Source organism: Orcinus orca, chromosome 11 (genome assembly GCF_937001465.1).
Source record: "Orcinus orca chromosome 11, mOrcOrc1.1, whole genome shotgun sequence".
NCBI classification, from domain to species: Eukaryota; Metazoa; Chordata; class Mammalia; order Artiodactyla; family Delphinidae; genus Orcinus; species Orcinus orca.
In genome coordinates this window covers 72,307,093-72,379,181 of record NC_064569.1, presented here as the reverse complement: position 1 = coordinate 72,379,181, position 72,089 = coordinate 72,307,093, and the positions used below count along the sequence as shown (strand labels likewise).

General features: G+C 43.3%; 1 protein-coding gene and 2 long non-coding RNA genes across 4 annotated transcripts; 1 reads left to right on the top strand and 2 right to left on the bottom strand.

Annotated features, from left to right (window-relative positions):
* Positions 1-13,487: 13,487 nt before the first annotated feature.
* Positions 13,488-58,808, bottom strand: LOC117198511 (uncharacterized). The gene is made up of 6 exons (XR_007469995.1): positions 57,558-58,808; positions 53,400-53,485; positions 23,162-23,325; positions 20,992-21,066; positions 16,717-17,354; positions 13,488-16,211 (listed from the first exon to the last, which is right to left on the bottom strand). It is a non-coding gene; the product is annotated as an uncharacterized LOC117198511 (long non-coding RNA).
* LOC125960399 (uncharacterized) lies at positions 42,524-50,481 on the bottom strand. Its single transcript, XR_007469996.1, has 2 exons — positions 49,311-50,481; positions 42,524-48,425 (listed from the first exon to the last, which is right to left on the bottom strand). It is a non-coding gene; the product is annotated as an uncharacterized LOC125960399 (long non-coding RNA).
* Positions 58,809-59,000: 192 nt separating the features above from the next.
* Positions 59,001-63,456, top strand: DUSP6 (dual specificity phosphatase 6). 2 transcript variants are annotated; one of them, XM_004285108.3, is made up of 3 exons: positions 59,001-59,862; positions 60,479-60,916; positions 61,959-63,456. In XM_004285108.3, the coding sequence occupies exons 1-3, from the start codon at positions 59,463-59,465 to the stop codon at positions 62,264-62,266; spliced, it is 1,146 nt and encodes a 381-aa protein (XP_004285156.1). In that variant the 5' UTR covers positions 59,001-59,462; the 3' UTR covers positions 62,267-63,456. The 2 variants fall into 2 exon arrangements, with proteins under 2 accessions (XP_004285156.1, XP_004285157.1); XM_004285109.4 differs by lacking the exon at positions 60,479-60,916 and having other exon boundaries at positions 59,018-59,862.
* Positions 63,457-72,089: the final 8,633 nt, after the last annotated feature.

Genomic DNA, 72,089 nt, shown 5'->3' with positions numbered 1-72,089 from the left:
TTTCAAGATGCAGTTTCTCTTTGAGGAGGAGTAATTAAGGAAGCTCACAGTCAAGAGACCTGAGTGGAATTTGAAACCCACAAATATTAATTATAGCACAACTACCAGCCAGATTGTTATAAACCCTCACACAAAGGTCTTGTTGATTTTACTTCCTATTACCTGATACAAAATATGGGGCTTTCAACAACAACAACAAAATTACAAAGCACGCTGGAAGGCAAAACCAAGAGTCATGATAAGGACAATGTTAATAATAATACATTCTGTGTTAAGAAATACTACAAACACTTCTATGCTCACAGATTTGGTAACTTAGATGAACTGGACCGATTTCATGAAAGACACAAACTACCAAAACTTTTACAAGATGAAATATAAAATCTGAATGGGCCTATCACTAGTAAAGAAATCAAATTAATAATTAATAAAATTTCAGAATAAAAGAAAGTAGCATGCCTCCATAGGTTCACTGGCAAATTCTACTAACAATTTAATGAATAAAAATGCCAAAGATCTGTAAGCTTTTCCATAAAAGAGAAGCAGAGGAATCACTTCCTAACTCATTCTATATGTCTGGATTTACTCTAATACAAAAATTAGATAAAGAAATTATAAGAAAAAACCCTAGAGATCAATATTTCTTATAACTGTATATGCAAATACCCTCAGCCTAATACTTACAAAAATTATATATGGGTGTATGTATACATCTGTATAGATAGATAGATTCAGACATCATGAACAAAGGGGATGTATTACAGGTATGTAAGAGTGGTAAAATCCAAAATTCAAAGTAACCCATCACTCAGCAGGCTGCAGAAGAAAATTATATAATCCTAGCACTGATGCAGAAAATAGCATCTGGGGCTTCCCTGGTGGTGCAGTGGTTGAGAGTCCGCCTGCCGATGCAGGGGACACGGGTTCGTGCCCCGGTCCAGGAGGATCCCACATGCCGCGGAGCGGCTGGGCCCGTGAGCCATGGCCGCTGAGCCTGCGCGTCCGGAGCCTGTGCTCTGCAACGGGAGAGGCCACAACAGTGAGAGGCCCACGTACCGCAAAAAAAAAAAAAAGAGAAAAAAAAAAAGAAAATAGCACCTGGAAAAAAGTAAAAATTCATGAAAAATATCACAGTAAACTATTAATAGAGGGAGAAATTTTCAGCTTGATAGTAAATATCTATAAAAAGGCTAAATATAACATCATATTTAATCCTGAGAAAGTGCATGATTTTAGCCTAAGATCAGGAACAAGACAAGGATCAGGAACAAGACAACAACACGCTAGAAACCTACCTAGGACAATAAAACAAAGGAGGTGAAATGTTTAGAATTTGAAAAGAAAAATAAAACTGTCTTTATGTGCAGGTGACATAATTGTTTATGTAAAAAAATCCCAAAAAGTTGATAAAATAGTTCTATAATAAATGACAATAGTCAGGTTGCAGGATGTAAAATCAATATGCCAAAAATAAACAGCTTATCTAGATGCCAGCGATGAACAATGTGAATTTGAAATAGAAAAAAATTACATTATCACCAAATCAAGTTAAATATTTAGCCATAAATATTTATAAGATCTACATCTGGAAAACTAGAAATCTCTGATTTAAGAAGTTATACATAAACGCAGAGTAGTCTGTGTTCATGGACCCACAGACATTATCTGAATCATTATTAGTTGAGATGATAAATTTACTGTAGATGGAGATGCCTTGGGGCAAACTCCACTTGTGTGGAGTTAGGATCGTAAGACAAGATCTCTGGAAAATGCACTAAGCAGGACAGATTGAGTGCCTGGGTGAGGATGATGAAAAGTATCACCTGGTGATTATCAGTCAGCTCAGGACAGTGAGAGTGAGCAAGGAATGCTGGATCATCATCTGACAGACATTCATCTCCTCTTTCTTACAGTGGGCAACTGCACACATAAAAAGCTAAAAGCGTATGTTGAAGAAAACAGTCTAAGATTCCACCACCACCACCACCCCTGCCCCGCCAAAGCAAAGGAAACTAGAAGGAAGCAAGCGGAATGAACATCTTGAAGTTTGGGGTAGTAAGAAGGCAAGGGATGGGTTTCACAAGCAGGTGAAAAAGCAATTGTGATGTTCTGTTCTTTACCTGTGTCCTCCAAAAAGGTCAGAGAGGAGAGAATGACACAAAGACTACCATGACTCTCAAGAGAAGGATCTGTCAATATTGCGGAATCTTACGTACATTAAGTGTATTGTCTGGATTGTGATGAGAACAAAATGCAATATTTTCTAATAAAGTATAATGGAAAAGAATATGAAAAAGAATATATATGTGTAACTGAAGCACTTTGCTGTACGGCAGAAATTAACACAACACTGTAAATCAACTACACGTCAATTAAAAAATAAATTTTTAAAAATGTGATTTCTTGAGATGGAATTCAGTCCTGTTGAAGATGCTGTGAAGACTTGAAATTACAACAAAGGATTTAGAGTATTGCATATACTATACTTCAAAAAAGAAATAAAATAAAAATTTAAAAAAAGAACGAAAAGCAATGATAACCTACACTGTCCAGAAGAATGCTTTGTGAAGAGTTGCACACCGTGTACTCACATTTACTTAAGCAGTATCCTAAGAGGTCCCTACGTTGTTTGCAATTCTGTTACAATTTTTTTTAAATGCAGAAAATACTGAAAATACCATCATATACTATAATGGAAACATATACACATAAGGCTCTTGATGCTTAAAGAAGCGCCTGAACAGAAACCGTCTCTACTGTGTAGCTTTCATAACTGATTCTAAGACTTTTGGGAGTGAGATGAGGAGGGAGGAAAAAGGGGGAGAGAGAGATGAGACTGAAATGCACAGATACTGAGAACATGTTAAACAGGGGAAAGCCAAAGTGGAATAAACCCACTCAAGTGATACATGTTCTATCTTTTCACTCTCACAGAGGCAGGCAAACTTGACCTCATCATTATTCACTCAACACATGATTTCCTGGTAAAATACACAGTCAGCCAGAATGCGAAAAGCAAGACCACCCACGTGCTGGATGCCTTTGGTATGTTTACCAGGCCAACCCCTGGAGAGTAAAGGGTCGTGTTGTCAGGGACACCAAGACAAAACGAATGTGCATGTTCATGGTTTATGGTGAAGGGAACACACAGGGGGACCCGGCCTCTCTGCATTCTGGGTCAGGACCCTAGTAGGGGATCTATAGGGGAAGGCAACCATGGTCAGAGAGAAGACTTCTTAGTAATGATGTGCATTTGTTCTAAACGTGCCTGTAAGAATCCAGGATGTCTCCATCTCATACTCAGATAAATTATTCTTCCACTGCATGCGTCTCTGTGACACACGTGGGTGGTGTCACCTAACTGAATTCTGGAGTGGGAAATTTGAACCCAACAGAACACGTTACCATTCATGAATGCATCTAGCTCATTCCAAAACCTGTCATTTTACAACAAGAATTAAAACAGTGTCTCCAACCTGGATTCATAACTCAAAGTACCCAATTTTGGAGAATGCAGCCTAGAGGGAATTGCAAGTTGTTGAATTAACATCTCCCATTCTGAAGGGGCTCTGCTTCCAGATGGTCGCAGTAAAGGAATCTAAGGGTCCTTGCTGTGGTCACCAAGAAGCTCAGTCTCCAATATCCAATCCTTAACAAGCCAATCAGATATAGAGGGTCCTGGACACGTGAGACCAGTACAAACAAGACCAAAAAGCAGAGACCGGCCTCTCCTGCAGGCACGGAGGACCTCAGCAGCTGAGACCTTTCCTATTGTTTCCACAACCCCGCCAGCGGGGCCTCCAACCATAATCTGCTCAGAACTGCGGAACAATTTAGAGCCAGGTGCGTTTCCATAACCAGGTTACTCACCCAAAGGCGGCTTCATACCCAAACCGCTTCTCCGCGCAAAACCAAACCAAGCTCCGGTGGTCGGCGGCGCCTGGAGGAATCCGGGGCTGGTGCTGGAACCAAGGGACCCGACGCCACTGGTGCTCACACACAGGCTCTCAGTGCCCCCGGGGGCCACGACCCTCGGGCAAAGGTTCCTCTGGACTCCCTCCCGCTGGCTTCCGAATTGGTCACCAAACCAAGTTCGTTTTGCCGGACGCACGGCAAGCCCAGATGCAGACGGTGGAAGCGAGGAGAGGGTTTCTTCACTAGGCAGACTAGGCGAGGAGCCGGGAGGACAGGCCTCAAGTCTGCCTCCGAGAAAGCCTGGGCTGGAGACTGACGGATTAGGGTGATGCTGGGGGGCGGGCTAAAGCGTGGGCAGCGTAGGCAGGGCGGGGCAGGTGATTGGGAAAACGTGCGGGTATGGTCCTCCTGCGCAGGCGTAACTAGGCTCTAGGCCCGCCCACGTTCACAAGGTTCCGGCGGACACCTGCGCAGGCCCAGTGGAGGGGCCTGTGGTCTTATCCAGTCTCACGCTCAGCCCCAATTAGACACAGCTGAGACTCCTCTCCACCTCACTCAACTGGAAAGAGACTGAGGTTAACAGTGTATGTCAATATAATGGAAAAGAAAGACAGCTCTCACGGTAGTCAGCTGCCACAGGGCCTCACATGCTAGTGGACAGACAGCCCGAGGTTACCCCCTCAACTTTCAGGCCTCAGATACCAGTGGAGGTACCTTCACAACTTTCCATTCCCCGCCCTTATTTCCTGACATCGTGGTGCTCATGGGAGTTTCCCCGGCCTCCTGTGGCCAATTGTTGGGCTGAACCCCACAAGCCTGCAAGCCCTGTACTTGCCCAGCCCGGAGATTAAAGAAAGAGCCCAGAGACAGCCACAGAGACATCCATGGGTTATTGGACAGGGGATCTTACTCACGAAAGCAAAAGGTCCTGGAGCAACATTCCCACTCTGTGTGGCCGCAGGCAGGCAGGACATGGCGGCAATCTTCGTTACCGAGGGGAAGAGGCTACCATTTACAGGGGGAATTATCATCGGATTGGCTTATCAGTTACCAGGGGAACCGGCAGCTGAGCCACATCCCTCACAGACCCTCTGGTTAATGACCATCATGAGGGTAGATATTTCCCTTTAATAAACTAGCAAGTGGAGCTGTGCTGGCCTAAGGATTAGGGCAAGCACTGGCTGGGGCAGGGGAAAGGACATTCACGTGCGTGGGATGTAGGTGGGGCAGGACTGATGGAAGAGGGGATGTACAAAGAACAAGAAAACAGCCATCTTGACTGGCCTGAACATACAAGAGGATTGGAAGATAAACCGTCTGTTTGTGGGTAGAAATATTTGGCTGTTGAGAAAAAAAATCCAAATATTTGGAGGTTACTGACAAGTAATTATGCTCAACTCATGAGTAATTTTAATGATAAAAATAGATGGGTGGAATATAGTGGAATTATATCAATACACTATATGCTTCATTTTCCTTGATGGCTGATACAACATTCTGCCTTAGCAAGTCACAAGATCTTAGACCTCATGAACCAGAGGATTTATGAATGTACATTGAATCTAGGAACACGGTGTAATTTCCAGGTTGTCCTCCATAAGCTCTAACTGTGACTCAGCCTGATAACACAATGGTAGCCTGGGCTTACTAGGAAAATAGGTCAATGGCTTGCCAAGAGGCAGAGGTTAATGGGGGTGGAGAGGCTGTGTATAACAACTTTTTTGTTTGCAAAGTCCATCAGTTGCATTTTCTTTTGGGTCAAATCTCAAGCATGTTTCTATTAAAAATAAAGACTCTGATTTGAGATTCTTCTCATAATGAGGTAGATTTCACAACAAAAGCAGTAGGAGAAGTAACTCAGTCATCTTAAACTTCTAAATTTACAAAGTACATGAATAGAAATAATTGACAGAAATAAAATACAGAATGTAATTAGAAATATCAACAGTTCAGAAGTAGAATTTAGTTCATCCACATGACACAAAGTGATACAAAATTAATAAGGCAGGTTTAACATCTGTGCAAAAAACTACGTGGAAACATAAGCAAGTTTGCTTTTTCGCCCAAGTGTATTTTAGACAAAAATTGACCATGTTCTGCACTACATAATAAAGTCACAACTCTACATTCCATATATCGAGAGTAAATCTTAAAATTAGACATAACAAAATAAAATAATCACACAGAAAATATGAAAAGGGAAACTTAAACTCCACTAAATAATATTTGGACCAGAGAAGAAACCCCAAAATGTCATGAAGAGTATTTTTAAATACAAATAGAAATGCAATATGTCAAATTAGATGGTATACAGCCAAAACAATAAAAGTATGAACCAAGGATATCCCTAAGAATGTAAAGAGCAGTCATAATAAGTGAAAGGAAAATACAACAAAGTTATATAAGGAAATGTGAAAAATAGCTGGCTCTTCAAAAATTTTAATCATTAACCACAAGGATAAAAAAAAGCTTGTTTTACTTCTAAAGTAATTAATAAAAACACAGTTAACTTAAAATTTGGCCATTCAGGGCTTCCCTGGTGGCGCAGTGGTTGAGAGTCCTCCTGCCTATGCAGGGGACGCGGGTTCGTACCCCGGTCCGGGAAGATCCCACATGCCATGGAGCAGCTGGGCCCGTGAGCCATGGCCGCTGAGCCTGCGCGTCTGGAGCCTGTGCTCTGCAACGCGAGAGGCCACAACAATGAGAGGCCCATGTATGGAAAAAAAAAAAAAAAAATTTGGCCATTCAGGTTACCATCGAACATTTTTTAAGTAAATGTCAGCCATAAATCAGAATGTGAATATTTGAGAAATCTAATAGAAAAGTGATTTATGTTGTTTATTTCAAGAATTTTTAGTGACTCTCGAATAGCAGCTAAGTATGCACTTTTTATCCAGCTTTGTGTTGACAGAAGATGGATATGTCAGGCTGGCATTAGTGTAGCTGCTTTGACACAAATCCTTTTCTTTTACCGTCATATGCTAATCCTTCTGCAGACTCCCAGTTTGGAAGAAGTGTGACTAGGAACAGTTTGTAGAGTAGCACATTGGTCTTCTGTGAACAGGAAACTCTCCACTTGCATCTCATTCTTTGAACAGAAGCTTCTAAGATCTATCATTAAGAAAATTAATCATCTGTCTTGTTCTTCTACCTCTGTTGCTTTCAGTGACTCAAAACCAGGACGTGGCAGGATGAGAATGGCACCTAACCGTTTTTAAATATTTATTTCAGAATGATTTCATGTTAGCAAAACAATACATGTAAGAAGTTTTAAAAAGAAAAAGGAAAAAAAAATTGTCATGTATCACATTCAGATGAGACACCTCTCCACCTCACTCAAAACCCACCCTTTGTCCAAGATATTCGTGGCGCCAGGAGAACAGAGGATGAGAAGCCTCAGTGGGGCAAGGGCTTGTGATTCTCTCTGCTGGATATACAGGGGGACCCTTCCAAGACCGGGGCAAAGAACTTCTTGTTGAGTTGACTTCAGGATAATTTTGCATCTCATAATTCTAATGAAACACTGTCGCTACCTTAGGTTGTTTCTTCTGCTTAATCCCCAAAGGAAATCCCTTTGCTTTTCAGAGATAAAAAGTTAGTAGAACAAAGAGAAAGTCAGGGGAAGCACAAGGGCCTTTCGCTATAGAATTTCACTGAAGCATTTCCAAGCCCCGAGGATAGAACCCAAGGGCTATACTGTTTATTCCTGCACCTGGATTGAATATCAAGGTCTGTGAGAAGATGAATCATTTAAAAACCTGATGTTCTTGTAGCGAGCTGTTGCTTTTTTAGAACTCTAATTAACAACTGTGTCGAAGGTAAAAAATCACGTAAAAAGTTCAAAGTTGTTAGATCCTCTTTCTGCACTGCTCTTAAGAGAGTGATAGTCAGAATTGCTGGGTGCAAAGGCCTGCAGTGACTGGTGACGTTGATCATTCTCTCTCTGAAAAGGAGAGATTAAACGTGCAACATTCAGGGTGAGAAGAGAGCAAACTGCTTGAGGTGGCAGTTCTTAACTCAAGGGAACACCTAAGACTTACATCAATTCCTTTTTCATTTTGTCCTTAAACTGAATGATTGAGGCAAAAGACACAGGACTTGATTTTGAACCATAAAAATCATGATCATGAAAAACACATATGAAAGGAGTCATCCTAGCAGGGTCCTGACTTCGTTGTTTCCAATATAGCACACAAGAGAGCATATCAAAGCTCAGTTCATACCCAAGGGTGTTTCAGAATAAGCAATGGGAAGTAGTTATATTGTCAATGTAAAAAACTAGAGATGATAAAATCCTAGATTATATTTATTCACCATTAATATAAGCATTTGAAGTTTTAGACAGATTGTAATAATCCAGTTGCTGTGGAGCCAAAATGTCTTATAAGCAGCTCTTCTTACCCCCCATCTGTACATCTTTTTAACTAGTGTTAAACTAGTTAGTATTACTATCAACACTAACTAGTTAGTATCAACTAGTGTTGATCAAGTTGGCTGCTGGTTTAGCTAGAGTTGCCGACAGGCAATCAACAGACATGTTTTGTTTGGCCTCTAGAGTATTTTGTTTTTCAAACTAGGTGCCCATGTTTAAGAAGCGAACAATTTCACATGAAAATCCAGATTTCTGGCTTCCATTGAAAAATAGGAAGAACTGGTAATGTGATATAGTGCATATTACATATTATATTTTATATTATTACATGTCGTGCATCACTTTCACATGGTGGTAACCTCCAGTTCACTTGTCTGTTTGTCCTTGTGGTCCTGACCTGCTGGGTTGAATCAGTATCTGAACAGCATGGTTTATGTGTCTCAAAGATACAGTTCTCATGATCTTGAAGGCTCAGAAATGGTAGAACTAAGGAAACGCATTTCTCTATTTTGAGGAAATGGAAATACACTGATGGATTAGTGCCAGGACCCGGGCCACACTCATGGTCTCTTCACACCAGAGCCAGCCCTCTTTCCACTGTTCTACGCTGCCTCCTTTGGTTTCTATTTTATTTCAAAATCACTATATTTCAAAAACTATAGAGATTTAAAATAATGTTAAGTGAAAAAAAAACTCACACTGTACAATATGATTAGAACAGTGTTAAAATAGTACATTGAGAAAAGACTTTGGGTAGTGGCATTGGGGAATTTTTTTTCTCACTTTCTCAATAATTATGCATTAACTTTTATAATAAAATAAAACTCTATTTTTACACATTCTAAACGCACTGAAGCAGATGCTTTGCCTGGTCATGACCATCCCACCTCCCTTTGCCAGAAACGCACTTCCTTGCTTCCCTGTAGCTCAGATTGGCCTGGTGTCTCCACCCTGACTAATGAGACAGGAGGGGAAGTCTGCCGGTGGCTCCACATTTTCAGAACTTTCAGTCTTGAACACAGTTATGTGAAAATGCCAAGCAGAATTCTGGAGGCAGAATTACAGATTGTAACCTTGAGTGGAAAACAAAAGCAAAAGCATAGACCTTTTCAGGCACCCAGTTTCAGGCACCTGCATTCAATGGTATCCTAAGGTTTATGAAATTATTAGGTTTTCTATTACTTGCAGCCAAAAAATGAATATACATAAGAACATTTACATTTTCTTTCAGATACTTATTTTCCAAATACTAGCTAAGTAAGTTGAACTAAGAGCCAATACTTTTGATTATCTTACCCAATGGAGAGGAGTGGTCAGGAGATCAACAGAAGATTCCTCATCATGTTCCCCTCAAGAGCATTTTAGTTCATTTTTCACAAGTTTGGTTCTAACAATCCTTGGGAGCCATGGGACTGATTAGGTAGGGAAATCTTTACTACGATCATTCAAAAAAATGTATATTGATTCGATTTCATAAAAGCCTTCTGCTTATGCCGGAGATACAGAGCACACGCTTAGGACGGGCTGCCATTTGATGTGCTTCGTTTGTGATGCTGGTTATTGGGGCTGAGGAGGTGTGACCAAGAACTTTAGAGAGAGGATGGGGGAGGGCAGGGAAGCTGCAGCAACTGGAAGCCATTTCAGAAGGAGGGTTTAAACGTTTGCAGATGGTTAGCCTGGAGAAGACTTGGAAAACGTGAGAACGCCTAGGTAAATTCTTATGGGTTTAAGGATTAGCCATCCATTTGATTTGTTTCAGGTAATGCAAGAATTTTTAGAAGGATATACGTGAAAATAAAGAAGGCAAGAATCTCGATGACCCTGCCAGGCAGAGGCTAGCTTATGGGAGGTTAGCTTACCGCTTGGCAAGGAAATTGTAGCTTAGAATAGATGATGGAACATTCAAGACCAGCTCCAACCCTGAGACTCTATGATCCTGGGGTTACATCTGCTAAACTGGTCAATGTAGAAGTCATTCTGGGACTGGAGGAGATTCACACATCTAAGATGGCCTTGAGGAGTTCTGAGCCTCAAGAAACTCTTACAATAGTTAGGCTCTGAATCTCCTCTGAGGCAGATATTTGACAAGCAGTAGGCTTTAAGGGGTTATTTGTATCCCAAAGGGACCCTAAAAAAATTTAAACCCAATTCATCACTAGGGTTGGTTTAAAAGAGTAGCAAGTGCTTGATGGTGAGGAGAAGGCTTAAGTTTCTCAGCTCTTGTCACTGTTTTGAATTGAGGCATTGAAGTTCTCACATTAAAAATGTGTCTGAATGGAATATTACTCAGCCATAAAAAAGAAAGAAATAATGCCATTTGCAGCAACATGGATGGACCCAGAGATTATCATACTAAGCGAAGTAAGTCAGACAAAGACAAATATCATATGATGTCACTTATATGTGGAATCTAAAATAAGAATCAAATCAACTTATTTAAAAAACAGAAACAGACTCACAGACATAGAGAACAGACTTATGGTTACCAAAGGGGAAAGCGGGGAAGAGGGATAAATTAGGAGTTTGGGATTATCAGATACAAACTACTATATATAAAATAAACTACCAGGGAACTATATTCAATATCTTGTAATAAACCATAATGGAAAAGAACGTGAAAATCTATATGCATATAGATGCATAACTGAATCACTTTGCGCTAAACCAGGAACTAACACAGCACTGTAAATTAACTATACTTCAATAAAAAAGTGTGTATGGGGCTTCCCTGGTGGCGCAATGGTTGAGAGTCCGCCTGCCGATGCAGGGGACACGGGTACGTGTCCCAGTCTGGGAAGGTCCCACATGCCGCGGAGCGGCTGGGCCCGTGAGCCATGGCCGCTGAGCCTGTGCGTCCGGAGCCTGTGCTCCGCAACGGGAGAGGCCACAACAGTGAGAGGCCCACGTACCGCAAAAAAAAAAAAAAAAAGTGTGTGTGTGTGTGATAACACACCTCATCACATAGTAATTTATCAAATGAATTAGGCAGTAACCTAAAAAGGGACAGATAATTTCAGGAATGGCAACTGGAGAGTAGCTGTAGGAGTAACTTGTTACATTAACGTTCAGTAATTTTTTGGGTCTTTTCCTCTGGGGCAGTTGTTTGGGGGAAGGAAAAGAAGCAGGGAAGGAATGGAAGCAAGGAGAGCGAACATCTAATTGGACACCTGCTCTGGGACAGGCCTGGGCACTTTCTGAGGCTTCCTACAGTAAGCAGCTGAGGCCATCTCTCATCTACCTGGGCGATGAATGAGTGATGGCCCATCTTCAAAGCCAGCTGTAGTCCTCTGAAATCACTGTACTTGTGGCATTAACATGAACTATTTCACAGGAAAGGAGGGGAAATGCGACCTGTGTTGATTTCTGTTCTTTCTTTGCATTAGATCAAACTAAAGCTTCAGCGTTAACCTAGCATGGGAGTCTCCTTGGCTACAGCCTGGCTGACCCACGCAAAGGTACAAATATTTGAATTCACTGATGCTGTTTGGGAGTTACTGCAAGTGTAATAATGACACGTTGTTCAGTTCTTAGCACTTTGTGAGGACCTGTCTCGAGATGGATTTTACTTCAAAATTATGAGGCAAAAGGTTGAGACTAAGGTTTAAAGAAAATAACCTTTGGAATTCAGCCTCCAGTGGGGGCACTGGCAAGCAAACTGTGTTCAGTATTCTTTTCAGAAGTGTCCTGAAGGTAGCCGGGCTCCTAGAGACCAGGGCTTGCCAGGTGGGGCTAAAGAAAAAGAAAAATCCATTCACGGGAAAGCGTGCAAATAAAAGAAGAGAAGAAAAACCTGGAAAAGGCAACTCAATTCACTGGCATGCTTATCCTTTCCTCAGTGAGCAGCCACTGGGTCAGCCTCGCCCCTGCCCTCTACTCTCAGGGGGCCCCTTCCTCACCCCAGGACAGGCTAACCGGGTACAGAACTGCCCGAGGAGCTGGTGTTTGTCTGGGGACACTTGGGTGGGAAGAGTTTTACCTGAGCCAACTGCAAGACCCCAGTTCTCTGCTCACTTAAATTCCACATTGTGGAGGATGTTCTGGTACCCCGGGCCCCAACATCCATCCCACCCCCTCACCATCGCGTAGCCAGCATGGACGGATGGATGAGCCTTGGCTGGTCCATGCGAACAGGCCAATCCCATTTCCCTGGATCTGGTGATTGGTTCAAGGGTCGTCTGAGAAGGATGGGCACAATACGTTCTTTGCCTGTCTGCGAAGGCAGAAGTATTAGACCCAGTTGCTGCTTCCAGCATCTTGAAATCTCTTGAGGGAAGTCACTCTGCACATAAGCTGACACAGGCAAGAAGGCAGATGCGTGAGGATAACAACAAATGGCCTGAGCCAGGCCCTGAGTGAGCCGTGCCTGAGGCTGACTACCTTCACGCCTTTCCCATCAGCATCCTAAATCAGCATCACGCCTTTCCCATCAGCATCCTTTCCCATCAGCGCCTTTCCCATCAGCATCCTAAACCAGCATCACACCTTTCCCATCAGCATCCACACAGCCTTAGAGACTAAGCACCTGGAGAAACACAAGTGTTACTGGCTGCTATGTGATAGGTGTTAAGTGGCGGGGGGGGGGGCGGGGTGAGTGTTCCGTGGCCAAAAACGTTTGCAAAATATTGAATTACACAAAATGCAGCCACTTGTAAGCCATTTATAAACAAATGCATTTTATAAATGTCCAGGAAGGAACTATTATATTAAGCAGATTCAACTCAGAACCAAATGGATCATTTGTTTCTGTTTTCATTTGTTTTCTGAGAACACATTAGCATTTCGAGAAACACAGTTTGGGAAGCTTTGCTGAGTCATTGTCAGGTATTTACACTCTAGGAAGTAGCAAAAGAGAGAAGACAGTAGGTACTGGACTTGGAATGTAAGAGAGAGAAGCCAGGACAAGAAGCAGAACTGCTGCTTCCTTCCCAGACCCACCCAAGAGCTCCCAGAACTGAGAGGACTTGCTTAGAGGGTGACGTGCCATGCTGGCTGTGTACCATCGTCACCTCTGGGCTTTCTAGGACCAACCCCCCACCTCCTACCCATATTCTAATTCAGCAGGCCTGCAGGGTCCCAGAAAAATTATATACATGGACATATGTAAGATAGATATAAATAGATAGATGTCTATCTATATCTTATATAAGAACAGATATGGGTGCAGATATTTGTTTTATGGCAATATTGAACCTTTGGGCCTCTCACTGTTGTGGCCTCTCCCGTTGCAGAGCACAGGCTCCAGACGCGCAGGCTCAGCGGCCATGGCTCATGGGCCCAGCTGCTCCGCGGCATGTGGGATCTTCCTGGACCAGGGCACGAACCCGTGTCCCCTGCATCAGCAGGCAGACTCTCAACCACTGAGCCACCAGGGAAGCCCGAACCTTCTCACTTTAAGAGAAATGGTAAGTAACCTAATGTCTCTTGCTTTAAGATACTCTTTAATGTTTCTCTCTCTTTCTCTTTTTTTTTTTACTTTTTATTTTGAAATAATTTTAGACACAGAAAAGTTGAAAGAATAATAAAAAGAACTGCCATATACCTTTTACCCAAAGTCCTTAATTCCTAACATTTTGATACTTTCGCTTTATTATTATCTATCTATGTATCTATCTTTATCTATCTGTCTAGCTAGCTAGCTAGCTATTTTCCTGAAATAATTGAAAGTTGCAGACGTGATGCCCCAGTTTCACTGGAAGTGTCAATGTGAACTTCCTAAAAGACAAGGACATTCTCCCACATAATAACCACAATTCAGCCATCAAGGGCAGGAAGTTGACAGTTATACAGTACTACCATGTAATCCATTCACACCATTCACATTTCACTTATTATTCTAATACATACTGCATGCCACTTTTTTTTCTAATACATACTGCATCCCAATTTTTTTTCTTCTATTTCTGGTTGCAGTCCAGGATAATGTGTCACCTTCACTTTGGATGTCTCTTTCATCTTCTTCAATCTGAAATAATTCTTCAATCTGTCCTTGTCTTTTATGACCTCTATATTTTTGAAGATTTCACACCAGTTGTTTTGTAGAATCTCCCTCAATTTGGGTTTCTATTATGTTTCCTTATGATCAGTACTATTTGCATTTTGCCAGGAATAGCATGGAAGTGAGGCTGTGTTTCTCTTAGTGTCTCACACCAAGGGACATATAGTGTCAATCCATCCCATTATTGGCGATGCTTATTTTGATTTCTGGTCATTTTCAGGCAGGTGTATTTAAAATAATAAACCTGAGGTCAAATGCTACCATTGCAACTATGAGTGTTGCCTTTGTTCCAGTCCTGCACAAGAAGATAAGAAAAGAATACAGAATGAAAGGAAAAGCACAAGAAAGTATATTTACTAAGGACAACCAGATTTTCTTAGTTTAATAATTTCCTTGATTATGAATGAGAAGAAAAACCTGGTTTTTCTTTTTCTCTTGTCTAACAGAAAAGTGTGTGTTATGGTTGGCACGTTCAGGAAGTATCAAGTTTGCTCTTAAACAGATTATAAAACATGTTTATGCAATAGCAAACCATGAGATTATTCTAGGTCATGTTTCTATTGCTTACTCAGTCATCTATTTGCATGAATCAATTTTAACCTCCAAAGTTATCCAGTGTAATCCAAACATTAATAGTGCATAAGTTGCAAATGGTTCAGAGAAATGCCAATTTGGGGCTGGAAATTCCAATTGTGGAGCAGCTGTTTCAAATATAAGTGGCACATTGCGGAAACAAGGCAGATGGACTTCTAAAGGACATCCAGAGTCCCCTGGGGGTCGGGGCTGCACCAGAATCCCTAGATAGCAGGGGCTTGGAGCAGCAATCTGGTTAAAAGAGGGATGGCTAAGGGTTGTCTTCAAGGTACAGGCAGCACACTTTTTAAAACTTAGATTACGTACAACAGATTAATGGAAGTATTATTCTCTAAATATGCTTCTATACCCACCTCATATACTACTGAGACAATGTCCCTTATACATATCAAGTAATATGATTATTTTTATTTGTAACAAATGGCTTAAACCAATCTGGCCAATGGATGATCATGAGGCTCTTCCTGAGAAATTTCAGCAGTTTCTTGTAACAGGCTAGTGGGCATTACTTGATCCAAACCAGTTAGTGTGTCACAATTCAAGCAAGTCTCGGGCAAAATGGCTGGACATATGTACACATATTAGCAAGCAGGCAGGCGTGACTCATAGCTTTGGACACCTCCCTCTCTGTTGCTGTGGATATCAACCAGCATCTTACAGACGTGGTCTGAAGGAGACTTGCTGACATACAGCAGGATTATACAGGCGACATTTGAGTTAGATCAAGCAAGAGGGTCCTGAATGATGTGGAGGGACCCAAGGCAAAGAGGCCCAGGACCTCCTGAGAGTCACCAAAAAATCGAAAGGTGCCACACAGCACAGATACATTGAGCAAGTTCTTGTGTTGTTGCTTTCTCATGACAAGTTTCTCATTCTGCTTATTATGGAAAAATAAGAAAATATAGTCGACAAAAAGTGTCAGCAATCCGTGATCCAATTTGGCATGGATTACCAATTTCACACATGTAGATACATATAGATAGATATCTACAAATAAACATATAATTTTTACAAACATGGGAACTTTGTTTTTCTTCTCAATGTATAGTCAATAGCTTTCAATATCAATGCCTATGTTTGAAAGTCAGCACTGCTTAATAAGCTGGTTAACTGTAACAGATCTGCCACTGCGAGGCTCTTAGATTGTTTCTAACTTCTTGCTCTTACAAATAATCCTGCCAGAGAACATCCTGGCAAAGTTTTTTAATTATTTCCTTAAGAAAAGTTCTTGGAAGTGATGTTGCCAAGTGGAAGTTCATGCATATTTAAGTCTTCTTTCTTGCCTTATTTCCTTGTCCTTAAGTAATACGTGTTCATCTTCTTAACACTTGCTTCCTATTTCAGTGAGAAAATAGATGTCACCAGAAGATCATTTCCACTATCCCCAGCACCACTTCTACCATCTTCCAGCCTCTGTTACCATGAGCTCTGCCTTCCCTCCTCTTCCCTTTGGGCACTGGATGCCAGCCCCCCTGCCTAACCGTGGACACTGTTCCAGCAAGTCTCTTTTCTCTTTCCATCACCATCAATGTTTCCTCTCTTTCCTGGGGATCATTCTCATCAGCATAAAACAACTCTTATTTTTCCCATCTCTGAAATAAACAGAACCCTTCTCTTGGCCCCATTTCCACTTCTAACTGTAGCTCTATTTCTCTTCTCCCCTTTGCAGCAAACTCCTCAAAGAGTTGTCTTCATTCACTGGCTCCAATTCCTCCCATTCTTTCTTTAACCCACTTCAATAAGGCCTTCATGTGCACACTCCACCAAAACTATTCTTGTCCAGGTCACCCATGACCTCCAAGTTGCTGTAGCCAATGGAGAACTTTTCGTCTCATCTTACCTAACCAATCCACAGCAGTTGACACTGATCATGAATCCCTCTTCCTTGAATGAGTTTTTTTTCATGAGCCTGCAGAGCACCATGAGCTCCTGGTTGTCCTTCTCCTTCACTGGATCCTTCTCAGCATCCCTTTCTGGCTCCTCCTATCTCCATGCACTTAACTCTAGAGGGTTCCAGAGCGTGGACACTTCTTTGCTGTTTACAGGCAGTCTTTTGGTGATCTCATTCAGTCTCTGGGAGTTAACAAACTCCCAGATGTAACTCTCCAGCCTAGGCTCCTTCTCTCACCTGCGCTCCACCCCCAACTCCAGATCCAACCGCTCCTTGACGTTGCAAATACAATACATCCAAGACTGAAACCCTGGCCTTCCCCCTTCTCAACTGCTCCTTCTACAGATGTCCCTATCTCAGTCAACAGCAGCTCTAACTAGGGCCATAAACCTTGGAATCTTCCTTGATCTCTCTTGGTCCCTCACGCTATCCATCCAAACCTTCAGCAAATCTTGTTGGTCACACTTTCAGAATATATCTAGTACCACACCATTTGTCACCACCATTCTAGTCTGAACCACCGGAACATCTTGCCTGGACTGTTGAAATAGCCTCATGACTGATCTTCTTGCTTCCACCTTGCTCCCCTAGAAACACACAGAGGGGTACCATTGAAGAACGTGCCAGGTCATATAACATTTCTGCTCAAAATCAGACAATGGCTTTCCATCTCACTCAGGGTATAAGCAAAGCTCTTGTAAAGACCTTAGAGTCTCATATAATCCGTCTCATTGCCTTTCTAAACTCAGATCCTGTTACCTTCCCTCCTCTTGCTTGCTCCGTCCTCCGCTTCAGGGCCTTTGCAAATGTTGTTCTGCATGGAAAGCTTTTCTGTGTAGACACCTGAAAGGCTTACTGCCTCACCTCCTCTCCGTTTTTGCCTAAATATCACCTTTCTCTGAGCCTTTCTTGACGCTTATTTAAAAATCACAGTCCTCCCACCCCATTACTCCTGATATGCTTCTCCGCTTCATTTTTCTCCACATCACTACATATTTTATTTATTTCCTTTGTGCCTAGATCCCCCCATTAGAATCGAAGCACCATGAGATTTGCTGTTGTATCTCCTGCACCTGGAAACCCCCCCAACAAGTGACAGGTGCTCAACACATGTCTGTTGAGTGAATAAATCTTTCAAAAAAATTAGAAAAGTAAAAGGAGAGAGTTAGAAAAAAATCACCCATATATAAAAAGGACATTTTATTCAGCCGTGAGAAAGGAAGCAATCCTGCCATTTACGATAACGTGGATGAAACTTGAGGACATTAATCTAAGCGAAATAAGCCAAAGAAAAACAAATACTGTATGATCTCACTTAAAAGTAGAAACTAAAAAAGATGATGAAAAAAAGAGTAGAATGGTAGTTACCAGGGGCTGGGGGTGGTAGATATGGAGAGAGGTTGGTTAAAGTGCAAATTTCCAGTTATCAGTTCTTAGGATCTCATGTACAGCATGGTGATTATAGCTGATAACGCTGTACTATATACTTGAAAGTTGCGAAGACAGTAGATCTTAAATGTTCTCACCCCAAAAAAGAAATGGTAATTATATAATGAGATGGAGGTGTTAGCTAAAGTTATGATGGTAATCATTCTGTAATATATAATTATCGAATCAACACACTGTACACCTTAAACTTACACAATGTTATGTCAGTCAATTATATCTTAGTAAAGCTGAAAAAAAAATCACCCATAATCACGCTCTCCAGAGAACCATTGTCTACACGCAATTAAACTCACAGTCTTTTTCATGGATTCATATGTATTTTTGGTGGGGTCACTCTGTACATAGTTTTAACACCTGCTTTAAAATTTTTGACATGCGCATAATTTAGACTTTGAACACATACCCCTACATAGCCTTTCAGAAATACCAAGTTATACACTGCTGGGAGTTTATGATGGTCCATTTCTGCATCTTCTCCCCTGAAACTTGCTCTTATCGGATTTGTCTTGTATATAAGCCAACCAACATAATAAGTGTGCCTCTGATCTTGAAATCTTTCTTAGCCGACTTTACTTTCAGCGGCTTCCCAGATTCCTGTCACCTTCATCACTTCTCACTGTGCACACACACCTCCTTCTTCCCTAATAATTTCAGGGATTCAAGAGAATGAAAAGTGCACACTCTCGATGGAAAATTTCCAGAATTTCAGAATCTAGCTTATTAAAACTCAGAAAGCCTGATAGTTTGAATTAGGATGGCCAAATGTGGACTCGTGATATTTTGACGACTCTCGGAAACTACTGCTGCCCTGTACGGTCAACTGGGTGCACTGTGTGACTCCAGTGTGTGCCATTGACACCGACTACAATGAAAAGTCACCCCCTGGGAGTTCTGCAATGTGGCAGCCCCCCAAAAGGTCTGACTAGATTACACTCAATTCAGTTTTAAGGAAACACTTCTGAGATGCTTTCTTTCTCTGGCTCTGCCCTTCCCCCTCACGATCTATTGAGCATTTGTCTAAGAAAAGCACACTTTCTATTGTGATAGTCAAAATTTTTTAATTATCTTTTTGACCCTTTCTCTGGTGGACAAGGAAAGGGATGCAAGCCAGTAAAATAACCAGACATGTCTGCCAAATGAGTTTGCTAACAGGTCTCTCCAGCGGGGAGCTAGGGAGGAAAGCAAACAGCTGAGCTTTGAAACCCATTACATCTCTGGTGGGTCAATCGGCCTCTGGCCTCTTTGGACCCTGATGCCTTGCCTGCTTCATCTATTTACTCTGTCCCTCAACCCCTAACTCAAGCCCCACGTTGCATGTGATGGGTCTTATGTGTGTGAATCTATTCTTTTCTCATTGCTGTAGGAACTTTTCAAACACTTTCTAGACCTAAGAATCCCTTTCTACCAAACCAGCAATCCAACAAACACTTATCCAAAATGTTAGCAAACAAAATAGATCAAGGCAGAGCTGCTCTGGCCGAAAAGGTTCTACTTCTCCCCTGATGGGGCTCTTTTGAACCTCTAGGCCTCTTGGAAGCAGAATCTGAAAACCTGGCACCTCTGCTGGAACTCACGCACAAAGGATCCTCTTTCGTCCCATCCCCATGCAGCCTCCATTAGATTCCCCCGGACATCAGAGTGAGGCCCTTGCTTAAGGTGCAAAATTTTAGAGGGGAGCACCGAAAAAACTCAGTAATCAAGATAAAGAGTATTTTTAAATGATATTTTAAACAATCAAAATTAATGCAAAGAATCCACAATGAACAAAATATTAACGTTAAAGTTAAAGACATGATTAGCAATGGTGCCATGCTGAGCCACACTGAAGCCCGAAACAAAAGGAAAAATGAGTCATACTGAACTCCATCCTGATAGTACTCTTTATCTTGATTACTAAGTCTCTGGTGTCCCTTTAAATCCTGAGCCCAAAGTGAGTGCCTCACTCGCCTCACCTGCCTCTCCTGGTACCCTTGACATCCATTACTCCACGTTGTCCTATAACTGGCTATTTCTCTTGTCTCTCATCCCTTCTTAGACTATACCCTCCCTGAGTATATAAGGACCATGTCATACTAGTCAGTATCTCCAATACATTAAGCTCATAGAAGGCATTTAACAAACATTTTTTGAATAAATGAATTGGACTGTAACTAGGGGCTATGGGTTTTTCCATCTGGCTCAACCTCTAACAAGCCCTGTGATTGTGGGCAAATGATAACTTCTCTGGTTTCAGCTTACTCATCTGTAAAATGAAAGACCTGGTCATCTCAACTGTCTTTCTGTATCTGTCTATAGAAATCATCCATCTGTAGAAGCCCAGGTCTCCCCAAACATTCCCTGCCTCTTAGTTGACGGTATCAATAAGGCAGCTGCAAGCGTGCTGGTGTTTTGCGATAGAGTACAGCACTGTATTCAGTAAAGCTATGGAGTTATCTGTAAAATGTCCTCTTGGCCAGACAATTGCTTTAAACTTACATGCTGCTGGGACTGTATTTTTAAACCATGTAGAGGGTAATTTCTCCAGTAATGTCATCCTTGTTGGGAAATATAGGCATTGTCCTTTAATTAGACCAACATACTTGAAGAAATACCTTCCTCCTTCAGTTCCATTCCTGTCAGTCTGTTGTCTTTAAATCTGGGGAAAGCCACAGAAGTATTTAAAAGCATTTTATGCTTTCCCATCATCCTTTGTATGTGATTGAGAGAGAAGAAAAGAAAGATAAGAATGAAGCAGTTCATTGCAGGTATAGAAATATGTATCCACGGAGCACTTACTGTCCATCTACTACGTACAGTCTTCTGTGGGAAGCACCTCAGACAAGGTTCTTGTCCTCAGCGAGTTTTCAGACCCTTCCAGGAGAGAAAACATGAACACAGAAGCACCCCGAGTTAGTTAGATGATCAACTACCATGAAGGTAAGAACACAGGAGTCAGAATAGTAGGAGAAAAGGAGGACGCAAATCACCTTTAGCTGTCTAGTGTGTGAGGACTTAGAAATTTTATCTTGTGCAATCTTTATAACTGTCTTTTTTTTCCTTTTTCTAAAATTAACTTTTCTTGGTGTATAATTGATTTACAATGTTATGTTAGTTTCTGCTGTGCAGCAAAGTGAATCCATTATACATATACATACATCCACTCTTTTCTAGATCCTTTTCCCATATAGGTCATTACAGAGTATTGAGTAGAGTTCCCTGTGCTATACAGTAGGTTCTTATTAGCATAACTCTCTTTTTGAGTTAAGTCTTACTATCTCTAATACACTAATAAGGACACTAGGCTTAGAGCAAAAGCCAATCAGGAAGCATAATTTGCTTTCCGAAAGTGTTCACGTACAAGTTCTTCTAATTGTTTGAAATGCATCACTTGACCTGGGTCTGTGAGGTTTAACCAGATGAGGAATATTGCTTACCTCTTCCCCTCAGTGATGCAGGCCTTGGGTTTAGAAGTGGCTTTTATTTAACCATCTCATCCATGGAGTGTTTGCTTATTAGGATATCACCAAGGTTTGGAAACTCTGGTTGGGGAATTTAAAACAGGCCCTTAGTTTCATTTTCACACTAAATATGATTTAGGCCTTGTTACTGGGCCATCAGACACAGAGGTTCCCATATGTTATTTGGTAGCTCCAAAAGCTCTGGGTTCAGTGGCCAGAATTCCCCACCTGGCTCCATACTCCAGGATTTTTCTTTCTTCTTTCCAGGGGCAAGCTAGATGCTGGCCGTTTCCATGAAGGAGGGCTGGTGGGGGGCGGGGAGAGTTGCCTCCCATCTGTCATTCTAAAGCCCAGACCTTGAAACAACAGCTTTGAGACAGCAAAGCCTGTAAAACTTGTGTGTTGCTTTTTTCTTTTCTTTCTTTCTTTCCCTTGCTTCCTTCCTTCCCTTTTTCCTCCCTCCCTCTCTCCCTCCCTCTCTCCCTTCCTCTCTCTCTTTCTCTCTTTCTTTCCTTCTTTCTTCCTTCCTCCCTTCCTTCCTTCCTTCCTTCCTTTCTTTCTTTCTTTCTTTCTTTCTTTCTTTCTTTCTTTCTTTCTTTCTTTCTTTCTTTCTTTCTTCCTTTCTTTCTTTCTTCCTTTCTTTCTCTCCAGTTTACCCTGTTGTTGTTCTACCTCTCCTTCCTTCTCTACCTCTGGCCCCAGGCAATGAGAAGGGGTTGAGATTTAACCATCCATGACAGATGGCAATTTGCCAGCCTTGGAAGGTGGTGGTCTGTTTACCTGGGAGCCAAATGTGAGGCCAGAAATGCACACATCCCAGGCCTCAACCTCAGTCTGAAAGATTCAGCCTTCTTGTTGGGAAGCAGAGGGACTCAACTAAGCTCTCAAAGATTCATAACATACTGGCCTGTGTGCCCACAAAGTATTTCTACCTTTAAATAAAATCAGATGTATCAAGGGATGAAAGTGACTCACCCAGCATTTGCAATCTTTGAGGTAGCAATCCTACCAATAAAAAGGGGCCTTTTGGGCTTCCCTGGCGGTGCAGTGGTTGAGAGTCTGCCTGCCAATGCAGCGGACACGGGTTCGTGCCCCGGTCCGGGAAGATCCCACATGCCGTTGGAGCGGGTGGGCCCTTGAGCCATGGCCGCTAAGCCTGCACGTCCGGAGCCTGTGCTCCGCAACGGGAGAGGCCACAGCAGTGAGAGGCCCGCGTACCACAAAAAAAAAAAAAAAAAAGAGGGGGCCTTTTAATAATTTAATTTAAAAAATGACTACTTTCTGTTTTCGTAGGACCATTAGAACTTCTATTCCACACTTGCTCAGTGATACTTTTTAATTATCCAATGAAATCTTAATAGAAATATTGGTGCAGAGCTTTTTGAATATAAAATGTAACGCATCATCACAAAGGCTAAGAATATGAAATAGCTAAACGATGGTATTAGATGGGGACTGGGGAGTTTGGTAAGTGGTTTGGATGTTTCCTCCATATAGGCAGCACATACTTGCTTTGAGTCAAAGACATGCATGTCTTCCTGGGTCTCGGCTTGCAGGTGAGAGCATCATGGTCTTTCCATAGCCACACAGTCTTGCTAGCGCTGGTGGAGAGTGCCCAGGAGGTGGCCAGGGAGTCAGCAGTGTTTCCCAGGATGGTGGAACGTACTCTTTACTATAACAGACCCAAGGGGGAAAAAGGCAAAATAATTTGAAAATATGGTCCCTAGAAGACCTTATAATTTAATTGTAGGAAAAGAACCTAAATTCAGAGAACTTCTCAACAGCAAATGGAAGATTACCAATATATCCGAGCATGGCATGGCACTCAAGGCCTGTCCTATCTGTTCCTGGCTTCCACCAACTACCGCACATCCCGTCTGTGCCTTCCCCACCTTCCTTTACCTGCTCGACTTGTACTCATCCCAGAAGATTCAACTCTGGCATCAGCTTTTCCAGGAAACCTCTGACACCCCAGAAGATGAGTGCGTGTGTGCTTCCACATGCCTATCTCAACTATCACTCTGATCACATTTTATTAGACAATTTTTCCTAATGGACTGTGACCTCCATGAGGGCAGTGACTAGGATTCACTCATCAGTATAGCTCCAGGACCAAACCCAGTGCAAGTACATACACAGCAATAGAGAGCAAATCAATCCATAAATAACTGCTTAGGGTTTGCAATGATGCGGAAGGACTACATGCAACCAGGGAGAGCTTCTCAGAGGAGCGCTGAGTAACGTTTGAAGGAAGCGGAACTAATTGGATTGGTAGGAAGAAGACCGGGCATATCATTTATGGGAAATGTCAGTAGCTGCACTGTGTGGCTCTCAGAAAGCATTGTACGGGGGATTCATGAGAACGGGATTAATAAAAGAGGAAAGAGCATAGTTGGAGGACTGTGGAAAGCACTTTGTATTCTGGATTTGATGGGCAGACCATATCATTCTTTCCACTACTGTAGTCGAGGGGGTGAGCCAATGCCAGCAGTGCCCTGATCAAATGCTCACCAGAGAATCTCTCTTTGGCTTATTTAAATCCCGCTGGGCTTTCAGTTTAATGCAGCACTTCCTTCATTTCCTATCTGAAATCCTTGTGCATATTTCAGTGGTAGTTGTGGATTATTTCTACGTACTACTGTAAACCTATCCCCAGAAATATCCAAGCTAATTCAAGTTTCTTCTTTTTTTTTTTTTAAGGCTGCAAGTTCTTTATCTTCAAGCAACTTTAATCTCACATTTAGCATGATTTGAGCATCATTTCTCATGTGTTTTCAATTGAATGAAAAGCCTTACTTGAGTCCTGCAATCACAGCAGCACCATCAGGAAGAGATGAGCAGGGCTGTTAACCAGAACATGTTGTACCTTTTTAAACATTAACCATTGTTCAGGTCTGTAGCCCTGGATGCTGAAGGCAATGACAGGAATCTGGAATCACACGCAAACAAATCCTACCTATGGAAGACTTTAGAGCTCCCTTATCTGCCTTAATCCATAGAAGTATTATACTATATATATATATATATATATATATATATATATATATATAACACATTTTTTAGAGAAGTATAAGTACAACTAAATTAACCTCTTATCTGAAGATAGCTCTATCTGATCCATGTTACGTTGAGAGAGACCAAAGTCATTCCATCTGACAGCATTTGAACTAGGATGACATCATGCCATTAGAACATCTCTATGAAAGAAGTTTCTGTTCTGTGAGGAACTTTGTTTTAGCAAATAGAAAGAACTTGATAATCTTTGCTATTTTCTGGCATAGCTTAGGTGTATGTGGGTTATCATTGATTTTATGTATTTTTCTATAAATGTGAATCATGGGAAGCAGCATTTCTATCAGAGATGGTAGGGCTGCAATCATCATCATCGTTGTCGTTTGGTACTGAGCGCTTACTAGGCCAGGTACAGTGCAAATGACTTTCATACATTAGATCTTAGAACTTCGCACTTACTTTTATTATGGTACTTCTCAAGGTGAACTAAAATACGTTATATAAGCATCTGTCTCCACTAAATTCTGCTTCCACTGGACCCTCCTGAGTACAGGGCCTGTACCTTACTCATTTTGGTATCCCAGCACGCTGCACAGATTGGGCGCTCAATGAATGTCTGTTATAGAAGTAGAAATAACTTGAAGTAACAAAATCATACCTTTTTTAGAATCTTAAAGAAATATTACGGCCACGCTACTTTGATACAATATTTTTTCTAATAACAAAATCTGGAAACAAACTATATCCCAACTGTATGGGAATAGTTAAACATAAGCAAGGCTAGTATAACAGACACACTTGATACACTTAGCATAACGGAAACACATTGACCGTGAAACACATTAACTGTGAAAGCGCTGCTATCAGAAATATAAATGGCCTGTGTGTTGGGAAAGCTTTCCTTCTTAGTCTCCTATTAGGCTTTCAGATCGGAAACTTCTCTAGCCTTTCTAAACTTCAGATTGTCTCTGTATTAAGGGTTCTCTTCTTGTTCACCCTGCCTGGCCACCTGCCTTTTATTTTAATTAATTAATTAGTTAGATTTTTTGCATCCTTTTCCCTACCACCCTAAGCCTTCTCAGGTACTTTGTTATTTATTTGCTCCCACAATTCTATCAAAGATATACTGGCATCTTTCGCAGCAAGGTGTCCTGTTAGCGGACGGTTCCTATCTTGCTTTAAACAATCCTTTTTAGTGGCCACTTTGCATAGCTCCTGGGTTCAATTAACCTTCATTTTCCAGCAAGAGAGCTGCTCAGATGATTTCTGGCGGGATAAAATTAGACCCTTCCACTGAATAACAACAAAATAATAATAAATAAATGTATGCTCTCAATTTGCTTGGTTCTGCACAAATCAGAAGAGATTAATTGCACACCTCAGGATTAATGATCAATGAATCAGCAGAATTCCTGATCCTATTAGAAATGCTAATCTCGTGAGAACAGGGAGAACCATTTGTGAAAGGGCTGAGCTGCCCAGACTGTGTCTGTCCCCAGGGTCCTGGCTCTGTGAGAAAGGAAGGAAAAGGGGAGGGGAAAGAATATTTGTTCAGTGCCTACTCTATTCCAGACTTTGGGCAAGGGGCATTCACACACCCAATGTAGTTAATCCCCAAGCCAATCCTTCAAAGCAGGATTACAGTCAGCCTTGGTCCTGATGGAAAACCTAAAAATCAGCGAGATTAAGTAGCTTGACCTGGACCACACAGCCAGGAAGTGGCAAACCTAGAAGTGAGGACTTGAACTCAGGGTTTTATGAGTCCAAAGTCTGCCATGTTGTCATTATAGCAGTTGCCGGGTTTGGTTAGATAGCCTGTAACAATGTTCAGGTTATTAAAGACCAAAAGGCAAGGTACAGGTCACCTCTGCAAGGCTGATTCGTCCTGCTCTCATGGACCCCAGGACTCCCTCCCACACTGTGTCACATATACCTGAAATGAGAAGTCATGTTATCCCGGATGGACTCCGGGAAGTCAAGACCTTAGGCATCAGGTTTATGGCCACAGCCCTAATACTGACTAGCTGACCCTGTGTCATTTGAACAGGGCCTGGCCCCATGAATAGAAAGGGCTTGAGGACCCCTGGAGCCAATCTCTATCCCTAACCAGCTGTATCTTTTCATGGAAATTCCACCATTAAAAAATCATTCCTGAGGACTTGATTTTCGTCTCCAAAATATCCTATCGAAATATACATAGACCTTTAAAAAGGTAACACCTAAAACTCCTTTATTACACAGCATTCTGGCAGGATATAGTTGGGCAAGGCCCATAGGTCAGGTACCTGAGTGATGAAGCAAGTAGATGAGTTCTAGAACAATTTCCCCTTTACTATATCATCCCTTACGTTGGGTTCACTCCTGTCTTTATGTTTCAGTTTTCCTCTTGGGAAATTACCAGTGATAATGAGACACTGGGGACAGGAATTTAAACCAACCAGAAGAGGAAACATGCGTGGACTTAAATGTTTGGTTTTGCAGAACCACAAGCCAAACTAACTTTAACATATATGTTTTTAGTAAACATTTAATTTTAGAATAGTTTTAGATTTATAAAAAGGTTGTGAAGATAGTACAGAGAGCTCCCATATATCTCACACCCAGTTTCCCCTATTGTTAACAGCTTACATCAACACAAAATATTTGTCACAATTAAGGAATGAAAAATAACATGATATCGTTGACTAAAGATGGTACTTTATTCAGATTTCCCTAGTTTTTACCTAATGTCCTTTTCTGTTCCCATCCAGTTGTCACATCTCTTCTGGCTCCTCTAAACTTTCTCAGACTTTCCTTGTTTGTGATGACCTTGACAGTTTGAGGAGTATGGATCAAGTTATGTGTAGAATGTGTTTCAATTTGGCTTTATCTGATGTTTTTCTCATGGTTAGACAGGGGTGATGGGTTTTGGGGAGGACAACCTCAGTGGTAAAGTGCCCTTCTCATCACACCATATCAAGATTATGTTTATCAAATGTTAAATCACTGTTGATTTAACATTTATTTTTATTTATTTTTTTGCAGTACGCAGGCCTCTCACTGTTGTGGCCTCTCCCGTTGCGGAGCACAGGCTCCGGATGTGCAGGCTCAGCGGCCACGGCTCACGGGCCCAGCTGCTCCGTGGCATGTGGGATCCTCCCGGACCGGGGCACAAATCCGCGTCCCCTGCATTGGCAGGCGGACTCTCAACCACTGCGCCACCAGGGAAGCCCTAACATTTATTTTTAAAGAAAACAAATCATGTGGCAAGTTAGTCTGAACCAGAGCCAGGCCTGTCCATTTTCTAAAAGGACAGAACTGGCACAAAATCAGATTGTCAAAGTCTCTGGGAACAAAGTAACGTTTCATTCAGTCCAAGTCCCAGGTTGTAACATTTTATGCAAGTTCCATTTGCAGAAAACATTTGGAGTTCCTGAGGGAAAAAAATGGCTGTCTTAAATATAGAATGTAGTTAAGATGCCATGTATGAAGAAGTTCACAGAACTGCCAGTGAGCGAGCACTGTCATCACAGAACACCAGCTGTGGAACGCTGCCTGTTGGACCCACAGGCCCCAAGTCCCTGGAAGACAATATTAGCAATGAACCAGATTTTCACATTTCCTGCCTCCCCTGAATTCATAACGTTTCCAAACTGCCGGGCTGCTCCTAGGAGTCTGTACCATTACCTTGTAGGGAAAGTGCTGGCAGAACCACCTTTCACATGTGTTGCATAAGAACATCATCTTCATTTCAATGATTTAACTCTGATTAAATTTAGCCGTCAGCCTTTAAAGTTCTCTGAGCAGCTTTCAAACTCAGTAAGGGAAGAGGCATGCTAGCAGGTTCTCTGCAATCCCTTCCCTCCTACCTTCCTGCAAGCTCCTTTCCAAGCAGCTGGGCAAGGCTGGGGTCATGCAGAGAGCAGTCGTTCGTCAGGCTGGGAGGTGCCTGGTTGGAACGGCTTCTCCCACTCTGCGACCTGGCCCTGCCTGGGGAAGGTGGCGGGAGCTCCCAGCACTGCCTGCCACTTTTTCATCTTTCTAGTTTCGATTGCTTCTTTCAGTGTCTTCTCAGGTCAATCAATACAGCCTGTAGCTTTGTTTTGGTTTTGTTTTGTTGTTGTTTGTTTATTTCATTAAAACAATTTTTTAATTTGAAACTTTTTTCCACATTTTTTTTCAATTGAATGAAAGATTCTTGAAATTCTATAGTGCTTTACAATTTTTGGAAGTTTCACACACATGATTTCATATAATCCCACCATTTTTATTACTGTTATTTTTTTTGGCTCTTTCAATTTTTCCTTTCTTGCCAGACTGTCTTGTATTTTTCCTCTTCCTGTTTGGGCCCTCCTGTCCCCAGCCCTCGTGCTTTCACTGGACACCCAAGGCTGTTTCCCCTGATGAGTGTCTTTTCCTGTGCTTTCCACTGCCTTCCTGCCATTAGGGTGAGGGCAGGAGGAGGGGACAGGAATGTGGATGCCATTGCATCCAGCCCTCTTCCCTGGTGAGGGCGGAAGCAGGCCCATCCTGGAGGGGTGCGGGGCACACACAGTTCCACAGGCCTCCTCCCACACCCCTTTTAACTTGTTCTCTTAACAATCTCAAGGGTCTCATTGCTGCAAATTGCATTTTGGGGTTTTCATCTCATGCTTTCTGTGTGCTCACCATGCAGAAAACTAAGCAGAACTACAGAACAACCTAAAAATTGGTCCTAGGAATCCTGGAAGTGGGTTATGGCCATTACAGACAGCACAGCCTTCCACTTATCGGGGTCGTAAAAGGATATATAAGAAGGAGTTTTGTAATCAAGTCCATATGCTCCAGGCTTGATTACCAGGGCAGATCTTCGATGTTACACAATCCCCAACTGCTTTGATCTTTGCTGTCCTGGTCAGTATAGCCAGCTGGATAAATAACATTAGTCCAAGCATAGCTTCCTGGACAAATGGTAAAAATTGATAATGTCCTACATTTTCTAGAGGCACAGGTGCTTCAGATCAGTGGGGCTAATCTTGTGGAAACAACTAATGCTAAGCCTTTTTATAAGACAAAAAAGCTTTTGTGTTTACAGGTTCAGATTCGGGAGGTAAAATGAATTTTCTGGGAGGGAAAAATGTTCCCTTTAGAGCTAATGGATTGTTAACATTCAGTGTGGTTTATTGAGCTCTTAAAAAGAAGAAAAAAACCACCAAAACAACAAAGTAATAAAAACATGTACCATCACCATCAGCTTATTACAATAGTTAACTTTCCGCTTATGAGTTTTTCAATAATGACTCACCTGAAAGCTTGAGATAAATATATTATTATGAAACAGATTATCATTCTCCAGGTTTGCTCTTATCAGAACAGATCCAGATGGAAGTGGAGACTCCTACCGGAATATGGCTGGTTTCCAAAGGTTTAGAAGTGTTTCTTACGACTGAATAGATAGTCTCATAATTGGGTTTGTGAGTATAAGTTTGTCAAGATTCCACTTTATGTGGCATAGATAGTCTCAGCTCAAACTCTCAAAAGATATTCCTCTGTAAATTTATAGGCAAATACCAAAAGACTCATTCTAGCTTTTCTCCAGTTGGGAGACGCAATGTAGAAGCAAGTCTCATTCTGTTGGTGTGCGACTTTAAGCAGATCCTTCATCGTCCAGGGCCTCTGCTCCCTCGTGCCTAGACTAAGGTCTAGCCCTAATAATCTGTGCCCCTATTTAAAACAGCGATTAGGAAAGAGGGTTCCGCAGTCAAACAACTGTGGTTTTAAGTGCTGGCTTCATCCCTAAGTAGTTACATATTGTTGGGCAAGACAGTTAACCGTTTGGAGCCTCAATTTCCTCATCTGTAAAATGGCTGTAGTAATAGCACCTACCTGAAAAGGTTGGGGTAAAGATTAAGTGAGATAATTACATGAAACACTCAGCATAGGGCCTGACCTATTACAGGTGTTGGAGAAATGTTAACTTTCATTCATAGAGGCCATATTATTATAATAAATGGTTGATTTGTATGTGGTTTTCACCCTTTTCACTAAATTGATCCACTTTTTTTCTTTCTTCTTTTAAATTGAAGTATAGTTGATTTACAAATTGTACTAGTTTCAGGTATACAGTAAAGTGATTCATATATATATATATATATATATATATTTTCTTTTTTCAGATTCTTTTCCCTTATAGGTTATTACAAAATATTGAATATAGTTGCTATGCAGTAGGTCCTTGTTGGTGGTTATCTATTTTATATGTAGTACTGTGTATATGTTAATCCCAAACTCCTATAAATTGATCAACTTTTATGGGGATGGATCAGGTAAATAGGTCATGGAAGACCGAGACTCTTACTTTATACATTCAGAGGTGCTGTTATTAATATTACGTCAGTATTCCTGCTTCTAGTGTTTTTGATGCAAAACAATAATTAGGTGTGTGGGGTCCTCTTTGGATGGTTTCCAGTGACCATGTCTACAAGGAAGGCAAATGCCCCATCGGAAATGTGGTTCTTTTCCTGAATGATTTCTGAGCCAGGAAGAATAAGGTTTAAAAATAATAATTTTTGACAAATGATAGTAGCAGATTATAGAGGTATGGACTTTCTAGGAGTGTGTGCGTGTCAGGGGAATGTTCTGTGTCCTAATCAAAATATTGTGGCTAATCCCAGTCAAACCTACAGCAACAGGGCACTTTGTGGTAGATGACAAAGCTATAGGTGATGAGATAGGTGGAAGGGGAGGAATGAGGACTGTGGTGCTGACCAGGAAAGGGAAGGCCTGGTTGGTCCACTTAAGCTAGCTGGTCAATGATTTCCTGTTTTGATTATCCTTGTCTGAAGTTTTTGGTGAACTAATTGCTACTTTATGCAAACAGCCATTTCTAGCTGGGAGGTGAGGACGTTCGAATCCCCTTCTCCTACTGGTTAGACCCAAGGACTACCTATGAGTCAAGCAGATCTGAAATCATCATGTTTGCTTCTGTCTCCCTCCATTGGAATAGAAGCTCCTTGAAGGCAAACACCTTGCCTGCCTAGTTTACCAGTGCCTGGTACAGGATATATAGAGAATATATTCTGTACATATATGGAATAGATCCTCGACAGATGCTTGTGGAATGAAAGCATACTCAGACGTTCTTTCTCATTAGGCTGCTGGAGTGGCGTCTGCAGCAAACACAAACAAGGGGAGGAGGAGGACGGAGGGGGAGAGGGAGAAGAAAGAGAAGAAGAAGAAGAGGAAGGAGAAGAAGAGGAAGGAGAAGGAGAAGAAGGACAAGAGGGGAAGGAGAGGAGGGAGGAGAGGAGGGAGGAGGAGAGGGAGGAGAGGGGGAAGGAGAGGAGGAAGGAGAGGAGGGAGGGGAGGAGGGAGGGGAGGAGCGAGGGGAGGAGCGAGGGGAGGAGGGAGGGGAGGAGGGAGGGGAGGAGGGGGAGGAAGAGGAAGAGGAGGAGAGGAAGGGGAGGAGGAGAAGTTTCAGCAGGTTGAAGAGGGCTCTGGTCAAGGTTTCAGGAAACTCATCTTCTCTGTACCCCTTTCCCTGGCTCCCTCTTGCTCCCTAAACTCCATGGGGAGAAGGCTGGTCATTGCTGATTTAGGATACTTTTCAAACCAAAGCTGAAAATAACTTCAAAAGAATGTGACATCTTAGGGATACCAAATGCTATACCAGGAGATACTGCTTAGAGGAAAGTAAAATACAGCCTGTCTCTTTTTCAGTTGCTGTCGTGCAGAAACAGTGGTTCCGGCTGACTTTAAAATTGCTGCCTAAATGAAGGAATGAGGATCTTCTGGGAAATGTAGGCTCCTAATGGAGGGTTGTGGTTTGAAAAGGTTCCCACGCAGTGATTTTTCAAATGCCTATTGACCTCACTGAAGTGGCTGCTTTTCCATCATAATCTGTTATATAATTACTGTGCAACTCTGGCTCTGCCTCTTACAAAACTGATTGAAACTTACCCACCTAGACAAGCATCACTGACCTTTTCCTAGAATCTGTGGGGCTTATTAGAATTGCACTGACAGAACTAGAGAATCTGGTGATTTCAACCAAATTAACTCCAGGAAAATTAGTTCAAGGGCTCCTTTTCCTTCCCAGGCTTGTGAGGGGTGACGTAAGGCCAATGTTTGGGATTCGAATGGCTTGAGAAAACTTGAGTTTGCTGCCTTAGTAAATGTTTGACCCCAAGCGACTCTCCCCACCTCCCAGATTTTGACCTTCTGCATTGCATATTGAAGTCTGTGGCATCTGAGAAGCTATTTTAGTCTGGATTCTGTGACGGAAATAACAGAGGCAGAGTCTGGGTATCTTAAGCAAACAAATGAACTTATTGGAAGGATACAGAGGAGCTCACAGAGCAGAAGGAGAAGCTGAGAATCCACTTTATAAAATTACAAGAGAAGCTCTAGGAATTCAGGTTATAGGAATAACATAATTCCCTTTGGCCATTGCTACCAGAGTAAGTGACTTAGAACCAGTATCAGTTTTTGTGTCACTTCTCTCCGCACCAAAATTCCAGGTCAAGAGCATCTGGTAGACCTAATTTTGGTTATGTATGTGACCTCCCTTTGGCCAGGAGAGGGGAAGGCACCATGATGGAAAACCATTTCTCCTACGGGGGAAAAGAGGTTCTCTGAAGAAATATCAAGGCTCTCTCTCCTCAAGCTATTGTGGCACGTGGCTGCCCTATGGCAGGGGAAGAATGTGCAGTTCTAAAGGGAGAGGCGTGGTGTGGGTTATACTGCTTTTAACTCACCATCCTCCAGTTCTAGCTCATATCTTCCATCTCCTCCAAACCACCTGTTAGCACACCAGCCATCCCCCCACACCAGGACAGCATATACTCCTTCCCTCAGGAACAGTCTGGGATGTGTGAGCAGCTTAGAATTTTGGAGGAGAAAAATGGGTAAAAGGAATGAGACTGGAGAGAGGAGGAGTGGGTATCATGCCCTCCTTCTGAGCTGTTGATTTCAGTTCTCCTCAGGTCAACCCATTTTTTATTTAATTTGAGAGAAACTCAATATATTTCTACAGCAGTACCATCGAATCTGCTGTGATTTTTTTTTAGGTGTGAAGAGAAAACAAAGATACAAATATACAGGTGTGAAGAGAAAACAAAGATGTTTTTAAATTTTTTGCTAAAACTGACCTCTCTAAAAATTTTTTATTTTGCCAATCAATTAATTATTACATGTGTAATTAATTGTAAGTATTCTTTTATTGATGAGATAGACAATAAAAAAAAATTGAGGGTGCCGAAGAAGTGGGGAAGCTATTGGGCAGATCCAGCCATCCTCACCCCTGGCCACCCCAAGGTAGCTTGCTCATTGGACTCTCCAGTCCTTGAGGTATTCTGCTCTAGGGTTTCCATGTAAGTGACCTCTTAGGTGATACAACAAAAAAACCTATAATGCACCCAGGATTTCATCCCAGTGCATCCTGCAGTGGAGCAAAACAACACACACTGGAGAAGAAATCTCTTCCAATGTTATGCCTGTGCAGGTTTTCGTTTGGGGAATATCTAATTCTGTTGTTGTTTCAGAAAATATAAGGACTTGGGTCTCTCTTAAACCTGTTTGTTACATCTTTTTAAACTTTGGTATGTTTTATATAGTTCAGCAAAAAGTTAATCATTGACTTTGATTCATGTTAGAGCAAATCAGTATGTTCATTCTGCTTTTCTCTCTTTTTTCCTTTCAGTTCAAATTACCACCTCTAGCACTACAAGCTTCCCCCATGCCTCTATCGCTGGAAGTCACCAACCCAGAATGGAGCTGATGTGTACCAGACACCTGTCATGTGACAAGCATTATGACAAGCATCATTTACACTTGTAGTATCTTCAGTGAACATACGTGTAACCCAAGGTCCAGAGAGGTTAAAAAAAGTATCCAGGGTCACAAAGGGTCCAGGGTCAAAAAGTATCCAGGGTCATTGGTAAGTTCATATTGGAGCCTACATCTGTCTGATTTCAAAGCACATTTCATCCACTGTGTTATATCAAATAAGGTAGTTAGCTATCAGCTCATCAAGAACTACTACACCTTCCAGGAAGAAATGCATGTTATGAGTTCCTAAGACCAAAATGATGCTAGAAGAGACGGATGAACGGAAGCAGAAAGAATCTTGTATCTCATATATAGTCTCTTGGTTCTCTTTCTTCCCTTCTGGGAGCACCCGGAGGGTGAGTGAGTGGACTGAGATGAGTTCAGTGTTGAGCAGCTTAGGTCAGGGAAAAGGATCACTGAAGGCTGGAGGACCATAAAGTCATTGTGGAATCTTACAGACTAGACAAACAATGCTTTCATTTACATGGACATTGATTCATTTTCATACAATGAATATTTATTGTATGTATCTATGAGTGTCTATGAGAGGGCAGGAATACAAAGATGAATAAGACATGGCTCTTCCTTCAAGGACTTCAGTGTGTATTGAGGAAGAGAGATAAGTTAACAAGCTGTCAGAGTGGAATAATATATATTTTCACTGTCCTTAGATGCCCCTTCTATGAACAACATATCATGGGCACAAGCTGATTTTTGACCGCTCGTTATTCACTCCAATTTGAATTTCTTTTGAAGGATTACATCTCCCCCACTGGAAAACCTGGTGAGACTATTAAATCTAGGTGCCCTCAACCCTCTACTCACCAACAAACAGCTACCTAACCCAAGCGGGAACACTGTTTACTTCTTAGAATCAAAGTCTTGAAATGAGGATAGAAAGATAGAAAAAAAATCCCCAGAAATGACAGAAGATCATTCATTCTGGGACAGGGCACTGACAACCCTGTTGAATGGTTCCTAGACCTATCCCATCCACTCCCTGACAATTTCTATCAATTTAGGCATCTTCTGGTCCCCCTAGAGAGCTGACAGAAATCTTCCTAATAAAGTCCAATTGTTAAACAAAAGATAAGATCCCCTTAGTGAGATATGGGTTGTCTGGGGCAAGACTGAAAGCAGGGGCACCAGTTAGGAGACTATTGTAGCAATCCAGGTGAGAGATGGTGAGAGACTGAACTCAGTGACTGGAGAGCGAAAGAAGGAGAGATGGATTCCAGAATCAAAAGAGATAGAGCTAGTTGGACTTGGTGACTACCGGATGCAGAAAGCCAGGAATATGAAGAGTCAGGTGAAGAGTTTTTCAGTACAATCACGTAGGGCAGCTCCCCTCACCTCTTTCCTGTGGGTCTGAGGGTATGTTCTGACACGGCCATGGTTCTGGCAGCATTTTCTTACTTGCAAAGGCTGCCTTCTTCCCCCTCCACCCTCCTAGCCCTGGGATGAACACATCACTTTCTCCCCAAAAGTCATCTCCATTATTTAGGAAACTTGGCAGGGACACCAAATTCCTCCTTTCGCCTTGTCTCCTAAGCCCCCCCGGGGTACATGTATGGTAGATTCTTGGAAATAGTCCTGGACAGCACGTCGTACTCCAATGACACCAAGCGCACTCTGATGATGACTGGGTGTCACAGGGATATTTACTACATTTGTGTTCCCATTTACATCCTCACCTACGTGACCACAGCCCATGCAGTTCACACAACCTCACCCCTCCTTCTCTGTAGGGATTCCCAGGGTGTCCTGTGCTATCAGCTCTGCCGCAGAGGAAAGGTGTTCAAGCAGTTGTGGTCATGTGGAAAGAATCCAGCAGTGCTGGGTGTGCAGAGGTGGAATTAGTGGACTGTGCTCTCTCCCCTCAAAAGGAGCACATAGGGCACAAGCAAACAGCAACCTCTGTGAGTCAGCGCCCACTCTGCCCGCCTGTCCTTCGCACGAATCTTTTGAACCAATAGATACAGGAACACCCATAACTACAACCTCTTATCTGCAGGAAAATAAGCCAGTTAGGAAAGTTGTGCAAGACACTGAACAAACATCTACAGGAACCAAGGGCTCTACCCTCCCTGGAAAGCCCTTCAACCCTGGATGTTGGGGGCTCACTTTTGAGATGGAAAAGATGAATTGACAAGGGCTCTAGTTGGTTCTTTCTCTAGTTTCTCTTTTTGGAAGATTGAGCATCTTGGAACGTAAGTATCTTTAAAAAAATTTTTTTAGCGAGCATATTAGTGGCGCTTGGAATATCACATTATTTACTGGGTGCTCTTCTGAAAAATAAAAGCAAGATATTGGTGTGTTCTAGTGGCTTTTGGAACCTCAGCATTTTCAAAACCATGCTATTGAATAACTCCCCTCTTTAAGGCTGTCCAAGTAAACAATGTGCTACAGACTCTCAGACTGTGAAGGAAATCTTGACGGATGATAGAAGAGAAAGAAACAAAAATATCTCACTTACAATTGATGCTCCCATGCAATTTTCGCTGGGTGATTAGATTATTATATTTGTTACAGTTTGATCACCTGTATTTCATTTCAAATAAATTTTCTTCAGTTTCTTTGCCAACAAAGCACACTTGATAGAAATGCCTCAAAATCAAATTTATACTGCTTCACTCGTTTTATGCATTTCAGATTTAAGGAAACAACAATTAGGATATTTTCAATGAAGAAAAGAACTCCATTAAGCTGCCACAAATGTCAAAAGTTCCTGGCTATGCTAACACTTATGTAATTGTTCTGGAAACCCCACGCACCGGAATAGACCTACAACACAAGGCATGACTCACTGAATATTTCTATGCACATACCCTCTCGAAAATGCACTCCAGTTGTTTGTGGGTTTTCTTTCCCCCAAAGGGGGGAAAAAAGACAAACTATGGTACATCAAATCCAAAAGTTCTTTCTGTAAGTTTTTGGAAAGTACTGCCTCACATGAGAGCATTAGAAGATGCTGTGGTTCTCATTAATAAAGCAGCCAGATGGGCTAGCATTAAAACAGGTTGAAACTTTGAAATCCTTCCTGAAAGAAAAAAAATCACATAGACAACGTATGGGTTCTCAAGTTTCCAAATGGTCCTTATTTCTTCTCGTGACTTTATTCCCAAGTTTGTTTTTTTAAAAGTTGTTGCTGCTAGCATATGACTAGTGTCCTAATCTGAGCAATGTTAAGGAAAATGACACACGCCATCAAAGGCCAATCAGGACAGACAGGCCTGGGCCTAAAACATCAAGGCTCATATATTCTGAGAGCTTTTATTGGACACCTTCTCTAAGTCCAAATGCTTGTGGGGAATTTACAAAAGCATATTGCATAACCTGTATCCCCCAAAGCTTATGTTTGGTGCTACCTTCAATATCCAGGTAGTGCATTTTTCATTAGCAATAGTCAGAATAGCGTTTAGGAATTCAATCAGTGGTGAGCCAAACCAGGTTTGTTTATGCGAGGATTCTAGGGGCGGTTCTCCCAGGTGGTTGAAACAGGTTCTAGATGGCAATTCCTGTTTAGGCAGTGATGGGGCGCTTCAGCCACATGGTTGTCAGCAGAGATTTTCAACAAGAGGTCATCAGTCTGTGTTCAATCTGAGAGGGCAAAGGGGAGGAATCTGGCAGGCAATAGCCATCCGTGGACCAAGCAGCCACAGCTGGAAATGGAGCAGGGCCTCAGAACAGAAGCCCGAGCCCAGCTGATTAGATACTGATTAGCTGAGCTACTTACATTCCCTCTAAGAGCAGGCTTGGGCTCAACCCCTGGGGTAGGGCTGAGCTGCAGGTGGGCCTCCGTGGCCTCAGCCCAGGGTTGAGCCTGAATTCGGGGAAAGACGCCAGGCAGATGGCCAAGCACACCCACATCCAAGTCCTCATGGCTCCCAGCCCTGTTTGGTTTTTTTTGTTTGTTTGTTTGTTTCCACAACTTCATCCCTTTTTGCAAGCTGTTTTGTTGATTTCCTTTTTTTTTTTTCCTTTTTTTTTTTGGCTGTGTTGGGTCTTCGTTGCTGCCCGCGGGCTCTCTCTAGTTGCGGCGAGCGGGGGCCACTCCCCGCTGCGGTGTGTGGGCTTTTCACTGTGGCGGCCTCTCCCATTGCAGAACACGGGCTCTAGGCATGTGGGCCTCAGCAGTTGTGGCTTGTGGTCTCTAGAGCACAGGCTCAGTAGCTGTGGCACACGGGCCCAGCTGCTCCGCGGCACGTGGGATCCTCCCGGACCAGGGCTCGAACCCATGTCACCCGCATTGGCAGGAGGACTCTCAACCATTGCACCACCAGGGAAGCCCTGCAAGCTGTTTTTGTTACCTGAATTTCCCAAGCCCAAACTCCTCGGGCTGCTCTTCCTTCAGGATCCAGTTCAAAAAGCATTTCCTCTGGGCTTCCCTGGTGGCGCTGTGGTTGAGAATCTGCCTGCTAAGGCAGGGGATACGGGTTCGAGCCCTGGTCTGGGAGGATCCCACATGCCGCGGAGCAACTGGGCCCGTGAGCCACAACTACTGAGCCTGCGCATCTGGAGCCTGTGCTCCACAACAAGAGAGGCCGCGACAGTGAGGGGCCCGCGCACCGCGATGAAGAGTGGCCCCCGCTTGCCACAACTAGAGAAAGCCCTCGCACAGAAATGAAGACCAGACACAGCAAAAGTGAATAAATTAATAAACTCCTACCCCCAACATCTTCTTGAAAAAAAAAAAAAAAGCATCTCCTCTGTGAAGCCTTTCCTGACTCCTGACACTTAGTACACCTTGTCTCGTCCTGTTTTTCTTTACACGTCTCTCTCCCTGACCAGCCTTCGAACTTCTTGCCAAATGAGCTTTGGCATCTCCTGAGTCTAGCATAGCATCAGCATAACGTAAGATCTGAACACATATTTGATGATACATAAATGAATGAGTCACTGAATGATTCAGTTCACTAAATGGAATGAGCAGGTGTTTATTAAATGAAAATCGATCAATCAAGAAACAAGTTAATGAATAAAGTAATTGTTAACAACTCCATATATTGACAAGGGACACAAAGTGATAACAGTAGCTAACATTTATGTACTGCTGACTGTCCTGGGCTCCTGTACTTAGTCCATCACATAGATGATCTTATTTTATCTTCACAACAACTCAAGATGTAAGTGCTGTTATGACACCCATTTTATGGACGAGAAAAATGGAAGCATCATGCTAGAGTCTTTACAAAGTCAGTCTGATTTGGGAACTGTTTATTTTACTCAGCAAAGGGATCACTCACTTCTCAGGCCTTTCACTTGCCACAGGGGATGTAGCGACTGTTGGGGGTGGAAGGAGAAGATGTCATCAGGCTCTCCTTGTCTCTCTACCTCCCTCTTTCTCCCCTCCCCGTGTCTTGCGTTAACAAGAAGAGTGTGTCCCATGCAATTCTATTGCTGGGTTCCTCCTGATGGGCAAGGCTGTACTGGAATAAGCTACATTTGGTCCCTTTGAGTTCTTGACCTTGCTATCATCAAGGTGTAGGTGTGACAGAAGATGATGTGAAATGATAAGACATTTCCCTAATCATCTGATATCTGTGTATCTACCTTCTTCTGAGGACCCCAGGAAGTACTTTACCTATATCATTCTCCTCGGTCCTCACTCCAACGCTTTGAGGGAGGTGTCCTTATCCCCCAACACACAGGTGAGGCACCTGAGAGTCCCAGAGGTTTAGCAACTTGCCTAATGTCCCAGAAGCTGGTCGCAGAGCCAGGATTTGAACCAAGGCCCATCTGCCTCCAAGTGATGCAATTTAATAACTATCTACAAAGCCCCTCCTTTTGGACGTGCTCATCAACATGCAGTATGTTGTCACTAAAACCCTTTGGTGTCGGGGATACGGTTGTAGTCACCTTCTCTGGTGATTGGTCACGGTCTCCTTTAACGTGTGACTGTGGTGGCAGCTTTTTGGTCTGCTTATTAGAAAAAGTCACAAAGGTGCCATTCATCAGTGTAAAGTTAGCGACAGAAGCCGTGTATGACAGTGGGTAAGATGAACAGCATCTTCAGTTGGGAAATCCAGAATCCTTCCCGACTTCCGCTGTTGTCTCCTCTTCTGCTCTTTAGCAACTCACATGCTCATAGTTTACATGCAGCCATTTTTGTTGACCTGTTCATGATGGATGGTGAGAGCCTGTTATGAAACGAGGCACCAGCAGGAGAGAGCCCAGAGCCCACACCCACACTGTTTGCTTTGTGAAATTCCAGACTGTTTAATCTGCTCTACCTCATCCGAAGAACTCCAGGTTCCACTTTTCTTAATGACTTTCCCCTCCTTAAATACCTACACAGTTATTTTTAAGGAAGGAAAAAAAGAATAGATGAATCATTTGCAGGAAACGGAGGGGAGAGATGTGTGGTTGGAACGGCAGATGGGCGAGCGTGTGGGCATGTAGCTGTCTCTGTTGTTCCTTCCACCACACTCTGGAAATGAGTCCTTTGGAAGTAAGTGTACATTCATTTTAGGGTAAGGGCTGTGCCCGCTTTCAGGTACTAACATGTAATTCCACATCCGCTCAGATTCCTCTGAGACGTAGAAACTCCAGGGAAAAGTGGGAAACTCAGGCTAGGCTCAGATTGGACTGTTTATCCTCTCTTTGAAGTTTTGACATTAAACCTTCTAAAGATAAGGTGATAAACTCCTTTCAATTAGTGGCAACAGAGTTTCTCCTGCTGTCTTCTTTCTCCTGCAGGATATGAAGTCAGTACATGAATATTCTTTCTGTGCCACAGTGCAAGCTCCCTAACCTCATAAGGGATTGGCAACTGCCTAGAGGAAAGCTGGAGGAGAGAGCTTGAAGCAGGAAGCAGGAAACACAAATTGTTCTTGGTGGGGCTTTTGATGGCGGGGGGCGCGTGGAAAGGACATAAAGACAGTACGATGTTGGGGACAAGTGCCCATGTATTGGTCCCCAAAGTGAGCTTCTTGCTGTTTGTATGCAGATGACAACAACTATGGTCTTTTCACTTGGATAACTAAAAATAAGTTTCTAGAGTCCCGAAAATCCAAGAGAACATACATTTTTGAAAAGCTGACTTTTTTTCAGAAGGCTTCATGTAGGCCCTCCTGTTACTTCTATGTAAATTTCCAAATGTTATCTGGATGGCATACTAGGATAAGTAATTGTGGTTATTTTATTTTTAGATTATGAAACTCATTCCATCAACAGACTCTCTTCCACTGATTTTTTTCCCCCACTTCCATCACCACCATCTGCCCTCCCTCCCCTAGACCCACAGCACAGGACCCTGTTGTGAGCACACGAATGAATGTGCAGAGAGGTAAAAGCTTGTGATTTTTAGTGCAATAGAGTTTTGGTAAAATATGTGTCTAGAAGTTGACATATGTTTCTTAACACAAATATACCACTTGGAACCAAAGAATTGTGGTTAAGAGCATTTTTTTTATTAATGAACACTCTTTCAGGATCCACTTTAATAATAAAAGTCATCTGATGAAGAATGAGTAAACTCAGTCCAGAAATCAATCTGAATCATAAAAAATATCTCAGCCATCATAAATCTTGTTAATAATAGAATTTCCACCCTCATTATGATGTGATGACTCGTTTATCTGAAAGTCATTCATACTAACCTTCACAAAAGCACTAATTCTTGGATCCTAAAAGCTTTAAAATGATTCTTCATAATTTATAAACATGACCATACTGGACTCATTTTTGTGCCTCTCGCGATGCCCCAGATTCACATGACCCCCAGCCTCTGCCTCGTCCTGAATGGAGAGCCTCCTGGGGGCGGGGTTCCGGTGGAACCACATCTCATCTGCCGTAACAGGAGCCTCAGTGGTTCCTGGCCCAGGTCTGACCAGACAAGACTCATGTACCTTATGGATGGCTGCTGCCCTCCCATGTCTTCCAGGCAGCTTGCTAAGATGTGGAATCTGGCTTCCCTAATGGCTCCCTGAAGTGGCTGAAAAACAACGCAGATGTTGCAGGGGACTTAAACTTTGAATCAAGGGACTAGAGGCCAAGAAGATAAACCCTTCTTCCTTCCTCCATCCCCACCCCTATCTGATGGATTGCTTCAAGGTAACTTGCAGGATGAGCAACTGGCCCGTAATTCCTCGTGACTTTATGGCCAGTTCCTTAACACGCACGCCTGGTATCTGCATTCCTTTCTCTCCTGCCTCATCTCTCTTTCTCTCTCACTTTTGCAGCCCTGGGGTTGCCGAATCCAACATAGCCTTAGCAAGTAATCTTTGCTGCAGGTTTTATTCTCTAGGAAATTTAGTTAAGACAATGATAAAAAAAAAAAAATCACACATTATATCTTCAATCTGGCCTCCTGCCAACAGTCTATTGTCTTCTTAATAAGAAGAATGAACAGAGATCTAAAGTTTGTGTTAAGGTTAACTAGTACTGCTCCAGTGAAGTGTTTCTGGGTTGAGAATATGGTCTCTAAATCGCATCTAACTTTCCTGTAAGTGGGTTTCCTCTCACCACAGTATGATTGGATACTAGCAATTCTTTTCTCAGATTGGTTGCTTCTGCCCAGCCTGGTTGGTGATAAACCAGAAAACCAGAACAACAGATAGCAGCTTCTCCTACATACAGCCTGGTATTTACAAACCTACTTCCTGATCTCCATCGTATCACCTTTGATGCTATCCTCTGTCTTCTTTGTGTCTTTACCTTCTATTTCACTCTCAGCAAATTCCTGATAGGTAGGTGTGATAAAGCTGGTTCAAAAGTAATACTCAAAATCCTTTTGATTCATTATATTCAGTTTAGGGTAAAATATGTATCTTTTAATCAATAGCTAGAGAATATCTGTCACCAAGAGCAATGTGATATTTGGAGATTGTAAACAAGGCACTTTAAACCATACCCAGACTGAGAAAGAGAAAAGGACTTTTTCACTTCTCTATTTAATGGACTAGATAGGATCTTCTTATTGAGAGGCGGGGGGGGGGGGGGTGGGGGGGGTGGGGGGGCGGTGAGGATAAAGGCACTTAGATATTTGGTACTATCGAAAGGCAGAGACTGTGAATGCTGGAAGACAATATTAAGGCTGTTATTTTAATGAATTAAAATTCCTCAGAAGGTTTGCATAGATAATAATGTCTGAGGCTGAGTTTAAGACACCCTTCTGGGATTAAAACGAAACAAACAAAAACCAGAGCTGTTGGACCCTGAGCAAGCCTGAGGACTGGAAACAGTTTTCATTATAAGATGACATTTAGAATGAGTTGAAAAGGAAAAGTCAAGCACCAGTGAGTTATATATCAAAGTGTGCTCAGGGATTAAGTGCCTCCACATTTTTTTTTTTCCTATTTGAAACTAATGATTGAGTTATGGTGTTTAAATTCAGTGGCTACCATCAACTTAATATTATGGTTGAAAAATAAGGTATACAAATAAAATAGGATTTTAATTTACTTATTTACCAATCAAAACAATGGGACAGAATATGAGTAGATAGTTCATAGGAAAGGAAATTCAAACAGGCTTTAAACACATGCAAAGATGCTTGACCTGACTCTTAATAAGAGAAATGGAAGTTAAAGTCACCATGAGATATCAAGATTCATCTATCAGATTGGCAAAAGGTTTGAGAGCACACTGTGTCAGCTAAGGTATGAAAAAAATACATGAGTGGCAGTAATGCAAACTAGTACAATCTCTGAAAGGGGTGTTTGGGTGATATGAAGCAAAATTATAAGCTTGCATACTCTGACCAAGCAATTCCACATTTAAGAATTTATCCCACAAACATATACGAAGTAGATAAATGTATAAAAGCATATTCACTGCAGTTATTGCTTGCAGTAGCAGAAAAGATGAAGAACCACCATGCCCATGGATAGGAAGATTGCATAAATAAACTATGCTATCTATGCTCATGTAACAGAATACTATGTAGCCATTAAAGAGAATGAAGAAGCTCTTATGTTTTCTTTTTTTTTTTTTAATTGGGGTATAGTTGCTTTACAATGTTGTGTTACTTTCTGCTGTACAATGAAGTGAATCAGCTATAGGTATACATATATCCCCTCCCTCATGGACCTCCCTCCCCTCCCCTGCATCCCACCCATCTCCTTCACCACAGAGTCCCCAGCTGAGCTCCCTGCACTATACTGCAGGTTCCCACTAGCTATCTGTTTTACACATGGTACTGTATATATGTCAATCCCAATCTCCCAATTCATCCCATTCCCCTTTGCCCCCAGCTCCGGGTCCACACGTCCATTCTCTACATCTGCATCTCTATTCCTGCCCTGCAGATAGGTTCATCTGTACCATTTTTCTAGGTTCCACATATATGTGTTAATATATTTGTTTTTCTCTTTCCGACTTACTTTACTCTGTATGACAGACACTAGGTCCATCCATGTTTCTGCAAAAGGACCCAATTTCGTTCCTTTTTATGGCTAATATTCCATTGTATATCTCTACCACATCTTCTTTATCCATTCCTCTTTTGGTGGACATTTAGGTTGCTTCCATGACCTGGCTATTGTGAATAGAGCTGTAATGAATATTGGGGTGCATGTGTCTTTTTGAATTATGGTTTTCTCAGGGTATATGCCCAGTAGTGGGATTGCCGGGTCATATGGTAGTTCTATTTGTAGTTTTTTAAGGAACCTCCATACTGTTCTCCATAGTAGCTGTATCAATTTACAAAGCCCATCTCCAAAATGTGCTCAGTGAAAAACCAAATTGCACTCCTGTATGTTTAGTCTGCAACTGTTGTGTAACATTGGTAATAATGTCAGTAATAGTAAATGTATACATTTGTATATGCATAGACTCTCTCTTTGGGAGGATGTACCAGACCAGTTAATAATAGTTGCCTCTAGGGAAAGGAACTAGGTATCTAGGAGAGACTTACTTTTACTCTCTACCACTTCTTTCCTTTTCCATGCACAAGTATCACCTATCCAAATATAACTCAATAATGTTTTATTTTTTATTTTTATTATTATTATTTTTTTTGCGGTACGCGGGCCTCTCACTGTTGTGGCCTCTCCCGTTGCGGAGCACAGGCTCCGGACGCGCAGGCTCACCGGCCATGGCTCATGGGCCCAGCCGCTCTGCGGCATGTGGGATCTTCCTGGACCGGGGCACAAACCCGTGTCCCCTGCATCGGCAGGCGGACTCTCAACCACTGCACCACCAGGGAAGCCCAATAATGTTTTATTTTTTAAGAGAAGAAAAAATTGTACAATATATGTAGACATTTGAAAAGGAGCTTTCATCTAATTCATGAGAAAACTGTATTCTGTAGTTTCAAGTCAACTGGAAGCAGCATACGCATTATTGTTTTCATTAATTAAAAAAAAAAAAAGACTTTTCTAGAGCAATTTTCGGTTTAGGGCAAAATTGAGCAGGGTACAACCTCCCCCATTACCAACATCCCCCACCAGAGTGGAACATTTGTTATAAGTGAGGAACCTATGCTGAGACATCATTATCACCCAAAGTCCACAATTTACATAAGGGCTCACTCTTGGTGTGGGACATACTATGGATTTTAACAAACATATACTGACACGTATCCACCATTATAATATTGTTTCACCACCCTAAATATCCTCTGTACTCCACCAATTCATCCCTGTCTCCCTCCAACCCTCAACAGTCACTGATCTTTTTCCTGTCTCTATAGTTTTGTCTTTCCAAGAGTGTCATATAGCTGGAACCATACAGTGTGTGGCCTTTTCACATTTGCTTCTTTCACTTAGCAATATGCTTTTCAGCTCCTTCCATGTCTTTTCATGGCTTGATAACTCATTTCTTTTTAGTGCTGAATAATACTCCACTGTCTGGATGTACCACAGTTTATTTATCCCATTCACCTTCTGAAGGACATCTTGTTGCTTCCAAGTTTTAGCAGTTATGAATAAAGCTGCTATAAACATCTGCATGCAGGTTTTTTTTTGTGGACACGCTTTCAACTTCTTTGTGTAAATACCAAGGAGTATGATTGCCGGATCCTATGATAAGAGTATGTTTAGTTTTGTAAGAAGTTGCCAAACTGTCTTCCAAAGTGGCTGTACCATTTTGCATTCCCACCAGCAAAGAATAAGAGCTCCTGTTTCTCCACAACCTCGCCCGCCTCTGGTGGTGTCAGTGTTTCAGATTTTGGCCATTCTGATAGGTGTGCAGTGGTATCTCATTATTGTTTTAATTTGCATTTCCCTGATTACTTGCCATCTGTATATCTTTGGTGAAGTGTCCATTAAGGTCTTTGGCCCTTTTAAAAATCAGATGGTTCATTTTCTTACTGTTGAGTTTTAAGAGGTTTTTTTTTCCATATGTTGGGTAACAGTTTTTGTCTGATGTGTCTTTTGCAAACATTTTCTCCCAGTCTGTGTCTTGCACATTTTTTTGAAAAGAAGTGAATAAGTCACCTTTAAAGATCTAACCAGAAATTAGAACTATCAAATGGTCACATTACTTTATTAGTAAATGGATAAATCTTTATTAATTCCCTTTGTAACCAATTCTTTGTTGTCAGCACAGCCATGTTTCTAGCTGTTTTCCTTGAGCTCTTTGAAGTAAAAGAATCTAACATGTAATGGACAAGTAAATGCAAATGCAGACTGGGATGTTGTGATATTTAAACTGCCCTTAAAATAAGAACGAATTTGTGTAAGGATTAAAAAGGGTTATTCTTCTGTAATTTGTAATCTCCCAATTACTTTGTGATGAATTTTGCCAGTAAGTTTTCCAAGAAATGCATGTTAAGAGAGAACAAATGAATCAGAATAATTTACTGTACTAGAGCAAATATTTCCATTTGAGAGAACTAATCACTTATTCCTTAAGTAACTCCTTAGAAAGTACTGTATATTATCTTCTCCTTATGTGTTCCTGACATGTACCCTTATTATATCACTCTATAATCATTTAGTTTTCATATATAAAACAAAGAACCGTGGAGTTCCTCATTGTAAGTCTAAATCGTCCCATCCTGGGTTGGCAGGACTCTGTCCGTCACCTAACACCACCATCCTTTTTGATCTTGAACTTTGATACTGTTCTACCTGCACACTGAATGCTACTTCGACAACATTCTCTCTTAGGTCATGGTCCCACCTGTTAGCTTCTTGAGGTGAGTGTCCCCATGTGATTTATCTTTTTATTCCTCAGACGATCTTGCCCCAACTCAGCAGATATATTGAGCATGGATTTTTTTAAAGGTAGAAGACAGTCATTTTGACAAAATGGAAAGCATTTTCAGTCTGTACTGCATTCTGTGACAGATACCAGTGATACCCTTCCAAAAAGAGGAGAGAATTCTGCTATGGTTCTGGGCAGTGAAATGGCGATCTAGTTGTCAGAGAGGCCGCGGCAGCAGGTGGAAAAGGCACGGCCAGGTGTCCCTTGCTACCAGGCCAGGGTCTAGGACCCCCAAAACAAGAACACTTGAAAGCATTATGCCCAACTCTTCACTTAAATGACCGTGTTTAGCTCCTTTACAGACAGGGGACAACCCCCACCCCTATTTCAGCAACAGGAGTAACAGAAGGAACATCCCTTACACTTTTGTTTCTAATGAAAAGAAAAACAATGGGGAGACAAGCTTTTTTTTTTTTTTTTTAGAAAATTTCACTTTACGGAACAGTGTTTTTAACCACACATGTTGCGATGGCATTTACGTCCTAAAGGCCGCGGGTGATTGTATTAGAAATGCCACTTCCGGGCTTCCCTGGTGGCGCAGTGGTAGAGAGTCTGCCTGCCGATGCAGGGGACACAGGTGCGTGCCCCGGTTTGGGAAGATCCCACATGCCGCGGAGCGGCTGGGCCCATGAGCCATGGCCGCTGAGCCTGCGCGTCCGGAGCCTGTGCTCCGCAACGGGAGAGGCCACAACGGTGAGAGGCCCACGTACCACAAAAAAAAAAAAAAGAAATGCCACTTCCTGGGTAGTTGAGCAATTGGAGCTTCTGCAGGAACTTAACTGTTTCTGATGCTTTTACTCAACTTTCAACTTATCTGCAGGTCTGAAATTTTCATAATAAAAAGTTAGAGGCGAAAGGCAGTTTGTCTCCTGGAGAGAAATGTCACCAATGGCATTTAGAATAACATTTCCCCCTCTTTCCTGGCTTACAAGCATCTCTCAGCACCTTCCTGTGTGAGGTAAGTTAAGGATTTTGTCATCTTCTATTAATAGGGAGGGATTCTGAGTCACAGAAAGGCTAAGTGATTTTTCTAGCCCCAGAAATAAGAGGAATAAAATGAAGCAAGATGATTAGTACATTATTTTAGGAATAGGACTATTATGGTGGAGAGCATCATTTTCTTGAACAACTGCAATTGCTTCCTAACTGGTTTTCCTGCCCCCAATTTCTCTCTCCCCTCCAGTCTACTCACTCGCTTTGTTACCAGAACCGTATTCGGAAATCATGCCACACCCCTGTATAAAAATCTGTGATGACTTCTCACTGCCTAAAGAAAAATTCCAAACTCCTTAGCAGGACGTCCAAAGCCCAGGTCCATCTGGCTTTAAACTACCTTTCCTCTTTCTTTGCCACTCTGTGCCATTTATAACTGCTCAACTGCTCTCTGGTTCTCACGCACGTCCGTCCATGCCTCCAAACCTTCGCTCACGCCATCTGGCTCTCTTACCCAGAAGGCCTTTCTTCTTCTATCCTTCTGGGACCATGGAGAGGGGGGAATCTGCTTACCCACGGGGATCTGACTCGAATAATGTCTTCTCTGGGACACTTACCAACACCCAGGGTCAATGGACCCATTTCCTCCTCTTGTTCCCGTTGTACATTTTTTCTATTGCAATTACTATATTTAGTTTCTTACATTCTAGGAACCTGGGCATGTGTCTAACCTCCCCAATCAGACTTCTTGTGACAGCAGGGTCTGACTCTTACTGATTTCCATATGCTCCAGCAATCACTTCAGATCTAGACACACAACAGTGTTCGACGCAAGCCTTGATGCTGTTGTCAAGAGAAACCCTCTTTTAGGCAAAACCACAGGCAGATCTGGGTACCGTTTCAGCCCCCTGAAAGAAATCAGAGCTCGTGCCAGTTCAAGAGTTGAGTTGACAAGGACAAGCAGATTAGTTATGTCTGAGGTTGCATTTTTCTGTAACGAAGTTCTGATATTTGCGGATAAAGTGTACTATTTGATTCATCTTTCCAGGTAACCTACAAGAAAATTTCTATACTTTGTGGACCAGAGCTGGTGGGTGAGGAACCTGGCTGTCCAGGCTATTAGGAACTTCTCAAAGTGTGGTCCATCTGTAAGAGCCACTATTGGCTGCTGGACTAAAAGGCAATTGCCTGGGTCCCTCTCTAGACCTCAGTCAGGGTCCCTGAGTGGGAGTCAGGAGTGTGGGCCACAGGCAAGTACCTCCAGCTGTTTCTAAACATTTATTTTGAGACCCACTGGTCTGGCTGGAAACCTCTCCCTAGGCAAGCGGAATGAGTGTTGTGAATCCTTCTAAGGCAGAGGTTCTCAGCCCAGGTTGCGTATTGGAATTCCCTGAGGAACTTTTGAAACATATCGATGTCTCGGACCCAGATATCATTTAAATCAGACTTACTGGAGCTGGGATTTGAGCATCCGTATTTTTCAAATGCTTTGCTTCTGAGCCAAGGTGGATGTTGGATAAATGTCAGATTCTTTGGATAAAAATCAGAGGCTTCTAGTGGTTAGAGACCCCAGATTTAGGTCACACGCTTCACTGCACCCCACCTCACTCTCACTATAAAAGTAAATCTCATACCAAATTTAACTAGATACACACACACACAAATGTTTCAGCAAGTACGTACAGTCATCCAAACTGAGTCCTTCTCTCCACCTCAGTATTTTGATGAACAGCACCTTGCATAGAGGCCCATGCTGAAGGAAAGGCAGCAACATTCCAAAATAAAACCCAGCAGGGGGTGTAGTCTCACAGGGCAGGGGGCAGGGTCCTAGGTGAAGTGGAGGGTCACAGGCTCCAGTGCTGGAGGCTGCATGGTTACCTATGCAGGTGGTCTGGCTGCCCGCTTATATCTTGGTCATACAAGATCCACGGGTCCTGTCACACCTCCCCTAACAAGACACATCGCAAGCGCCACCAATTTCAGCAACAGATATAACTTTTTAACACCTTTTATGCAAATTAAAAAAAACCCTCACAGGTCACTGAGTCTAAGGTATTGGTTCATATTAGAGAATGTCACAGCTAATTCTCCATCTTTAAAGCATTAGAGTACTACAGTAGCTATACTGAATTACTTAAAGTAAATTACCATACAGACACTATAACAAAAGGGCAGAGAAATCCCCATTATAAAGGCTTTTTCCCTGGGAAACTGGTTAGGCGAGAGGGATGGATTGGGGGAGGGGCCGGGGCATGACCTGGCAAGGGTTTAGACTTTTGGTAAAGAATCTAAAACTTCTGATGGCTCCAGAAAAACCTGAAATTTGTCAGACATTTAATAAAAATAATCTTGGAATCATGCATGTGCATAAAATTACTATAGAAACTGAGCTGAGCAGGTGGCCCGTTTACTTAAGGCTAGGTATGCTTCTACCATGTGGCCTTTAGCAGAGCACTCTTGCTAGGCAAGACGTCAGAGGAAGGAAGGAACTTTCCAGAGGAGATTTCTTAGTTGCAGGAGGCCTTAAAAGCTTGAGTATATCAATGCGTGCTCCCATCAGCGACAACAAACCCAGACCACTGAGGATGGTTACATCGCTTGGGCCAGTAGACTTCCAATTCACCTCCTGCAGACTGTGCAAGCTATTGCACAGTGCAAGGAAGGGCTGCGAGCCAGCAGTGATGGAGGGGGAAAGTGCATGCTGCTTCAGCAAGTCAGTCCTAGACTGCTGGGAAGTCCCTCCAAGACAACCAATGTCCCCAAGGTCCCCAATCTATCCAGATCTCTCAGCACACTGAGATCTGGGCTGCTTATATCAGCAACTAAGAGGGGTGGTAAAGCAATTGACTCTGTTCTTTAGCATTTTTCTTTCAGAATTTTGCACTGATTTTTTTTTCTATTCCTAAGAACAAAACTGGCACTGTAGTGTTTTTCATTATATAATCCCTTTTCAGCAAGGTCAGTAAACATTTATCAAGATCTCTGTGTGTGTGTGTGTGCGCGGGGTGTGTGTGTTAATAATAAAAACAGGTAACTGCCAATGAATTAGTATTGTTTCAGGACTGTTCCTACCCCTTTACAAATGTAACTCATTTATCACAACAGTCCTGTGATATACTATCCCCACTTTACAGATAAGGAAACTGAGGTATATGGCGATTATGCGATTTCCTTCAGAGTCACACTCTAGAAAGGTTTAGAATCCAGATTGGTCTGACTCTAGAACTCCCAGGCTTGACCAGCAAGATAAAACTGAACAAATAATGTAGATGCTGCTATTTAATAATAGGTTGCATGAAGTCACTCTTATCAGGTAGGGAGCAGCGGGTACTAAAGAGGTTTTGAAGGGACTGAGATATTTAGATTCCAGTGTAATTACCTGATATTTGAGCCCAGCCCTCCCCACTATAAAATTGTGGTAATAGTATACCTGCTATGCAGAATTATCACCGTAATTAGACTGAACACGCGCAAAGCTTGGTGTTGAATAAATTGTAGCTTTCTGTTGTTATTTTCATGGTATACCCAAATATAGCTTTTGTAATTAACCCACCAAATGCCCTAAAGCAGTACTGCTTAGACTGGGGTTTGGAAGCTCCTGGGGTTCCACAAATATATTCCTGAGGAATCTGTGAGTTCTTAAGTTTGATAAACGGAGTGAAAGCATTCCTTGCATTGTGGACACACAGTCATTTCTACTGATTGCTGAGGCAAAAATAGGCTGGCAGGAAATAATTCCTACTTAGAAAAATAATTAGTTCTCTTACACAACAGCTACCTGTGCTGCTCACACCTGCATAAATAAAGGAACACAAGATGAGGAGAAATGTCACCCGAGGAAACATGGCCCATACAAGGAGGCACAGGGCAAATCAACTGCACGTAGATGCAGCATGGCCAATGCCCAGGATGCTGCACACATGAGGCCCCATGACACGACCAGGGAAGGTTCCTGAAAGATGAATACATAGAGTCCCTCACCTTCCCTGAAGGAAATGTTAGCCTAATTTCCCACCAAGGATCCTCACTGGGGCTTTGGAAATAGTACAATGGGAAGCAAGGTGCTGTCATTCCTTTTCCAAAACAAAAAGCAAACCAGAAAAGTCTAACAGTAAGTGAACTTGGCTATACTGCAGACGCAGAGGTGCCAACCTCCTGATGATTTCTTACACATACATTTACACATGCCTTTACTTTCCTACTTTGTGAAAATAAAAGAGAAGAGGGAAGAATGAAGGAATGTTTTCCCATGGGAAGGAAAAGGATTCAAAAGCATCTGAAAGAAGAAATCAACACTGCTAGCTGTAAGTGAATTTCCTTACTAGAGACTAACTTCCAAAGAATATTCTTGATAGAGTCTCTATGGGATCCTGAATGTACACTAATAGGTATTCCATCAGGGGAGGGGAAACAGAAACCCAAGAAAGCTGATGAAGACCTAATTTTTAAAAAACTTCGATTGGGGTCAAGGTCTGAATTTCACAGTAGTTCATATTTTTCTTCAGGTTGTATAATTCCGGCAAGATGTGAAAGTGCCACCTCTTTTACAGGAAAGCTCTGACCACTCCCTCCATGTGACTGTGGGTGTGACTCTGGAACTGCTGCTGTCTAGCTGCCTGTTAGTCCCCGTGTAAGCTTACCTGCCTTTCCTTCCACGGCTGCATTGTTTGGGGACATTGTTACCATTGTTACCCGCCTTCAATAAGCTCCCTGCAGCTGACCCTGGGGCAAGCTGCATGAAGCTGCAACACCAGAAGCAGTTTGATGGCAAACAAGGATCTGCAGTCATGTTATTTTAATTTGCAGCTCACATTTGAAGCTCCCTGTGGTTTTTTCCATGCACAGCGCATGACTGTATATTACCTTGGTTTCCTATTGTCAGTCCTTTGGGCCTCTTGGGTTCCACGGTGCCTACCGGTCTGACATAAGTTGCTGTCTTTTCAAGGCACCTGTCAAGAAAGCACAACAGAGTTTTGTGAACCCCATATGCCGTTTATTTAAAGTCAGACTATTTCGAACATATTTCTCAAATGCAGTTGAATTGTGTTCTGAGGTTTAGCTGTCCTGAAACTCACCGACTGTCACTTTTTTTTTTCAATTTTTATTGGAATATAATTGATTTACAATGTTGTGTTAGGTTCAGGTGTACAGCAAAGTGAATCAGTTATACATATACATATATATACTCTTATTTTTAGATTCTTTTCCCAAATAGGTCATTACAGAGTATCGAGTAGAGTTCCCTGCGCTATACAGTAGGTCCTTATTAGTTGCCTATTTTATATATAGAAGTGTGTGTGTGTCAATCCCAATCTCCCAATTTATTCCTCCCGCACTTACCCCCTGGTAACCATAAGTTTGTTTTCTACATGTTACTCTACTTCTGTTTTGTAAATAAGTTCATTGGTACGCTTTTTTTAAGATTCCACATATAAGTGATATCATATGATATTTGTCTTTCTCTGTCTGACTTCACTCCACTGTCACTTTGAGGGCCTCCCTGGGACCTCTAAAAAACCTGAATCCTGGATATGCCACAGAGTCCATTTTAGGGACTTCCCTGGTGGCACAGTGGTTAAGAATCCACCTGTCATTGCAGGGGACACGGGTTCGATCCCTGGTACATGCCACATGCCGTGGAGCAACTAAGCCTGTGTGCCACAACTACTGAGCCTTCACTCTAGAGCCGGCGAGCCACAACTACTGAGCCCACGCACCACAACTACTGAAGCCTGTGCACCTAGAGCCCGTGCTCCGCAACAAGAGAAACCACCGCAATGAGAAGCCCGTGCACCGCAACGAAGAGTAGCCCCCACTCGCTGCAACTAGAGAAAGCCCGAGCGCAGCAAGTAAGACCCAACACAGCCAAAAATAAAAAAACAAATAAAAAAACAAAGACTCCATTTTTAAGTCAGATCTTCCAAAACACACTCTCCCTATTAGTGAAAATCTGTTTAACTATTTTCACATGATGTGTTAATTAATGTCATTATATTCATAGAGATTACTCCAAGATTAAAGGTCATACTAACCCTTTCAGATCTCATCAATCGCAAGTGTTCTCAAATGCAGGAAAATTCCTGCAAAGTTGGAATGCTTCTCCAATAACCAAGCAAACATTTATAACTGAAAGATTTTCTTTTAAGGAACTTTCCAGGGGGAAACACCAGGAAGAATTCAAGCACGAGTGCTCATTGCACGCACACACTATCACTCAGAGAGACAGTAGGATCTATGAAATTGTTTCTGTGCACTTATGAAAATGGATCAGAGATGACCTGCTGTACTCTCCAACCTTTAAACATAGCTCTCTACATGTGACTGATACCCTAGGCAGGGAACTGAGGCCTCTGGAAGTAAGGAAGCCTGTGGCTCTTATAGTCACTAGAGCTCTCCTGAGAAAGCTTTTCCTGGGGGCCCCGGCAACAGGGCCAGGATGATGAGATTCAAAGCAGGATTACCAGCAACAGCGAGTCAGTTTTATGCAGAAATGAAGCAATGAGTTTAAAAACCGTTGAATACCTACTTTGTGCCCTTTGTGTGTCATCTTGGCTGTCTCTATCCTCGCAGTCCTTTGAGGCAGGTGTAACTATTCCCCATTTTACATAATGCTGAATTCCTTTCCTTGCTTTATTTTCCTCCACAGCACTTTTCCTTTCTAATATACTGTATAATTATTTATTTTGTTCATTGTCTCTTGTTACTAGAATATAAGCTCCAGGAGGGCAGGGTTCTTGTCTGTTTTATTCACTGCTGCTTTCCTGGTAGCTAGAGTAAATGAGTGAGTGAATGAGCGAATGAATGAATGAATGGAGGCCCGGAGAGGTTAAGTGACTTTCCCCTATCTAAATACTAGTTAGAGACAGAGCTAAGATTTGAACTCAGGCCCATGTGCTACACTGAGACACATCAGTAATGGTAGATGCGAGGATTACCATCTAAGACATACTCTAAGAAAGAAAACTGTATGGGCATTTATTGAATGGTTGACTTATGAAAAGGTGCATACAGTCAAAGAAAACCTCCAGATGTAAAAGGAGCAGGAAGGAAATGAGCCTAACTTTTGATCCTTGACATCTGTGGGGAAGGAGCAACATAATTTGTGAAGCCCGGAAATGCCTGGTGGTCAAAATTCAAAGTGCAGACCTTGAACCCTTCAAATTTCAGCAGCAACAGCAGAGCGTGGTGGGCGCGGTCTCCACAACACCCTGTAATATGGGTATGTGGTAGTCCTTGAGGCTCTGTGAAGAGTCAGGCTTCAAATCCTGACCCCATCGTTGGCTCCTGTGTGACCTCAGGCAAATTCCTTAATCTCTGTAAATGAGGATAATTTGCATGGGTTTTCTGAAGACTGACGGAAATATGCATGTAAACACAGAAATCAAGACCATGCCCACCAGGTGGTAAATACCCACTACATATGACTTCTATTATATCAGCTTAGTGTACAGAGTGTTTAAGAGGGGACCAGTAGGGAGAAGTTAGAAGGGTAGCTGGGTATATTCGGTATTTAACTGTGTTAAAGGATTTTGATCGTGGTCTGTAACAGCACCTGCTTTGCTTGACAGCTAAATTGGCATGGATTTAACTGCTTAGTGCAGTTCTTCAGAGGATTTCTTCTTAGACTAGGGAATTTCAGGCGGGCTGTTAGGCATCAAAGGGCGTCTTTGGGATTGAAAGGACGGGGGTCATTCTGCAGGTTCAGAATTCAGAAAGATAAAAATAATATTAACAGTTAATGACACACCAACAACGTCTTAGGGCATCTCACTTTACCCATTCAGTCATCACAGCGATTCTGTCATTTTCCGTATGCCAGCGTGGAAGACTACGGCTTAAAAGAGTTAGACGATGTAATCAAGGTCGCACATTTAGGAAGGGGTGAGGGCACAATTCAAACCCAGGCCGCCCCACTCCAGAGGCCCTTTCTTTATACCGCACGTTTTAGGACCAAGAGGTCTGAATGCCATTTTATACAGTGTCCTGAGAAGGACTGAGGGTTCAGAAGCACGGGTAAAGCTAAATGTTTCAGGTTTGAGAAGTGTTGCAACCGTCCTTCCAAACTGATGCCCAGGCTCAGGTATCAGCACTTTAAAAATAGCTAAGTGGAAAACAATTTCCCTTCTTGCATTTTCTGTTGGAGGTCTTGGGCTGAAAGATTATGCACTTCTCAGTTCCGCTGCAAGGCATCCTGCTTCTCCCCTCCTCGCCTCCAGGTTCCAGTAACAGAAAGGTCTCGGGGTAGGGACATCTGTAACAGGTGGAGGCGGATCGGAGGCGTCAACTCCAGCGCAGGCCTCCTCCAGCTGGAACTGGATGATATCCAGTGAAATATGGGAGCTCTGTTCCAAGGGATGCCCAAAAAAGGCGCGGGGATAGGAGCGCTGCAACTCCCACCTTCACCGAACACGCTCCTCCAGGGGCGGCCTGACTGTAGCAAAGCTCCAAAATTGGCAACCTGGGCCTCGCAGCCGCCTTTTTTTAGCCTACATTCCCCAAACCAGAGAAGAGGCGGGTGACTAAAAATGCAAATTGGAGCGGGGGCGTCAGCAGGCCGGCCCGTGGGTGTGGGGCGTCTGGCTTGGGGAGACCCCGCGACCTCAGGTGCCCTCGGCGATATCAGCGGTGGACGCAGAGAGCCGCGAGGGCGCTCGGAAAAGCCGCTCCCCGCCGAGCGGCTGCCTCCGCTTCCGCCTCCCCGGCGGCGGCGGCGGCGGCGGGACAATGCGCGCCCTCTTTTCCGCCGTGGGTTAGGGAGGGGCAGCCGGATTAGGGCCCGCGCCTTCCGGCCGCAGGCCCCCATCCTCCACCTCCCCTGCGCGCCGCGCCGGCCGCACACAGGTGGCTTTCCGCTCGGGAGCTGCAGCCCCGGTACTTTTATATAACAAGAGTTCTGCGCGCCTGGAATGCGTCTACCCGCCGCCGCCCGCCACGCCTCTATCCGGACCCCGCCGCCCGCCCCGCTCCGCCGTACCCCGGCCGAGCGCAGCTCGCTGGCCTAGCGAGCACCTCCCCAATTACCTGCTGGCTCTGCAGCGCGGCAGACACTTTCCCCAGGACTCCCAGCTCTCCTCGGGAGCAGGGGCTCCCGGCAGGCACTTCTCCTCGCCCCACACCCACCCCAGGCCTCTCCGGAGCTCGAAGTCCCGCATCGGCCCTGCACCGGTCCTCGGTGTCGCCGGACGCCCTGCGCCCGCTGAACGAGGAGGCGGAGGCGGCGGGTGCTAACGAGGAGCGCAACGCGTAGGAGCGGGCGGTGCTCCGCGAGGGCCCGGCGACTCGCAGGGGAGGGGGTGCCCGGGCAGGGAAGGGGGTGACCCTGTGCGGGAAGTCGGGGGCGGGAAGGAGTCTCCCTTTTGACATGCCTCGGTCTACAGTAACCAATCGCCGAGCCCTCCAGAGCCCCCGCAGCCTGCAGGCCTTGCGGGAGGACTTCCCCAGGCTTTGCGGATGGTGGGGACAGACAGCCGGGCTCCGCGTGCCCTTGGTGCACCTCGCCCAGGCGGCCCTTCCAGGCGGGCTCCTGTGTCGGAAGCTGAGCTAGGTTGCTCAGAAATGATTAACGAGCGCTACCCGCCCCCACCCCACCCAGGGCGCAGTGGGCGGGGGCGGGGGATTTGGATCCCCGTAACAATGGTTCATAACACCCCACGCCCCCGGAGAGGAATAAAAGCAACGGACTGCCCAACGAATTTGTTCCTGCAGTCTCCACTGTTTAAAAAAATTAATTAATTAAAACGCTCTTTTTAAAGAAAAAGCTTGCTTTCTATTCTCTGGACAACCAAGCATTTGTTTGTTTGCTTGCTTAAAAATGTTTCAACAAAATCCTGGTTTGTTCAAAAGATGTTGGATTAGCATTTAACACCTCATCGGTCACTAAAGCCCGGGCAGTTCACCAGCCCCAACACAGCCTCGGCTAAAAGAACATCAGAGTAAACAGAGCTGGGCTTTTTAAGCTGGCAAACAAATGCCACACACTGCCTAAGGGGGGTGGGGGGTGGGGTTAACGTGAACTCCAGTCCAAATGAGTTTAAAGGGAATAAAAGGGAAAAAGTCAGCACAAGTTTCCCTAAAGCTAGCTTGCGCGCCCAGGCGTCGCGAACAAGGGCTTTTGTGCCTGCTAATTGCACCATTTGTGCGCAAAAGTTCCGAAGCGAAGTGTGAACTCTCAACAGAAGGAAACATGAGACAACTGAAGTGCCCTGGTTTGTGTGCCCTGCTCCTCCTCCACCACCGCCTCCTCTTCTTTCTCCTTCCTCCCGCCGAGCCCGCTGTTGCAGCTTGTTTGCACTGGGGCTTATCCGGAGCGGAAATTCCTTTCCGTTTTTGTGAATGACAAACTCATTAACAATTCATCAACACAACCTGTTCCAGCCAGCCCGTCCCCACGGCAACAGCCCCTTCCGCAGCGCGCTCATTGGCTGGCCTGGAGAATGTATCCATTGAGACGCTCGCTGTTTGTATCCATTGAGGAGCTGCCTCGCTCGGGGGGTGTGCGAGGCTTGAGTCTAAGGGAGAGTGAGCAAATCGAGGCTTGAATAGTCCTAGGAGAAAGACGCCCGGGTGGATTTGAGGTGCAGTCTTGGAGGGAGGGATTAGGAGCCGCTGGGTTTTTTTTTTCTCCCCTCTGAGTAGCACGGAGTCCGAATTAATTGGATTTCATTCACCGGGGAGGAACAAAACTCTCCGGGCAGCTTCATTCAGAGAGATTCATTGACACTAAGAGCGAGCGGCTGCAGCTGGGTGCAGAGGGAACCGCCGGCTTCACTTCTGTCTCGCCTGCCCCAACCGCTAACCGGGTTTGGGAAGGGCGAGGTGGAATTCAACCCCGCTCTGAGAGCGGCGGCTTCGCGCGGCGTGCTCGGCCTATGCCTGCCCCGAGGGGCGTCTGGTAGGTACCCCGCCCTCTTCGGCAGCTCGACCCCCATGATAGATACGCTCAGACCCGTGCCCTTCGCGTCGGAAATGGCGATCAGCAAGACCGTGGCGTGGCTCAACGAGCAGCTGGAGCTGGGCAACGAGCGGCTGCTGCTGATGGACTGCCGGCCCCAGGAGCTGTACGAGTCGTCGCACATCGAGTCAGCCATCAACGTGGCCATCCCGGGGATCATGCTGCGGCGCCTGCAGAAGGGCAACCTGCCGGTACGCGCGCTCTTCACGCGCGGCGAGGACCGGGATCGCTTCACCCGGCGCTGCGGCACCGATACCGTGGTGCTCTACGACGAGAGTAGCAGCGACTGGAACGAGAATACGGGCGGCGAGTCGGTGCTCGGGCTGCTGCTCAAGAAGCTCAAGGACGAGGGCTGCCGGGCGTTCTACCTGGAAGGTACGAGCCGGGGGAGCTCCACGCGGGGGCAGGACGGGGGACACCGGGCTGCGAGCTGCAGGCGGGACGCGCGTGCTGGAAGCGCCCCTGCAGCGCTCGGCTGGCGCTTCTGAGCCGCGCTGCTGCGCCAGGGGCAGTCTGCCGGCTCCTGGCTGCGAACCTCTCTAGAGTCCCGCACCCGCGAGCCGGGCCCGCGCGGAATCGACCGGCTTCCGGCCGCAGGCACTAGCCGGTTCTTTCTAACTAGGTCTCCTTCCTACCCGGGATATTCCCCACCATTCCCTGCTTTCTATCGTTCGATTTTGAGTTCAGATTTTGCAGGACGGCAGAGGTCGTTGGGGTGCAGATTGACCCCTTCTAGCCCTTCAAGATATTCGGAAAAGTTGCCATTTTGTGCATTTCCGGATTCGGAAGAATAAAGGTTCCCAGGGGAGGCGGGCCCGTTCGTTCTGTTCCCAAGGGTGCACACTTCAGTGTCTTTCTCTTGTATCTGGCTCTGTGTGCAGGGCGGCTGGAAGGGTTCTGTGGTGTGTTTCTGCGTGAGGCTGCGGCTCTCAAAGCTGTGAAAACTACTACGGGATCTCGGGTTACATGATTGCTTTTCTCGTCCTGGCAGGTGGTTTCAGTAAGTTCCAAGCCGAGTTCGCTCTGCACTGCGAGACCAATCTAGACGGCTCGTGTAGCAGCAGCTCGCCACCGTTGCCAGTGCTGGGGCTCGGGGGCCTGCGGATCAGCTCCGACTCCTCCTCGGACATTGAGTCTGACATTGACCGAGACCCCAGTAGTGCAACGGACTCGGATGGCAGCCCGCTGTCCAACAGCCAGCCTTCTTTCCCCGTGGAGATCTTGCCCTTCCTCTATTTGGGTTGTGCCAAGGACTCCACCAACCTGGACGTGTTGGAGGAGTTCGGCATCAAGTACATCTTGAACGTCACCCCCAATTTGCCGAATCTCTTTGAGAACGCGGGAGAGTTCAAATACAAGCAGATCCCCATCTCGGATCACTGGAGCCAAAACCTGTCCCAGTTTTTTCCTGAGGCCATTTCTTTCATAGGTGAGACTAATTAACAGTCCTCGCTCAGACTTTTAAATGCAAAATTCCTAACCTTTCCTAGAGTTCAAGCCGTTCATCTTTCTTGCTGCTTCTGATTTGTGGGGCTGCCGGTCTCTGATGTTCCAAGGGCGTTCTTAATTCTGGTGTATCTTCTTGCTAAGAAAAAGTGCCTTTTGACAAGGCTGCAGACCTCAGGTGTATTTGAAATGCTGTCTGCTGCTTGGCTCTGAACTCAGTCTTTTGAAAGGGAGACCATTCATAAGTAGACAACAGAATTTTCCCACAATCTTTGGACTAGAGGAGGGCCAGATAATAGTACTCAAGGTAGACGGGAATTCTAGCATGACTTTGTAATTTTAAAAGACCTGGGAGTTGTTTGAGAATACGAAGTTAGGCGTTGGAAAGCCCTGTGAATGCTAGATGTTGTAATCCAGCTGAATGTTACTGTGATACCGGTTCGCAGTGAGACAGTGAGGGTAACCTGAGCCCAGCAGGAAGGACTGTGGGCTGAAAGCCTGGAGAAGCGAATCTCCAGGCATTGTAATGCATTTCCTATTACAAAGGAACTCATTTTCAGGCCATGTCGACATCCTGTTCCTCCTAATGGGCTGTCCCCTGTGACTTCCCTCTCTCTTTTAAAATGCCTGAATATCTCCATTGTTAGCTGCACAACAGTTGGAGAATAATTTAATAGACCCTTGCAGTCTGCTTGTCTGTATAAAAGGCATTCACGACCATATTGCAGGGTTTCTGGTATTCACATGCTGGGGCAAAGAATGCACACATTAAGGAGTTTTTTGTTGGCGGGAACTTAATACAAAAGCTCCCTTTTCAGAAAATATCTGAAATATGTAATTGTGCCCAGTGTACATGTTTTATCACAGTGATACATTTTCTGCTGCCTGCAGGGCTCAACTGCTGCACACAATTATTTTTAACCTTTTTTATGATTATCATTATTATTCAGTTTTTAGACTGGTCGTTCACAAAGGGTGGTTTTCAGTCTGCTGACATTTTGCCTTTCTTTTCTGTGTGTTTACAGATGAAGCCCGGGGCAAAAACTGTGGTGTCTTGGTGCATTGCTTGGCTGGCATCAGCCGCTCAGTCACTGTGACTGTGGCTTATCTCATGCAGAAGCTCAACCTGTCAATGAACGATGCTTATGACATTGTGAAGATGAAGAAATCCAACATCTCCCCCAACTTCAACTTCATGGGCCAGCTGCTGGACTTCGAGAGGACGCTGGGACTCAGCAGCCCCTGTGACAACCGGGTCCCAGCACAGCAGCTCTATTTCACCACGCCCTCCAACCAGAATGTCTACCAGGTGGACTCCCTGCAATCCACGTGAAAGGCCCCACACTGGGATGTGTCCGTTCTTCAGCAGTTTCTCTTAGCAGCATCAGCTGGGCTGCTTTCTTTGTATGTGGCCCAGGTGTCAACATGACACCAGCTGTCTGTATTAGACAAGGTTACCACGTGTGGAATTGGTTATTCCAAAGGGAGAGATTTGCTCCATTCTCGTTGGAAGAACAGGACCTGCTGTATAGATACAGGCAGTAGGTTTGCTCCACACCCGAGTGTACAGCCTACCCCTGCAGGGACTGGGATTCGAGAACTTCCAGGTATATAGGGTAGGACCAAATGGTAGGGTAGGAGCATGTGTTCTTTAGGGCCTTGTATGACTGTTTCCTTTTGCATCTGGAACTGACTCTATATTGTCTTCAGTGAAGACTGACTCAATTTTGCATATAGAGGAGCCAAAGAGAGGTTTCAGCTCTGTATTTGTAGTATCAGTTTGCAAAAAAAAAAAAAGAAAATAAATAAATAATCAATCAAATGAATCTGATACTCCATTTGATTATTGTAAATATTTGATCTTAAATAATTTGACAGTGTTTGTTTGAACTGTGTTTGTTTTTCCTTTGATGGGTTTAAAAGAAATCGTCCAAAGGGAGAAAGAGCAGTATGCCACTTCTTAAAACGATTGAAACTTTTGCTCTTTTCTAATCCAAAGGATATATTTGCAGCATGCTCGACTTTACCAATTCTGAATGACGTTTTCATGGACACTTATGATCACAGAGACCTTGTTATGGTGCAGTCTCCAGTGTCTTTCATATATCTTCCTTGTGACCTTTTTTTTTTCTCTTAATGTAGTTTGACTCTGCCTTACTTTTGTAAATATTTTGGCTTGTATTGTCTCAAAGGGGATATCTTGGAAAGACACCAAAATCATGGGCTCACTTTTTTTTTTAAACTTCAGCTGTGCTAAACAGTATATTACCTCTGTACAAAATTCTTCAGGGAGTGTCACCTCAAATGCAATACTTTGGGTTGGTCTCTTTGCTTTTTAAAAACAATTTGTGCGTAACTGGAAGCGTGTGTGTGAGCGTGGGTACCCATTCAACAGGCGACATGCATATGATTGTGAAGGAGGGAGACAAGTGGCTCCATTATGTTCATGGTGTAAAGTTCTGAGCTGAAATTTATTATAAGAATGTAAAACCTTAAATTATTAATAAATAACTATTTTGGCTATTGAATGTGTATTTTTAAAAAATCTCTCCTTAATTGTACTTACATGTGAAGTGACACATTTTAGGACTTTTTCAGTTGGGGATTGATATTGGCTTGTAAAGTACATGTAGGAATAATGGGGCAAAGTTCTCATCTTTTAAGCTATTTCCAAGAATTTTTCAGGTGCATCTTTTGCTTCAAATAAAAGTGACAAGGGATTGACTATATCATTCCTATGGATAATACTTTATACGAAGGGAAGAGAGTGATTACATCATTCCAATGGACAATACTTCCTAATAAGTTCTGGCTTACTTAAGAAAATTGTAATGCTCTTGAAGAAAAATGAAGTCTCAGAGCCCAGCTTGCTGAACTATAAGATTTGGTTATTCATGAATAGTCTTAAAGGGGGGGGCACCAGAATAACAAGGTGACAGTTGCCATGTTCACCTCTCTTTCCTTCCGTCTCAGGGTCTTCTGCTCAATAATACTTAGACATGCCAGGGAGAAAGTAGAGATGATTTTTTTTCTGGTCTGTAACTGTCTGGCAATTCTACCTGCAAATTCTAGCGTTGGAATAACAAATGAGTCTGGGATGATGTCTCCCCTTTCCTTTCTCGTGTACAGGGCAGGGCATAGCTAAGCTTTCTCCCTGAGTCTAGATGTAGCCACGATTTCACGTTGGCACTTGAAATGAAGGCTTGCCACTCCTAATGTGCTTTGTACTTTGATTTAGAACGTGGGCCAGAAACTCCTGTTGGAACTTTATGTTGAGGTTATTTTGAACAGTTACTTTAAGGTAAAGGCTTAATATCCTGTCGTTTTCCTTGGGACATACCTCTCCTCGTCCTGAGTGTCAAAATACACAAATCAAAATAAAGGGCAGGTGTATGAAATCAAAAGGATTAGAACAATACATTTCCAGCCCTTTTTGAATGAGCTTGATCCCTTGGTCTGCAGTGGGGAGAAAGATGGGCTTTTTACCCACACGGTACCTGTGAGATGCCAGTTGAATTATTTGGTAGGAGGCAAGTAGCCCTGATTTTACGGCAATCATGTCAAGCCGTCCAGTGTGACTTTTAGCACCTAAGCATGTATAAAAGGCAGAAACAGTGCAAAAAAACACCAAGTCAGTCTCTCCCATTTGGGTGCCCCAAGTCAGCCAGAGCTCCGAAAGGAGAAGTGGGTTGCAGTTCAACTTGGCTCGTGTTAATCCAGTTCTGAACGGTTTCCGCTCCTGGCATTCCCTAAACTGCCTCTTCAAAGTAGGGATTTGCAAGCAGCGTTAGCAATTTCCTGTCCAGCTGCAGCTCGAGTAGCTGCGTGCTTCTCCACACACCTCCCCCCCACCACCACTTTTCTCTGATTTCTCTTTCTTTCTTTTTTCTTTAATATAGGTGGTGGATAATTTTAGTGCATTTCCTTTTTGTGGATTATCGTCTCCTTTCCTTCTAGAACCTGCATACACTGAGTTCCTACAGCTCTGCTCAAGCCGACAGCTGGCCTCCCCAGCACTTCCTCTCATTTCACTGTGGGTTTGTTGTTTGTCAGTCCACTTCTGAAATTAATAATGTTTTCTGGCCAAGTGCCACAAGCCATTACCACAAAGGGGAAGTAACACATATGAATAGCAGGAAGCCATGCAGGGTCACAGTGTGAGCTGAACCTGTGGCAGGAGCATAATTGAGCCTGGCCCATTCAGCAAGTGTCTGAAAGCGATTTGTGGGGAGAGGGAGCTCCCTGCATTTAAGCAGCTCAAGCTGTGAAAAAAAAAAGTTTCCAATAAATTGGTAGCAAATGGTCTTTGTCATCAGTGTGAATAAAAGAGAGGCAGCAAGAAGAGTTTAGGGCCCCCATAAAGTTAGCAAGGTTTGGGATTTCTCCCCCCTCTCCTGGCATACTGTTTCATAAGGCTGGTAAACAGGGGCGCCTGCTTCCCTCCATTGCCACAAAGGGACTCCTGTTAAATGGGTGTTTTTACGGTTCACACAGGCCAGAAGATTCAAACAGCTCTTCTCTTCCCTTATTTTTCTTCTCTGCAAGGTGGAAGGTTGTAACTGACAGCCTGGGCCCCTCTCTCACCCCACACCTCCCTTTCTCCTGGCCATCCCTCAGTTCCCTTGGTTCCTTTGTGCTCACAGGAGCCCTTGAAGGCGATCATTTTGCATCTTGGAGTTGGGCTCACTTCCTGAATGAAGCCCTGCACGGTTACTAGGGCAACCTTTGCCAACAGCTGCAGCTCCCTGGCCTCCCTCCTCACCTGCTGTCTCCATTAGCGGTTTTCTCAGGTCTCTGAGCAAGCGGTACCTTTCCTGGCCTTCTGCAGGGGGCTGGTGGGGGGGGGGTGCTTTCCCAGACGTTATCTGCAGGTTTCGTGGGGCTGCAGGAGACTTAGAAGATGTACTGCTTAATGGTCAGAACTGGTCTTAGGTTTAAAATCAGACGGAGAAAGGCTTATCTGGGGATAGAAATACCAGCACAGCCTTTAAAGGAGTGAAAATGGAGACTTGCTTGAACCAACAATTAGAAGACCTGAACTCTGACTCTCCCTAATGAATCAGAAGCCCTGGGCAGGTCACCCAACCTCACCAAGTCTCTTTTTTTCTAGTCTATAAAATGAGAGAGTTTTTAACCTCTCATTCTAGGATTCTTTTATCATTCCAGTGTTCTGGTACACAAACTAGATGGTAAAACGAGGTGCAGATGAGGGGAAACAAATAACATTTACTGAGGGTATTAGATACTGTACTTCGTTTACAATATTATCTCATTTAATCCTCAGAGCAGCTCCGAGATGGGTCCTATTACCATCCTTATTTTTCAGCGAGGAAACTGAGGCAGAGAGAGGCCAATAGAGCCTGAAGTCACCTCGTGGGAATTGGTAGAACTTTGAGGCTTTAGCTCTTCTTGTAAACTGCTTGTCATCAGTATTTGCTCGTCTTTATAAAGTCCTGTGATGCTGGCTAGGAAGTGGTGACCCCGTTTTACAGCCGAGGAAGTGGAGGAAGCAGAGTTAAGTGACCTGCCAAATCAAACCCGAATTCGACAGCCAAATCAAGAGAGGGTCAGAGGACCCCAGCTGATATGTCATCAGAGAGATGTCAGGTCTGCCTAGAAGCTTCCATCCTCCCTCTCCACGGAGAAGTTACTCTATCTTGGACCCATGAGCACATAAATTACAAAACTGATGTCCCTAACGATCTCTAGAGCGGCTAGCAGCTGGCCAGCTGGCCCTGAACCTTGCCCATACTCCCCTTTCAGGATTACACAAGTGAATTGGCCCCAGAGATAGTCACTTCCTCACTGTGATCCTCTTGGAGGAAAGCTGGCCTGGCGAGGGGGGAAGAGAGGAGAGAGAGAGAGAGAGGGAGAGAGGGAGAAGGAGGGAGAGGAAGAGGGAGGGAGAGGGAGAGAGAGAGAACCATGGAAGGCTGCAGAATAAGAGGGGCATATTAGAAAATAGTGGAGGAGCAGAACAAAACAAAGGCAAATCACGTGAAAGCTGGTCGTAAGTAAAGATTCTTGAAAAGTCATCTTGAAAAATCAGGCTTCAGACTTTAAACTGCTTCAAAAGGATTATTTTGGGTGTAAATTTATATGCAGTTCCTCACACTGTAACAGTCATTTTCCAAAAGATTCTGCAGACTTTCCAATACGCGTACTCCTCTTGTGTTTCTACCACAGTGGGCCCTGAATTAGTCTGGTTTTGGTGACGGAATCTTTAAACTTCTTTAAAGTCCAATATTGATTTCCTAAGAGTATTTAAGGGCACAGAACAAAGTTCAAACAATTCACAAATATTTATCCAGGCCTTGATCTGTGTTACACAGATTCAATGAAACAAGGTTAAAATAAAAGGCAGCCAAAGACTTAACAGGCCCTCAAAGGCTGACGAAGGCAAAGTCATGTTTCAAAGTGTCACCTCTTAATCTTTCTGCTGATGCCACAAGTCAAAGCGGAAGCCCCAAAGAACTATTAGGCAAGTCCTTGTATGTCCTTACCTGATGCAACGATCAAAATAACATTTTAGACCCTATATTTAATTTTTTTTAGGGGAAAGGATGATTAGTCCACATGTCTGCAATTTGGCCCACCTACTTCCCTATTTTGTCATGGAAAAATACCTTTAGAGACTGTGTGCAGCCTTTAAATGATGAGAAGTTTTGGACCACCATACCTCCAAAAACGAACTCTCAGACACACAAATGAAACAAGAAGAAATATATATTATTTGATAACGACATCCTGAAAAGCACCAAGCTAAAAAAAAATTGCTTCTTCTAAGCTAGAAGTCTTCTTTTACTGCATTTGGAGACAAACTAGGTATTTATTACATTAAGCATTTTTCATCAAGTCTAGTTTAATTCCCATTGCAAATGCTAACAGGAGAAGGAAGAAAGTGGGGAAGGTACAGAAGGGGTTCTTTGGGAGCACATAACTCCAAGGACAATCATGGCAGGAATGTCCCTTTATCTTAAGTTCTGGTTATTATTGCTATATAACAAACTACCCCCAAACTTAGAGGCTCAAACAACAACAATCATTTATTTTGTTCCTACGTCTGCATTTGGGCAGATCTCAGCAGGGAAAGCTGGTCTCTGCTCAATGCTGTCTTAGCTGGGGTAGCTCGACTGCAGGCCAGAAGCTCCATTTCCAAGATGGCTCCCTCACGTGGCTGGCAAGCTGGTGCTGGCTGTCAGCTGGGGGCTCAGCCGACGGCTTGTGTCAGGGACTTTGATTCTTCTTCATGTGGCCTAAATTTCCTCACAGTATGATGTTCCATGGGTGAAACCCCAAGTGAGAGAGTCAGGTAACTGTGTTGAGTTTCAGGACGTAGGCTCTTAAGTCACACAAGGGTCTACCACGGTTCAAGGTGAGGAGATGAAGGAGGGGCAAGATTCTGAGAGCACGTGCGATGGAAAATATGGCTGCAACCATTTTTGGAAAACAGAACCTTTCACTTCTTACATGGAAACTACTTGAATGTGGGACTCTAAGAAGTAATAACGAGCCCCCAAATTAGTCTCATGGTCCTATCTTGAAAACGTTATAGCTGTCAACAATGCTGCAATTATTCTTTTAATCTAACTCATCTTTCGTCTGTCTCTAATGTTCCCAACATAGTAATACCATTGAAACAATCACAAAGACTGACCCATGAAATAAAATATGAAATAGTTTTACGAAAGAATATTAATGTTTTCATTTGGGCAGAGAAAATGTTATATTTGTGATGGATTCAACCAAGTTATTGAGTATAGTGATAGTTCATTAGTTTCATGCAAAATAGTATTCTATTGTATTTCATGGTATTCCATTGTAGTAGACCACCTTACATAGACGGTTGGGTTTTATCCAGATTTAACTACTATGAACAGTATTGCTAAGAAGACTCTTGTGCATGTACCCTGATACCCCTGTGCACATGTTTCCCTGAGGATACACAAGGGAATGGAATAGGTATAGATTGTGTAGATCCCCAACTTATATAATGACAAATTGTTTTCAAAGTGGTTGTACCAATTTAAACACCACCAATGGTATTTGAGTTTTTATAGTTTCGCATTTTTGTCAACACTTGATATTGTCAGACTTTTTTAGTTTTTGCTTATCTGGAAGGTGTGAAATTGTTATTTATTATGATTTTAATTTTCAGTATTCTGAATCCTCATGAGGTTGAGCCTTTGTTTGGTATTGATTGGCAAAGGATATTTTATTTTGCAAAGTTCCTGTTCAAGCCTCTTGCTGAGTTTTTCATGAGTTACCTCTAGTTTTTGTATTGATATAACGAATACTTTGATATCCTAAATACTAGTCCTTTATTGATTATACACATTGAAAATATCAGTGCAGTGCTTTTCAAACTTTATCCCTCTGGTCCTTCTCAGGGAAGGGTACATTTTGGGGCAGGTTGTATATTATATAACTCTAAAAGGTGTCTATCAGAAAGACAATGACAAAACTGGCAGTGCCGACCTGCATAACCTTACGTGGAGTCTTAGGGAATCAAGGGACTTATGGCTAAAAATGTTTGAAAACCACTGAATCTATTTAACAAACATGGAAACAGAGTCAGAGAGACTGAGATGAAAGAATATCTACTTTTGATTATCTGGACTTAAGTGGGGCTGGTCTAGAAGTGTTTTGGGGTATCTTAAATCTTGCACCAAGTTTTGAAGAGTGATGTTTTTTTCACAGACATGTAAAAAGGATGCTACAGTTATAGATGATGAATTATGCCTAGATTTGGAAGTAGTAAAAGACAAATTCTTTGTAAGGCACGGCAAAAGTATTTTTCAAGATGTAAAACAGATAGCAAAAATCAGGATACCCAGGGATATGGGGGGTGAAATTTAAAGATAATTTGCAGAGAGTAGAAAAAACAGTGGCTTTTGATTTGCCTAGCCTCCCTTCCCAGTTACATCTTGAATTGGAAAAACTCCTGTTCTTTCCTCCTGTGTGTCTGTTTCTTGTGTCTCCTTTACTACTCACACACTTCCCTTCTCACACTCTGATCACCAAATGTGTAAAGGATTTTCCCCACACCAAGCAATTCTCTGTGACACCAGCTGGGTGTCCTATAGTTAAACTCAATTCTAACACTCTCTATTTAAAGATAGTGGCAGATTCCACAGCTTCAGGGCTGAATCCCTCAAGACTGTTCATACCCCACTTCGGATGCTAACAGCAAGTAGAAGGTCCCAGATTACCTACAACTTCAGTCCAACATGGCCACAAATCAGAGCATCCCATGACCTTCTTCTCAGGTTCAATTCAACATGTAGTTATGTTTACCAGTTTCTTAAAGGATATGACAAAGTATACGGATGTATGCCTGGTGAAGAGATACATAGGGCAAGGTCTAGGGTCTCCAATGCAGAAGCTTCTGTCTCTGTGGAGTTGGGGGTGTGTCACTTTTCCAGTAAGTATGTGCTCACCAAACGGGAAGCTCTCGAAACTCATACTCTTGGAATTTTTATGGAGGCTTCATCGTGTAGGCGTGATCAATCATTAACTCCATTTTCAGTCCTTTTCCCTTCTCAAGATAATGGGAGGCAGGGCTGAAAATTCCAAGCATCTATTCATGGCTTGTTCTTTCCTGTGACCGGCCCTCATCCAAAAGCCCACCCAGAGTCCTCTTATTAGAACAAAAGATAGTCTTATCACCCAGGAAATCACAAGGGTCTCAAGAGCCCTCTGTCAGGAATTGGGGACAGAGACCAATATATATATTTCTTATCGTAAATCACAATATCACACATCTGGTTACAGAATCTTACTGTAATGTATCAGGGAGAATTAGGTTCAGAGGCCTATATTAGAGAACAAAAACTAAAAATTATCAAAACTCATGAGGATTTATTCTCATCTGTAAAAGTCAGGAGGTGTAAAATCCTGACCTGGTAGAGCCACTTCACAGGCCCATTTGAGACTCAGGCTTCTTCTAGCTTTCATCCCCACAGTCACAAGAAGGCGGTTCCATGCTGGTCATCACATTCACATTCCAGTCAGTAGGAAGGAGGGTGGAAAAAAGGGAAAAGAGTGCCCCTCTTGCAGAGTCTGTTTCCTCAGAGAAGCTTCCAGGAAAACATGTACCAGACTTGTACTCTATGTACTCAATACCCAGAATTAGCCACATGGCCATAGCTAGAGAGACTGGGGAATATAGACTTTTAGCTGGGCATGTGCTTCCCCTAACATATAATTGAGGTTCTGTTACTTGGGAAAAAGGGGAGACTGAATATTAGTTACCCACTTCATTCCTGGCGAAAGCCCTACCCCAACTCTAGGGGCAGGTACACGACCCAGGGCAGGGCAAGAAGAGTACATCATTTTCCCATCTCAGTGATTGGTTCAGGGATAAGACATGATTCAAGTTCAGCCAATCCTATCACACCCTGGATTTTCCCATGGAAAGGATTTTCTCTTAGAGTTGCTAAGCCTAGACCTACCAAGTTAGAATGACTGGATGTGAGGCCTGGGAATCTGTTTTATAATAAAAGGTCCATAGGTGATTCTTTTGATTGGCCACTTTGGGAATTACCAGATATGCCATATGTATTAAGCCAGTAGTTAATTTAATCTAGAATCTCCACTCTCAGGGTCTTCAAAGAACAGTGTGAATGGGAGCTTGCTAGATGTCTTTCATAACATGGACATCAGAAGATGGGGCATATAATTTAGCTCTAACTGTACCATAAGCTTTTATGAGCTCCCTACTTTAGACTCTCTTAGAGTTATGATTTTTTTCTAGCTTATTACCTGTCCTATAGAATAGCATTTGAAAATATAAATTGTCCTAGAAATACTTTAATTTCACCAAGACTTCTAGGTCTGCTGTGCTGGGACTGTGTTCACTCTATAACTCTATCAGAACCCTCTGATCTAAAAAAAAAAAATGAAAAAAAATTTTATAGATTCTGACCCACCAACTCTCATATTTTGTCTTTTCAGGCTGACGTGTTTTAAAGTCTCTCTGATTTCTTTACAAACCCTAATATTGACTAATTTTAAGTGACCTTCTTTGGATACATTCCAGTTTCATTCTGATATTTTTGAGGTTTAATGACTGGAACTCAACCCAGTATTTCTGGAGCAGATGAATTCTGGTGTCTCCGTGTGTATATGTGTGTGCGTGTGTGTGAGCACTCACG

What these genes read in the sequence shown, in the direction of transcription:
- DUSP6 (XM_004285108.3), top strand. Translation starts at nt 59,463, where the DNA reads ATGATAGATACGCTCAGACCCGTGCCCTTCGCGTCGGAAATGGCGATC. An exon ending in CCGGGCGTTCTACCTGGAAG is followed by an intron (nt 59,863 to 60,478) that starts GTACGAGCCGGG and finishes TCGTCCTGGCAG; the next exon opens with GTGGTTTCAGTAAGTTCCAA. An exon ending in TGAGGCCATTTCTTTCATAG is followed by an intron (nt 60,917 to 61,958) that starts GTGAGACTAATT and finishes GTGTGTTTACAG; the next exon opens with ATGAAGCCCGGGGCAAAAAC.